This window comes from Artibeus jamaicensis, unplaced genomic scaffold (genome assembly GCF_021234435.1).
Source record: "Artibeus jamaicensis isolate MK-2021 breed Jamaican fruit bat unplaced genomic scaffold, CSHL_Jam_final contig_65, whole genome shotgun sequence".
Classification (NCBI taxonomy): domain Eukaryota; kingdom Metazoa; phylum Chordata; class Mammalia; order Chiroptera; family Phyllostomidae; genus Artibeus; species Artibeus jamaicensis.
The window spans coordinates 4,696,628-4,768,716 of NW_026521913.1; the positions used below are offsets into that span (position 1 = coordinate 4,696,628).

Sequence of the window (72,089 nt, forward strand, 5' to 3'; positions counted from 1 at the left end):
ACCACAGGAACTTTTGGCTTTGCTTTCTAATTCCAGTGCAAAATTAATTGTTCCAACTGCAAAGAACTACTTACTCCTTTACTATGTTTAACTTAAAAATGCAAAAGTTATTAGTGGACTGATGACTGATAAGGGTGCTTTTGTGCCTGGCTTTAACCTCTATTAGTGAGGATTATGAGGATGTAGCCACACTGGCATTTTCTAAGTGTCACCGTGACAGCACTTGCTGCACAAATGCCTAGCTGTCACCGTGAGTTTTATCACTCAGTTTTTTCCTTCGGATGTAGACTAATAAGCCCAGAAATTACAATTGCCTCCCTGCTGAATCTGTGATAGGCGGAAATAATGATATCAGTGCCCTGCTAATCTTCTTGCCTCTGGGCTTGGCACTGTCCTATTGAGTCACCTGTCACACTCTGCTTTGATGAGGCAAATTCAATCTCCCTGCTGTAATGACAATGGGGCCATTTTAATGTTTGGAAATGATTATGTGGAAGCCTCACCGTGCTCTGTCTTGGCAAGCAAACCAGGGAGCTGTGCACACCAGGAAAGCAGGCTGCGGCTGTCAGGCAGGTAGTGAAGTTGCTGAGTTATTGGGAAATGGGTGTCAAAATTCAGCTTCATTGTTAGTCTTTCAGGGGGAAGGATGGGAGGGTAAGAGGTGGGATCACTCTTGCAGAAGCATAACCATTGGCTATTCTTGCCATTATCTGCACAAATTCAGTTCTAGAAAGATTTCCCAGGACCAGCTGTGCCATTTTAGGAGGCAGGGGTGGCTGGAGCCTATAAATAATTACTGTTGCACTATCAACATCATATGCTGGGCTAGGGGCAGGACAGAATTATATGGATTGTGGAATACTTCTCCAGGACATTAACCAAATCAAATTACTCTTACCCTAGGCCTAATAGTCTCTTGTTTTTTTAGAGTAATATTGCTATAGAGACAGAAAATATAAGCCAGAAAATACCAGAAGGTGAGATCTGGAGCAACCAGAACCTTTATTCCACTTCTATCGTTGATTTATAAAACCACTTTGGAAAACCTGCAGTCTCTGCTAAAGCCAGATATATACAAATCCAGCAAATTTACTCCTAGGTAGATATCCAACAGAGATGCATTTCATAGCAGCTTCCTTCCTCATAGGGCCAAACTTAAATTCATTAAGATGCCTATCAACCGACTTCCGCCAAGATGGAGGCATAGGTGGATATGCCGTGCCTTCTCACACAACCAAGTTTAGAGATAACCAAATATTGGCAACAGAAAACATAGCCAGAACACAGAAAATTGAACTTTTCGGAAGTCTGTTAACAACAAATTCTTCAGCCTGACCAGTATGGGGTGAAACCAGCAGCTGGTGGAGCAGGGTTGCACATGAAAACTCGGTCAGACGGACTCAGGCGCGCGGAATCCAGTCACAGGGTTGGACCTAGTGAGCGAGCAAGCAACCAAGTGAGCAACCGCGGGGAAACAGTGAGGGAGCAGGGCTGCACGTTGACTGTGGTCGCACATTGGTGCGCAGATAGATAAGTGAGGGAGTGAGCGATTGGACCTGGACCCAGCCAGTCCCCCTGGCAAGCGGCAGGGAGGGCGCCGCCATTTCCCTGCTCTGACCCCAACTCCACATACAGCGTCGCAACCCAGCCACCTGGGAGTCCAAAGCTCCGCTCCTCACACTTAATAGACGCGAACAGACCAAAAATGGCTCAAGGAGATCTCAAAGCCCCAAAGCCTATAAATCTAAGCGATGAAGAAATAGCAAAACTCTCAGATGCACAGTTTAAAACACTGGTGATCAGGATCCTCACAGAACTGGTTGATTATAGCCACAAATTAGACAAATACATGAAGGCGAAACTAACTGAAATGAATGGAATTGCACAGGACACCAATAGCAATGAAAAGGAAACTGGGACTCAAATCAATGGAGTGGACCAGAAGAAAGCAAATAATGGCCAAACAGAAAAGAGTCAAGAAGCAAGAATTCAAAGAAATGAGGAGAGGCTTAGGAACCTCCAGGACATCTTTAAAAGTTCCAACATCTGAATTATAGGGATACCAGAAGGGGGAAAGGCACAGCCACCAGTGGAAAACTTATTTGAAAGAATAATAAAAGAGAATTGCCCTAATCTGGCAAAGGAAATAGACTTCCAGGAAATCCAGGAAGCTCAGAGAGTCCCAAAGAACTTGGACCCAAGAAGGAACACACCAAGGCACATCGTCATTACATTAGCCAAAACTAAAATGAAGGAGAGAATCCTAGAAGCAGCAAGAGCTAAGGGGACAGTCACCTACAAAGGAGTCCCCATCAGACTGTCAGCAGATTTCTCAAAAGAGACCTTACAGGCAAGAAGGGGATGGAAAGAGGTATTCCAAGTCATGAAATCCAAAGACCTACAAACAAGATTGCTCTATCCAGCAAAACTTTCATTCTGAATGGAAGGACACATAAAGTGCTTCTCAGATAAGATCAAATTCAAGGAGTTCATCATCACCAAGCCCTTATTATATGAAATGTTAAAGGGACTTATCTAAGAAAAAGAAGTTAAAGAAACATGAACAGTGAAAGGACAGCAAACTCACAGTTATTAACAACCACACCTAAAACAAAAGCAAACTAAAAGGACAGCTAGATCAGGAGTGGAAACATAGAAATGAAGATCTCAAGGAGGGTTAGCAACAGAGGAGTGGGAGGAGGAGAAGGGGGGAGAAGGTACAGAAAATAAGTAGCATAAACAGTAGATAGAAAATAGATGGGGGGGCAAGAATAGCATGGGAAATATAGAATCTAAAGAACTTGAGACACATGGACATAAACTAAAGGGGGGAGATGGTGGGGATGGGGGGGCAGGGTGGAGGGGAATGAGGGGGGGAATAGAACAACTGTAACAGCATAATCAATTAAAAACATAAATAAAAAGCAAAAAAAAAGATGCCTATCAACCATACAATGAATAAACCAACGAGGAATTGGTTTATAGGGGAATACTATACAGTCATCATAGTGATTGAAATACAACTACATGAGCAAATCTCACAATCGTGATGCTAAATGATAAAAGCAAAACTGAAAAGAATACAAGTATAATGTATTACATTCATAAACATTCAGAGACAGGTAAAACTGAGCTATGGTATGAGAAGTTGGGATTGTGGTTATCATGGGTGGGGGTAATGACAGAGAGAAGACAGAGGGGGAGCTTCTTTGGGCAGGCAATGTTTTGATCTTTGATCCAGGTTCTGGTTAGATGAGTATATTTGGTCTCCAAAGATTGATTGTTTACTTTTCTACATGTACATTATACTTTAATAAGGGGTTTTAAGTTACATTTTAATATGATATATGAAGCATCTGTGTGATCTCTCTGTGTTACAGCATGAGGGGAATTAAGGACAGACTTGCCACTTTGAAGATGGAATTCAAGCTCTCTCACCAATGACCCACTCAACTTATATGGGATCTTGGAAGGGAGATTATTATTGAGAAGCAAGCATATTCCTTTCACAAAGATGGGTCACCAAAAACTGGAGGGGGATAGTGCTGAATCATGTGAATCTCTAGCACTTGCAGCATCTTGTCAATGTGGATTTCTCAACTTTGGAGAGAGTACAGAGAAGGTGCTAGAAGCCATAGCAAGTGTGTTTGCTATACTCTTCAGGAGGCAGAGCATATGCTGTAGTCCATAAGGGTGAAGAATCAGGAGCCCCAAGACTGCTTCCCAACTAGTCTCCTAGAAACACTTCCTGCCCTGCTTCAAATCATAGCATTTCTGAAGCATTTGCCAAATACAAGCTATGTGAATGAAAAGTGCTCTCTTTTAGAACTAGTACTTATATAGCTTCATTATTGAACAATAAAGCTTGAGGAAAGCATTTTTATCTTTGCTAATCACATCCCAGAGGGATAGCAGTATAAGGAACACACATAACCCATAGCTTCTGATCCTTCTAGAAGGGCAGCTCCTGTTAACATAAAAAAAAAAGGTGTGCAGAAACAAGCCATAATTCAATGGACAAAATCATGTGCAATTGGACATGGCTCTATAATGTAAATTGCTTGGCCTGCTTCCAAAACAAAATGGAGCTTCCCCTGGACAATTAAATAGTCTTCAAATCTGTTCAAACATAAGATTCATTTAAGTTAGTGGTCACTGGTTTATAGTTCAATAAAAGTCAACTGCAAATACATTTTATTATTACACAAGACTTCGAGCAGGATCTTGGTCTTTCTCAAACATGAAAGTATAAAATTTTCTAATAATAACATTAACCATAATAGCAATATACCTATCCAATTATAAATTATTTTTTAAGAAAATTGGGCTTTCTCTATCACCTGCTAGCATGTGATCTTGAAAAGTCTCTCTGAACTTGTTTCCTCATTTCTACAGTGTGGATGACAAAAATATCTGCCCTACAAGGTTTTATGAAGATCAAATGAAATAATGCATATAGAACTTGCAGAATGGTGCCCACTGTATTAGAGGCACTCGATAAATGGTGGCCTCTAGAACAATGGTGATTAAGATACTATTTCTTTGAGCAAAGCTCATCAACAAGCTTCCTGGAAAACAAAACCCACACTTGACTATGGCAGCTAAAGCTCTTCACAGCTTGACTTCAACCTGCTGCAAAGTGCTAATATCTGCAATAGATTGGACCCCTCCTCATTTTCTAAACCTGGTCCATCCTTTTTACCTTATTTCCACCTCTTTTCCCACAAGCATCTATGATAGAATTTCCTTTTCTCTGTGTATTTATTTCTTCTAGTTTAGAGCTTATTATTTCTTCAAGCACAGACAAGAAGTTGTTTTCTTCATAAACTCTTTGCTTTCTTAGGTGGGTACCCAGAGGCGTACATACAGCAAGACCTCCTAAGTTGTATTTTTGTGGCAAAGTAGTTATTACTTTACTATTACCCATGTAATCCTTTTCGCTTTTTAGCCTCCCTTGCAGCATAACTTGTTCTAACCAATAACATGTGTATGTAATTGATATATGACAGTTTGCTCAGCAGTTTTTCCCTTCACCCACCACAGCAACCTCAGAAGGCACAGGATCCAAATGAGACAGCTACAGAATGTCAGCATATCCATCAGCTTGGGTCCCTGAGTGAGGAGAGCTCCAGCCAAACTGGATGGGATATCCAGGTTTTCATCGTCTGAACCATTCAACTGCTGAGCCTGATCAGTAATCTTCCTTTTCTGTGCTCTTTATTTTAACAGGAGTTTTATCATATTGTTTGGGAATGTGTGTGCATGCACACATGTACACATACAAACTTCCCTTCTGGCAAGACTGTACTCTTTTAGGATTCAGAGGCCAAGTTGGCTTGTGTTTGACTCTCCCATTGATTGCCCTTGCCAGGTGCTAGAACACAGTATGAGCTCAGAAATGTTTATTGACTTAATTGTGCTTTCCTTTGTTTTTCAAATAGGACAAAGTCCAAATGGGTAAAAGCACAACCTTAAGGGTATTTTTCTGTACACATAGTAATAAATGATTATTCTCCACCTTGGGGAATGTCTTCCCTTTTAATAAAAAGGCCCACCTAAAGTAGCTCCAAGTCACTTGGATATGAAACATCATTACAGTTCCATGAGGGTCCAAGACTCCTTCTCTTAAGAAACTGTTCCCAGCCTCACTAGCTGTGATGTTAAGTAACCAAGGACAATGATTCATGGCAAATGTGTGAATTTGAACAGGCAAATGACAGTGTATTTCTCTCACAGAAGCCTTCCCTGGAATAGCTGTGTGTGTGTGTGTAAAATTTATTTCATTAGTGAATAATATGTGCCATAGTTTAAACGTGTACAGATAGTGGAATTTATATCAGAACGAAGCCCATAACATCATGCACCCTTATGCCAGAGCACATGCAGCTCTTTGTTGCATACAAGGGCATAGAGAAGAAGGAAATTTCTGCCATGCAGGAGATATTCATTTACCTCTGGTTTATTTAAATCTGTTCTGTAAAGCTGGCAACTACTGATCTCTTTATACATAACCATTTGTAATGATAGCCAGCTTTTCATTTAAATTTCAAAAAATCCAGGGAGAATGTTTCAGAGTCTTGAGGCAACCTTAACCAATCTGATTATTTTGTCTGGCTTCCCAGAAAAATTAAAATTAGAGGGAAGAAAGTCAGTTTGACTGTAAACTTTTATTTTGTAGATAAACTGTCTATGGATCCAGGCAAAATCTTAGCCTAAGGAACCCCTGAAGAAAACAAAACACCAATTCAAAAAGAATCAGTTTGAATGAATGAATGAATGAATAATTTTTTAAAGATTTTATTTACTTATTTTTAGAGAAAGGAGAAGGGAAAGGGAAAATGAGAGAGAGAAACAACCATGCATGGTTGCCTCCTGCACGTCCCCAACTGGGGACCTGGTCTGCAACCCAAGCATGTGCCCTGACTGGGAATCAAACCAGAGACTCCTTTGTTGGCAGGCCGGCACTCAGTCCACTGAAACACACAAGCCAGGGCTAATTAATTATTTTTTAAATAAATTCAACAAAAGTAAAAAAATGAAACAAAATGTAAAAACCAAAGAGATTTGGTTTGAAGAAGATATTAAGAAAAAGCATATATCTTGGGAGAAAAAAACAGGTGACACAAGCAAACAAAAAGGCTGCTTTGCAAGGAAGCTTAAATTTCCAAATGTCATTGAAACCATTAAAACAGAAAAAATAAGCATTAGTGAAGATGGAGTGTATGTTGGTACTTTTTTATGAATGTGGAAAGTAGTGTTTCAAAGGGTAGGAGAATAGCACTGACTCAATTCTGAGGAATGAAAAAGGAATTCCTCAATAGGTTTGTTTCAGACCTTCTAAACACAGAGACCTTTGTAGAGAATAGGTGTGGTGGGAAAACGGTCAACAGTGTTCTTGAAAATGTCTCTACTTCCGAAAAAAACAATGCTGGGAAGTTGCTCCTGCATGTATCCCCAGTGAACAGATCTCATTATTGGGGGATATTTCCCAGTTTGAGGCTGTAAATGGGTTCCAAAGGAAGTTCTAGAAAATATGGCTGCTAGGACACACCACAAGTTTAAGAGACATGCTTACCATCAACAGCAGTTACTAAAGAGGTAGGATTCAATGTCTTTCCAGACTGTAGAGTTCTGTAAACCAAGAAGTATGACCAAGTCAGCAAGTCTGGCTAGTGACCTATGAAGAGGGTGTCTACACTGTTTCTACTTCTTTAAATCCACCATATTTCTCTCCTTCCCTCTCCTAAAAAAAAAAAGTAAAAAAAAAAAAAAAAGGTTCAAAAATGACTCATGAACATTATAGAAACACTAGGAGCTACATGTATCCAAAAGAGAAAAGAGAGCTCACTTCTACTTTGTGTATGAGCTAACAAAGATGCTTTTTGAGTTTTACCCATGTTTCTGATAAGAAGCTGAAATTTATTTATTTATTTATTTATTTATTTATTTATTTCATCTATTTTTCAATTTATTTTACTTTTATTTTAATTGTTGTTCAAGTACAGTTTTCTATCTTTTACTCCCATTCCACCCCACACCCAGCCCTCCCCACCTCCCTCCAGTTTCCATCCCCACCTAGTTTTTGTCCATGTGCCCTTTATACTTATTTCTGTACGCCCTTACCCTTTTCCCCTGAAATTCCCTTCCATCTCCCCTGTGGTCACTGACAGCCTGTTCTCTATTTCCGTGTCTTTGGTTATATTTTCCTTGTTTATTTGTTTTGTTGTTTAGCTTCCTGTTAAAGGTGTGATCATACAGTATTTGTCTTTCACCACCTGGATTATTACAATTAGCATAAGGCTTTCCAGTTTCATCCATGGTGTCCTATAGGGTAGGAGCTCCTTCTTTCTTTGTACTGCATAGAATTCCATTGTGTAAATGTACCATAGTTTTTGGATCCATTCATTTACTGGTGGGCATTTAGGTTTCTTCCAGCACTTGACTACTGTAAATTGTACTGCTATGAACATTGGAGTGCATAGGTTCTTTTGGATTGGTGTTTCAGGGTTCTTAGGATATAATCCTACCAGTGAAATTGCTGGGTCAAAAGGAAGATCCATTTTTAGTTTTCTGAGAAAATTCCATACTGTTTTCCATAGTGGTTGTACCAGTCTGCGATCCCATCAACAGTAAACTAGGGTTCCCCTTTCTCCACAACATCTCCAACACTTGTTGTTTGTTGCTTTATTTATGATGGCCATTCTGACTGGTGTGAAGTAGTATCTCATTGTGGTTTTAATTCGCATCTCTCTGATGGCTAGGGATATTGAACATCTAATCTCATGTGTCTCTGAATCCTCTGTATGTCATTCCTGGAGCAGTGCCTATTAAAGTAATTTGCCCATTTATTAATTGGGTTGATTGTCTTCTTGGAGTGGAGTTGTGTAAGTACTTTATATATTTTGGAGATTAAACCCTTCTCTGAGGTACCATTGGCAAATATGTTTTCCCACATGATTGGTTCTCTTTTTATTTTAATACTGTTTTCTTTAGCCATGCAGAAGCTTTTTATTTTTATGAGACTCCATTTGTTTATTCTTTCCTTTATGTCCCTTGCTCTAGGGTACATATCAGTAAAAAAGTTGCTGTGTGAAATATCTGAGATTTTCCTGCCGATATTCTCCTCTAGGACTTTAATGGTGTCACGGCTTATATTTAAATCTTTTATCCACCTTGAATTTATTTTGATGTATGCTGTAAGTTGGTGCTCGAGTTTCATTTTTTTGCATGCAGCTGTCTACTTCTCCCAACACCATTTGTTGAAGAGGCTATTTTTACTCCATTTCATGTTGCTGCCCCCTTTGTTGAATATGAATTGACCATAGAGACTTGGGTTTATTTCTGGGTTCTTTGTCCTGTTCCACTGATACATGTGCCTGTTTTTATGCCACTACCAGGCTGTGTTGATTACAGTGGCCTTGTAACACAGTTTGGTATCAGGTATTGTGATCCCTCCTACTTTGCTCTTCTTTCTCAAGATTGCAGCAGCTATTTGGGGTCATTTATGATTCCATATAAATTTTTGAAGTGTTCTATTTCTGTGAAATATGCCATTGGTACTTCAATAGGTATTGCACTGATCTGTAAATTGCTTTGGGTAGTATGGACATTTTGATTATGTTAATTCTTCCAATCCATGAACACGGTATGTTTCTGTTTGTGTCTTCCTTGATTTCTTTCTTCACTGTTGTGTAGTTTTCTGCATACAGGTCTTTCACCTCCTTGGTTAGGTTTATTCCTAGGAATTTAATTTTTCTTTTTCCTATATTGAATGGTTTTTTTCTTGATTTCTGCTTCTACTGTTTAATTGTTGGTATACAAAAATGCCTTTGATTTCTGGATATTGACTTTGTATCTCCTGTTTTGCCAAATTTATTTATTTAGGTCGAGCAGTATTTTTGTGGAACCTATAGGATTTTCTATGTACACTATCATGTCATCTGCAAACAATGATGGTTTTGTTTCCTCCTTTCCTATTTAGATGCCTTTTATTTCCTTTTTTCATCTGATCACTGTGGCTAAAACTTCCAATACTATATTGAATAGAAATGGTGAAAGTGGACAACCTTGTCTTATTCCTAATCTTAGTGGAAAAGCTTTTAGTTTTTGCCCATTGAGTATGATGTTGGCAGTAGGTCTTTCATATATGGCCTTTATTATGTTGAGGAATGCTCCCTCTATTCCCATTTTTCTGAATATTTTTATCATAAATGGGTGTTGTACCTTATCAAATGCTTTTCCCACATCTATTGGTATCATCATGTGTTTTTTTGTCTTTGCTTCTGTTTATGTGGTGTATTACATTTACTGATTTGTGAATGTTGAACCATCCTTGCATCCCTGGAATGAATCCCACTTGCTCATGGTGTATGATCTTTTTAATGCATTGTTGGATGTGGTTTGCCAATATTTTGTTGAATATTTTAGCATCTATGTTCATCAGTGATACTGGACTGAAGTTTTCTTTCTTTGTTGTGTCTTTAAGTGGTTTTTGGATCAGGCTGATGTTAGCTTCATAAAAAAAAGTTTGGGAGTCTTCCATGTGTTTAATTTTTTACAATAGTCTGTGAAGGATATAGGGTTAGCTCATCCTTAAATGCTTTGTAGAATTCTTCTGTGAAACCATCAATCCAGGGCTTTTGTGTGTTGGGAATTTTTTTTATTACTGCTTCAATTTCATCTACTGTTATTGCTCTGTTCAAGCTTTCTGCTTCTTCTTCATTCAATTTTGGAAGATTGTATTTTTCTACAAGTTTGTCCAGTTCAGCTAGGTTTTCAAATTTCTTGGCATACAGTTCTTCATAGTAATCTCTTACAATCCTTTGTATTTCTATAGTGTCACATGTAATCTCTCCTCTTTCCTTTCTGATTGTGTTTGTTTGCGTTTTCTCTCCTTTTTCTTGATGAGCCTGCTTAAAGGCTTGTCAATTTTCTTTGTCTTTTCAAAGAATCAGCTCCTGAATTCATTAATCCTTAGAATTGTGGTTTTAGTCTCTATGTCATTTAATTCTGCTCCGATCTTGCTTATATCCTTCCTTCTACTTGCTCTGGGATCTCTTTGTTGTTGTTTCTCAAGTTCTTGTAGGCATAGGGTTAGGTTGTTTGTTTGAAATGTTTCTATTTTCTTTAGGTAAACCTGTTTTGCTATGAACTTCCCTCTCAGGACTGCCTTCACTGTGTCCCATAAGTTTTGGGTTGTTGTGAGTTCATTTTCATTTGTTTCCAGAAACCTTTTGATTTCTTCCCTGATTTCATTCTTGACTCATTCATTGTTTAATAGCATGCTATTCTATCTTCATGATTTTGAGTGTTTTGGGGTTTCTCCCTTGGGGTCAGTTTCTAGTTTCAGTTCCTTGTGATCAGAGAAAAGTCTTGGTATGATTTCAATTTTTTTTGAATTTTTTGAGGCTTGTTTTGTGTCCTATCATGTGGTCTATCTTTGAAAATGTTCTATGTGCATTTGGAAAGAGTGTATATTTAGCTTCTTTGGGATGAAGGGCTCTATATATATATCAGTGAAGTCCATTTCATGTAGGGCATTGTTCAATGCCACATGATCTTTGCTCATATTTTTTTGAAGAACTGTCTATTTTTTAGAGTAAGGTGTTAAAATTCACTAGTATGATTGTGTTGCTGTCAATATCTTTCTTGAAGTCCTCCAAGATCTTCTTTATGAATTTGGGTACTTCTATGTTGAGTGCATATATATTTACAATGTTTATGTCTTCTTGGTGGATTCTCCCCTTGATTATTATGTAGTCACCTTCTGGGTCTCTCTTTATGGCCCTTTTTTTGAAGTTTATATTTTCCTGATATGAGTATTGGTACCCTGGATTTTTATTGAAATATTTATTTATTTATTTATTTATTTATTTATCTTTAGAGGGGAAGGGAAGGAGAGAAGGAGGTAAATATCAATGTATGTTTGCCTCTCATGGGTCCCCTGCTGGGAACTGGCCTGCAACCCAGGCATGTGCCCTACCTGGGAATCAAACTGTCATGTTTTGGTTCACAGACCAGCCCTCAATCCACTGAGCTACACCAGCCAGGGCCCCAGCTTCTTTTTCTTCTCTGTTTGCTTGGAAAATTTGTTTCCAGCCCTTTACTTTCAGTCTGTGTATGTCTTTGGTCCTGAGGTGGGTCTTTTGTAGGCAGCATATGTATGGGTCATGCTTTCTTATCCATTCAGCTATTCTATGTCTTTTCATTGGAACATTTAATTCATTTACATTTAAGGTTATTATTCATAGGTACTTATTCATTGCCATTTTTTCATACTGTGTTCCTCTCTCTCACTCCTTTTTCCTTGCATTCCGTTAAGCAGTACCTTTAGCATGTTTTGCAGAGCTGGTTTGGTGGACGTGTATTCTCTTAGACTTCTTTTGTCTGGGAAACTCCTTATTTGGCCTTCTATCTTGATTGAGAGCCTTGCTGGGTAAAGTAGCCTTGGTTGTAGGCCTCTGGTTCTCTTTACTTGGAATATTTCTTGCTTGAAGCATTTCCATTGAAAAGTCAGCAGCTAACCTTATCTGGGCTCCCTTGACTGTTACTTCCTGTTTCTCCCTTGCTGCCTTTAAGATTTTCTCTTTGTTTTGGAATTTTGCCATTTTAATTATGATGTGTTTTGAAATGGGCCTCTGGGTTCCTCTTGATTGGGACTCTGTGTTTCCTGGATTTGTGTGACTTTTTCTCTAATCAAATTAGGAAGTTTTCCATCATTAGTTTTTCAAATAGATTTACCTCTTGCTCTTCTTCTCCTTCTGGTATCCCTATTATATGGGTATGATTATGTTTCATATTATCCTGCATTACTCTTAATCCCTCTTCATTCTTTCTGAGCCTCTTTTCCTTGTTTTGCTCTTTCTGGGTTGCTTTTTTCTACCTTGTCCTCCAGCTCGCTGATCCAATCTTCTGCTTCATCGATCCTGCTTTTGATTCTTTCTACTGTCTTCTATTTAGAAATTGTATTCTTCATTCCCTCTTGGCCCTTGCTGATAGTTTCTATTTTGTTTTTCATGTTGATATACTTTGCAGTGAGTTCATTGTAGTTTCCCTGTAGTTTCTGATAGCTCATTGTGAGCTCATTGAGCTTCCTGATAACCATTGCTTTGAACTCAATATCTGATAGTTGAGTTACCTCTATTTCATTTAGCATGCTTTCTGAGGCTTCTTCCTTTCCTTTCATTGGGGGATTGTTTCTTTGTCTTCCTATTTTTTGTGAAACTTTTCTTGTTAGCCTCAGCTTCTTAAATTGATCTGTTCTGACTCCCTAGGTTTATGGTGTGAACTTCTGTGGTAGAATACCTGTGAGATTCAGTGGTGCAATCTCCTTTGGGTATCCTGGTGTTCACAGCTTCCATCTACTCTTTTTAGTCATCAGTTGGAGGGGTAAGACAAAATGTTTTAAGACAGCAAGAGAGTATTCTATGATATTTACACCAGCAGCTAGTAGAAAAGAGAGAAGAGATCCTTTGGCTCTGTAAAGTGTTAACAGTGACCTTCCACCCATGTAGCCACTTTTTAGAAAGGATGGAAAGAAGATAAGACTCTTTTCGGGAAGGGAAGGAATGTGAGTTGGATCTAGAAAGCAGTGAGGTTGTGAGAGTTTACATTCTCAGGTAAGGTGAGAGTAAAGGACAATAAATAGGTGTAGTGTGTGAGAGAATAGAGTTAATTATTACAGTAATAGAGTTCAGGAAACTGTGAAGTTGGCTAAGATCTGGGCGGGGCATTGTGTAGTATTTACAATTATATAGAACCTCACTTGTTGGTATTAAAAAAATAAAAATAAAAAAAGCAGAAGGAAAGAAGAAGAGATAAAACTGGGAAAAAAGAAAGAATAAAACAAGAAAGAAGGAAAGAGAGGAAAAAGGAATTGAAAAGTAAAAAATTAAAAAATTAAAATTTACTTTTAAAAAAGCCTCTGATTGGTTTCAAACTGGCCAGACCGGTTTTTCTTGTCTTGCTGTCTGCAGCAGGCTGAAGGGAGATTGTTATAGCCTTTCTCCCTTCCTAATCTGCACTCAGTCAGCCTCTCTGGCACTCTCCGCAGAGCTAACCTGGCGCCTTTCCCCAGAGGCTTAGGTGTGGAATCTGGGCCTTCCTCAGAGCACTCTTTCCCAGGGGTTACTGCTGTGGGCTGCGGTTCGGGCGTGCACGTGCTTAGCCAGGCCTCCTTGGTCCCACGGGTTCTGGCGCACACCCTTCCCAGTGCTATCGGGGGCATGGGGCCTTCTGCTAAATCTTCTGCACAACCTCGGGATCGCTGACTGGCTGGGTGGGAAGGAGGCCGCAGCAGCTGTTGCAGGAGAATTCCCGAAACAGTGTCTCTCTTTTCACTTTTTCTTTTTGAGAAATTCTTTTTACTCAAAACTGCCTCTGTCTCCCTATAGTGGTCATGGCCTTTCACAGCCTAATTCTCGAGCCAGACCTGTGACTATTAGGGTCAGGGCCCTTCAGTGCTCCACTCCCAACTCTCCCCAACTGGTATCCACAGACTCTGTAGGTGCTCACAGCCCCGGTGTGTTTACCACTTAGTCCTTATTCCTCTCTCTGAGATTTCAAGCAACTAGGTCTCTCCTCATGCTGCTCAAACCTTGTTTGGCCGGGGAGGGAACACCAACCCAGCTTTCTCCCAAAAACCCTGTGGCAGACCCTGCAGGTGCCGGGCCTGGGGCTGCAGCCGCCCTGGTCCCCGCACTGGTCCCTGCAACCTTATTGTCCTGAGCACTCTCCTTACCGTCTGGTTTTTCAATGTCCACTACAATTTTTGTCCACCACTAATATATTTTCATATATGCTGGGGTACTGTTGGCTGTTTGCTCTGTTCCTCCATGGATCCGCTAGTTTTTTTCTCCCATGTGTAGGCGGAAGTGGAATCTGCTTCCCCCTACCTCACTGCCAACTTCCTCCTCTTGAGAAGTTGTAATCTTAATAACCAATGTGTGTCAGATGATCGAGGATCCACAGTCATCATCCAAACACATGCTTATTTTTGGAGGCAGTACTTGTGATCTCTCTTTTCATATTTCCAGACACTTGGGAACAGCCAGGCGAGCTCCTAGAGAAAGGTTTGAAGTGAGCTTAATAGCTCCCTCCTGCAAAGTAGGTTTAGCATATGCCCTTCAAAAGTTAATGATCCTACTAATGTGTTGTTACCATGGGGATGTTGCTCTCTGGCCCTCTTTAGGTTCTCAGGATCCTAGGAGCTCAAGCACAGCAGATAGTAAAGAGTGATTTAACAGAAAAAATAAACACACAGCAAATTTTTCGTTTATTTGGGCACACTTTTCAGTATTTTATCATATCAAATGTAGGTGTGTCTACTTTGAGTTTTGTTATTAATTTTAAAATATTGAGAAATCTTTTTTAATTTAAATTATTTTATTGTTGTTTAATTACAGTTGTCTGTATTTTTTCCGCACCCTTCCCCCCAACTCCCTCCAAACCTACCTCCCTCTCTTGCTTCCATCCTTCCCCTTGTTTTTTTCCTTGTGTTCTTTATAGTAGCTCCTGAAAACCCTTCTCCCCACTGCCCCCTTCCCTCACCCATCTGGCTATTATTAGATTGTTCTTAAATAAAATTCTCTCTTGTACCTTCTCAGAGGGAGTTAGCAAACACATGCATAGCTTATTAAACAACAACAACAAAAAAACGATAGCACTCAGGGTGGGTTCCCCAGAAGCAGACCCTGAGATGACAATTCTTAAGCAAGTGTTTCCTCAAGGATGTTCTCCTAGGGAAAATCTTGAAAGGCTCAGAGAATTGGGAAAAAAAAAAAAAAGAAAGCCAGGGAAAGGTGTGATCTCAGACAGTCCTGAACAGTACAGCAGGAGCCTGACCTGCAGAGGACTTGGAAGCATAGGTTATGTCTCAGAGTTACGTCAACCTGCAGCAAGTATTCAAAGCACTCCAAAACCAAGGGATCCCACAACATTAAATGTGAAAAGGTGTCTCAGGGAGTATAGGCAAAGTGCTAGAAGCATCTTCTATTATAAATACCTTTAAAAAACATGCAACACAGAGAGAGTGAAAGCAAAGTTAACAAGAAGTAAGAGAAAGTGTGAGAGGGAGAAAAACAATTAAGTGTTCCTTTCAAAAATCAGAACAAAAACCTCAGACTCAAAACAGCACAGAGAACTCAGAATGTTAGACTTTTATGAAATGTGACTGTCAGCTTCCAAATTGGCCCCCAAAACTCCTGGTTTTTATGCCCTGTGTGGCTTCCTCCCACACTAAATCATGGTTGGTCTGTGTGACCAAAAGAATATGGCAGAAGTTATGGATGTCACCTGCTTGGCTTGGTTATAAAAGACACATTGGTTTCTGCTTCTCTCTCTTGAGCCACTTGCCCTGGAGGAAGCCAACTACTATCTTGAGGAACTTAGCCTTGTGGAAAGGCAAGCCCTCTTGGAAGCAGATCCCCCAGCCCCCATCAAGCCTTCAGAAGCTTGCAGCCAACATTTTGACATCAATGTCATAGAGAGACCCTGGACCAGAACCACCCAGAGCCTCTCCCAAATTCCTTGCCTTCAGAAACTGTGGAAAATAAGAAATATTTGCTGTTTAAATCACTATGTTTGGGAGTAATTTGTTACATGGCAATAGACAACTAATGCATGAAACATGTATTCAAAGCATGTTTTGTGAGAGAAGCTGGGAAGATGGTGATGGAGTAGGAGGAGAGGATTCTAGCTCCTGTACTCTTGGGTGAAAATCCTGGCAGATCTATAGAGAAGCAGTGCACTAATCCATCGGTTATCCAGCATTTGTGAAATTAAAAGAACGGAGATTGTGACAGATGCTTAAACACCAGAAAGCAGAAGGTCAGTGGGGTCTTGGGGACTGGAGTAAAGACAAAGCGGCGAAGGGGGCCGGCACCCCCGGCCAGGTGGCCCTGGTGCTGCCTTTACCACCAGGGACCAGAGCCATCGGTCTGAGACCAACACCAGAGGTGTCTACCATGGGAGCCTGGGCACCCAGCGGCCCCAGTGGCCACCAGCATGGGCAAGCAGCTCCCCCGTTCCCCATATAAGCAAAACTGGACAACACAGGGCAGAGACCTGTCTACTTGCCTGCCTGCATTATCAGGGAGAGTCACAAAGACACAGGGCCCTGTTCAACTGCAGACTCTGTGGTCACAAGCCTGGGAGAACTGAGAGACGCATTGGCCTCACGGGTCTAGCTGGGATCTGGGCTGGACTGAGAGGCAGGCTGTCTGGAGAGTTTGGAGCTTTTTTTAAAAAAGTGGACTGAGGTGTTCTCCTGCCAGGACAGCTTGGCTTGCTTCCCACCCGGCCTTCCAGCGAGCCAGGGGGGAAGTGGAGGCATTTGGGGTCTCGCCAAAGGACCGGGAAGCGCCCTGTCCGCGGTGAGCAGGAGCACGCACGCACGGAGACTTAGGGGTCGCAGCCACAAGACCGGGAACCGCCCTGCCAGTTTCGCAGGCCCCGGAGTGCCCTTCGGGTGCACGCGGGCGCAGAGACTCAAGGTCGCACCCACAGGACCAGGAAGCGCCTTACCGGTTTCGCAGTCCCGGACTGCCTGACTGACACCGGCGGGCACGGAGACTTCGGGGTCACCACCACAGGGCTAGGAGGCACCTTGCTGGTTTCTTGGATCCCAGACAGCTTGGCGGGTGCACACAGGCACAGAAGCCTCTGAGTCCCCCACACAGGACTGGGAAGTGTCCTGCCAGTTTCAACAGGTCGGTGTACACAGGCGCAGAAGTGGTTGAGTCCTGCCACAAGACTGGGAAGGACACTACCAGAACCTGGGGGTCCCAAGCAGCTTGGCGAGTGTGTGGGCGCCCACACCCCAATCTGGTAGCCTGGCTGGTGCACACACTTGCGCAGACATCCCAGTGTTAGGCCTAGAATTAGATAAAAGTAGCCAAGAGGAACCCGAGGCAGGCTCCACACTGACTCAGCAAGGAAGATAGAAAGTACAGAGTGCTGAACAAGATAACCATTACCTTGTCTTTGCAGAAAAGTATCCATTGTTGCAAGCAGAGAACATAGCCACGTGTGTTCTCTCAAGATAGCCAATTGCTAACAGCTACATCTGCTTCTGTATTTGCTTGCTTGCTCACCCCAATAAAAACCCTAGGCTGTAAGCACCAGGCTCGACTCTCGTTTGCAGCCATTTTGGCACCGTGTCTCCAGACACCCCGAGAGTTTGCCCCTGCACAGGTAAAGCTTTGGCCAATAAAGTTCCATCTTAAAATCCTGAAAGCTTCCGACCATTTGTTGCTCGCGTTGGTGGATGCTACATTTTGGAGGCCCCAGCGAGATCTCCCTCAGAGGAGTTCCGGGTCGGAAGCCGGAGGGAAGGCTCAGGCTGAGTGAGTACCGCGGTCATGAGGATGGATCCACTTTGGTATTGGGCTCTAGAGCAGCAGTTCCCTGAGATGGTAGATGGGACGCCGTTGGTATCCCACCCAGGAGCCCAGCAGAAGGGACACCATGCTGGGTGTAGTTTTGGTTTCTGAATGTGACTGGTCACGATTAGGTATTACTTTTGGTTTGCGCAGCGTGGCGCAGTGCTTTCGCTCACAGCTCCCTCCCACGCAGCGCTCCTGGTGCAGACTGGGTATGTTTATATTGTTATGGCTGTGTTCATTCCTATTGGTCTTTGCTTTTGTGTCTGGTTTGTGATTCTAGTTTCTGAGCTCCCAAAGGTCTTACAGGCGGAGGGACCCCACCACTCAACCGCAACAAAATAGCACCCGACCAGCCCTCCGCACCCCCACCCAATAGGCAAAAGTTTTACAGGAAGGCATCAAAGATGGGCCGGGCCACCGGCAGCGACTCTGGACCCTGGACCCGAACCGGACCCTTCCCATGGATGCCCCGGCTGCGGTGGCGGGCCTCGAGGCTGCGCCAGGGGCTCGGGTAGCAGAGCGTGCCACGGGCCTCTGCACCACAGGCTGTGGCCTGCGGGGTCGGGGAGGGCGGGTTCGCCCCGTCACCTTGGCCCACGCCTCCGCCTCCCTCCCCACCGCCACCACGCGCACCCGTCCTGACCCGCTGGGTCTGCCCCCTCCGGGCCACCGAAGCGCCTGCTTGGGCCGGTACCTAGCAGCCGACTTAGAACTGGTGCGGACCCGGGGAATCCGACTGTTTAATTAAAACAAAGCATCGAGAAGGCCCGCGGTGGGTGTTGACGGGATTTGTTGACGTGATGTGATTCTGCCCAGTGATCTCCCAGGCATCAGCGCTCGTGGCATCCCCTGGCCAGGGAGGCCGAGGCCGTCGCTGCACCCTCTCCCCCTTCCCACGGTCGGTGGGCTGGGAGAGGGGGTGGTGGCCTGAGTGGCTGGGGGCGGAGCGGCGGCTGCGGCCACTGAGGAGGCCCGAGCCCCGGCCGGGACCCCTGCACCAGGTGAGGTACTCAGCCCACAGGCCCCTGGTCCCACGTCCAGCACGGCCTCCCGTGGCCTCGGAATGTTCCTGTGGACGAATGTGGAACCTCCCCTCCAGCTGCCCCTGGGCCGGAGCGGCGGCAGGCGGAGCGGACGGAGGCTCCGGGCCCACGGAGGCTCCGGGCGGGCGCACTTCCCTGTTTGATTTATGTCCCCTTTTCCACCAGTAGCCTATATAATTGGAAACATCAGAATCCCCCATTCTCTGAGTAACCACAAGGCAGTCTTGGGGGAGGATGGGAGCAGGCTCTGGGTTGCCAGAGGATTTACAGGCTCTGGTGCCTGGGGTCTGGGTGGAAACTATCCCCCCAGGGCTAGCCACTTACCAACCCGGGACCTAGTGCAGCTCCTCAGTACGGCAACCCCTGTTAGTATCAGACAATACCCAGTGCCAGCGGGGGCATGACAGGGGATTGCGCGACACCTGCAACATCTACTTAAGGCAGGCATTTTGCGGAACTGCCCACTTTTGCCTGTTCAGAAGCCAGGAACCCAGGACTATTGGCCAGTTCAGGACTTGCGAGAGGTAAACTTCAGGGTAGAGACTGTACACCCAATGGTGCCAAACCCGTACACCCTGCTCAGCTCCTTACCTCCCACTCACACCTACTACACGGTGTCAGACCTAAAGGATGCCTTTTTCTGCATACCCTTACCCCACAAAGTCAAGAAATATTTGCCTTTGAATGGAATGATCCAGAAAATGGACTAGTAGGGCAATATACGTGGGCAAGGCTACCACAAGGGTTCAAGAATTCTCCCACCATTTTTAATGAAGCATTAAGCAAAGATTTGCAGGCCTTCTGAGTCTCCCATCAGGTGGTGACCCTGCTCCAGTATGTAGATGACCTCCTGATCGCGGCAGAAGGGGTGGAGGACTGCAAGTCTGCCACCATAGATCTGCTCCAAGACCTAGAGCAGAAGGGATACAGAGTGTCTGCAAAGAAGGCCCAGATTGTGACGCAAACTGTAAGTTACCTGGGGTACAATTTGCCAGGGGGGCCAGAGAACATTGACCAGCCAATGCATTCAGGCGGTCCTACAAATACCAGAGTCAACAACCAAAAGGCAAGTACGTGAGTTCCTTGGGGCAGTGGGGTACTGCAGACTATGGATCCTAGGTTTTGCAGAGCTTGCCAGACCACTCCATGAGGTCACAAAGGGGAAGGAAGACCAGTTCATATGGACAGAAAAGGAGAGGCAGGCTTTCCAGGCCCTTAAGGAAGCCCTTGTAGCTGCCCCCGCTCTTGCATTACTAGATTTGAGCAAGCCCTTCCAGTTATTTGTGGCAGAGAAGAAGGGGGTAGCACTTGGGTACTCAGCCAAGAGTTAGGGCCGTGGAAAAGACCTGTCGCCTACCTCTCCAAGAAACTCGACCCAGTGGCCTCAGGCTGGCTGACATGCTTGCGAGCCCTCGCAGCCACCTCAGTATTAGTCAAAGAAGCCAGCAAACTGACCCTAGGACAAGACATCCAGGTAATAGGGGAGCACTATATAGAGCAAGTGCTCCAAGCACCACCTGACAGGTGGTTAACCAACGCTCGCCTGACTCAATATCAGGCCCAGTTGTTGAACCCTCCCGCTGTGCAGTTCCTCAAAACCACAACCTTGTTGCCCATACCAGATCTCAAGGACCAGGCAAATGAGAAGGTCAACCTAACCCTATTTACAGATGGGAGCAGTTTTATCAAGGACGGGCAGCGGTATGCTGGAGCAGCAGTGACCACTGAAGATAAAGTATTATGGCAAGAGACATTGCCCCCAGGGACCACTGCACAGAAAGCAGAACTCATAGGGTTAACGAAGGCCCTACAAATAGCTGATGGGAAAAGCAGCCAACATTTACACAAACAGCCGCTATGCCTTTGCAACAGCCCACATCCATGGTGCAATCTATAAAGAAAGAGGCCTCCTGACCGCAGAGGGCAAAGATATCAAAAACAGAAGTGAAATCTTGGCCCTCCTCGATGCCATCTGGCTCCCCTCCAAGATTGCAATTATCCACTGCAAGGAGCGACCACCCCGATGGGTGAAGGGTAGCTTTGTGGTGCCTCTGCACCCACAAGTAGAAAGGGGCTTTGGGGCTTCCGGGGTTCCTGAAACTGGAGTCCTAGGACCTTTGCAGGTAGGCAGAACCAGAGTCAGAGTACTGCTATTTTAGGTAAAATAGATGAGCTGTGTGAGTGCCCCACCTGGAGGAAAGAGCATTCATAGGCATCACCATCTTTGAACTGGCTAAGGCTTCTTTTCAGATTATAAGCTATATGCTGCTGCTGTGTGGACACCGCAGCAGTCAGGTTCTCTGTGTAACTGGTTCTGATAGAAATAGCTCTAGTTTTGAAAATCATGAACTGAGGTCCAAGAGTGACCACCTGATTTATAGGGTATTTACAACGTCTAAGCTTCAGAAAGGTGCAAAATGTCCCTGCAAATCTAGGGACTTTCAGTAGAAGATACCTAAAGTGGTAGGGACTTTTGGCTGCCACAATCTGAGTTTAAGCACTGAGTTTAAGTATAGTCCTTCCCAGTGTGGGAAAGGGACCAAGATTAAAAGAGAGAGTGATAGTTAAATCTAGATGAGTAGAAGTATATGAAAGGATATAAAAGTGTTTTTTTGGAAGTTGCTGAAGGTTTGTAGAAAGCTGTGCAGACAGAAAAGGGTATGTAAAAAGGCTATAGAAGGTTTGTGAATATTGCAGAAAGTCTGTGGGAAGTTATAAAAATAAATAGAGATGTGAAAGTTTTAGAAAGGAATTATGTGGAGTTAGTACTAGAAGGTATAAAGCATGGAGATGCAATCTTAGTAGGTATCGAAGGAAAAGGATTTTCCATCACGCTTTGTATTTTTCTCCCTACCTGACCCCTCCAGAATTTGGCATTCTGAAGGATAATGACACTGTAAGGTTTCTTTGCATAAAACCAATAAGACCAGTCATTAATAGTAGTTTTGTTAACCAGGACTTTGACTGGAATGTCACGCCTGAAGGAGGCGTATATAGGTTCTGGTCATTACCAGAAAGCCCTGAGGAACTGGGATTGACCTGTGAAGCTAGTGAAAGCCCACGAGAAAAGCCTGGTACTTTGGTTGGTTGTGTGGTTCATGCCAGTCTTTCCAGGGAAGGAATGAAGGTTGCTTTCCTGAAAGATGGCTGAAAAGGAACCTGTAAGCACAATGGAGGCTCAAGGATTTGAGTGAAACGACTGGTACAGGCGAGGTCAGATGTGTGGCTCTGCTTCTGTGCCCTAAGGGGCGGACTGAGAAGTCAGTCTAAGAGTTCCCTGTGTGAGTTCCAGCAAAGCAGACTTAAGGATCACAAGTGATCCAGGCTGCTCTTGGTGTGTTTATGCAAACGAACAGCCAAAATCAAAAGCGGGACCCAAAGTAGTCCCTGTAATAACAGTGAGGGTGATCTTAAGGAGAAAAATTATAGTTCAAAGAAAATCACAATGCTCAGTATTGGTCATCAGAATGGTGCAGATAACTGTCTTGAAAGTTATTTTCATTAAAAAGTTGAAACCAGGTTTGTGATATCACTAAAGATGTACAATTTAGAGGTGCAAAGGACCTTGCAATGGAATGTCTTCCCAAAAGATTGTTGTGTTAATTAACCTGTATGTTCTTCTGTTTTCATAGGGCGCATGCTTGCGACCTGCCTATGCCTATGAGTAATTAGTAGCAATATAAGCCTCACCTAAGGAGCCCATCTTTGTCATCGCCCTCCTGAGAATCAACGGTTTGGTTGAACTAAGTAGTTAAGTTAATAAAAGGTTGGGGCAGTCTGTGGGCTTCACTTTAGAACTCATTTTCCCTTTTCTGTCTTGATAGCTTGGAGAGAAAGGGCTCAGAAATCTGAAAGGAGGGAAATCTTAATGTATTCCCCTCAGCCCAAGTGAAGTATAGTAAGCCACAACAGTCTTGGATAGGTATAGCATGCCTTGTGCACCTTCCACTAGATAAGCCATTCTTTACTGAAGTATCGGCCTTTGTCAATTAATAGTTATGATTTAATTGTACTTCCAATTTCTTGCTTAATCTGTCACCTCCAGAATACAACCTGACCAGTATGCCAACAGTCCAGTAATGCCAGCCTTTGGACGCCAAGCCTGCGACTTTCTGGTGACAGCCAACTGACCAGAACCCTGTAGGGTCTTTTCCCTTACAGGAAGGACTCCCTCCGTGCTGCACTCCCCGCTCCCCTTCAGGGCACCCCTGACCCAGGGGTAGGTAGGACACCGTCCATTTCCAGCCAGAAGCAGTTAAAAGAAGGTGAGACCTTCGTCCATTTTCCTTTATATGATCATAAAGTGGGTGTATATCTGAAAGGAGGAATATTGATACAGGGTGCATCCAAGGGGAGCCCCAGAAAGGATTTGGGATGGGATCCAAAGTTCGGGGTGTCCAAGAAATATTGAGATGTACTCACCCCCCCAGGGAGAGGGGACAAATAGAGCAGGGCCACTGAGAGCTGTTTTGCATAACAATGGGTTTGCAGCTGACCTCTAGAGTGATTATTTGACATGGCCTTTGGCTAGTTTAGTGGATGTGTTAAATAGTATAGCCAGGCTTAGAGCAGGGGGAATAAAGTCACTTACCCAGGATGTAACTAGGAGCAGAGCCCCTGAGGGGGAAGGCCTTCCTGTATAAGAGCTTAGAAAAGATCAGCTCCAGGACATGAGGGGATAACTACCCAGGTGAAAGGGGGAGCCACATGGTTTAGGGCAGAGTGATGACCCCTGCAGCTTCAGTAGAAGAAGCCCACATGGCTTTGGGGTGCCCCCTTTGGCTGCGTGGCCTGGAAAACAGGAGAGACTTTGACTGGAACTTGATGCAGAAGAACTCTTGCCAGTAGACCGTAAAAGAATGCCACATAACTTTGGATTAACTAGAGATCCTCTCCCAGCCATATACCATGCTACCAGGGGACAAGACCGAATCAACGGTTTGATTCATAAGCAAGAGAAAGGGGGAATGTTAGGCCTGGAATTAGATAAAAGTAGCCAAGAGGAACCCGAGGCAGGCTCCACACTGACTCAGCAAGGAAGATAGAAAGTACAGAAAGTACAAAGAGTGCTGAACAAGATAACCATTACCTTGTCTTTGCAGAAAAGTATCCATTGTTGTACGCAGAGAACATAGCCATGTGTGTTCTCTCAAGATAGCCAATTGCTAACAGCTATGTCTGCTTCTGTATTTGCTTGCTTGCTCACCCCAATAAAAACCCTAGGCTGTAAGCACCAGGTGCGACTCTCATTTGCAGCCTCTTGGCACTGTGTCTCCAGACACCCCGAGCATTTGCCCCTGCACAGGTAAAGCTTTGGCCAATAAAGTTACATCTTAAAATCCTGAAACCTTCCGACCATTTGTTGCTCGTGTTGGATGCCACACCAGCACACAGAGAGATCCTGCTGCAACCAGAAAAACCAGTCTGGACAGTTTGAAACCAACAAGGGAAGGGTTTCTCTGTTGTTGATGTTATTGTTTTTGTTGTTTATTTGTTTGTTTTTTGGGTTTTTCCCCCCTTTTTTAGTAACTTTTTTGTGCATGTGTTTAGTAATCCTATATGTTTTTAATTTTATCACTGCTTTATCTTTATATACTTTGTTCCTCTCCTTTCTTTTTCCCTGTTTTAGTCCTTCTCCCTTTCCTCTTAAACTCATCGCTTTTATCTCCCTTCTCCTGCCTTTTTGTTTGTTTGTTTGTTGCTTCGTTTCCTTTTACCCACAAGAAACACAAACAACTAGGAACTGTGAAAGGACCAGAATGGGACCCAAAGTGGGGGCATCTCAACAGTAGAAGCAGAGAGACAAATTCCACCCTCCTATAGCAGAGAAGTCACAAGGTGTTGCATTTTTTCATTATTCTCACTTCTTTTATATTTTAATAATATCTCTGTATTCCTTCTCTTTCTGCATAGGCTTCTCAGTCTTGAGTAGTATATTGTATTATTAGACAGGCTCCCCCTGTTCTTTCCTCCACAGTGCTTTGCTAATCCTCTAAACTCCACGCCACTTGTTTTCAGTTAGCACACTACCTAGAGCTTTATACCCCTTACTCAGACAGATCACATAGAGTTTGTTATATGAGGGCTGCTCTAATATTAGTGTAAATAATAGCTGATCTATACAACAGTAAATAGTCCACAACACATCTCACGGATCTTAGCCCATTGTACAGGTCCCTGAATTCTATCACTGTAGTGATTAACACTATTTTCTCACACACTACACCTATTTACTGTTCTTTACACTCACCTTACCTCAAAATCTAACCACCCGAAACCTCACTGCTTTCTAGTTCCAACTAACAAGACTTCCCTCCCCAACAAGAGGCTTATCTTTTGTCCATCCTCTCCTAAAAGTGGCAAGTGGAGCTGAATAATACGGGCAATGCTATATATAGCCTAAAGATCGCCTGTCTCGTCTCTACTGGCTGTGACTGTAAATATCAAAAAAACCTCTTCTGCCGTCATAAACCATTTTGCCTCCCCCTCCAATTGATTACACATACATGATAAAAGGAGTAGGTGGAAACGGAGAACATCAAGATACCTGAAGGAGTCTGCATCACTGAAACTCACAGGTATTATACCACAGAGGTTCACAACATAAACCCAGGGAGTCAGAATAGATCAATTTTAGAAGCTAAGGCTAACAAGAAGAGTCTCACAAACAATGGGAACACAAAGAAACAATCCCCAAATGAAAGGAAAGGAGGAACCCTCAGAAAGAATGTTAGATGAAATAGAGGCAAGTCAACTATCAAATACTGAATTCAAAGCACTGGTTATCACGAAGTTCAAAGAGCTGACAACTACCAGAAACTACAGGGGGGCTACAATGATCTCACTACAAACTATATCAACATAAAAAAAAATGGAAACTATCAGCAAGGGACAAGAGGAAATGAAGAATACAATTTCTGAATTGAAGAACACAGTAGATAGTTTCAAAAGTAGGATAGATGAAGCAGAGGATAGGATTAGTGAGCTGGAGGACAAAGTAGAAAGCATCTCACAGAAAGAGCAGGAAAATGAAAAGAAACTTAGAAAGAATGAAGAGGGATAAAGAGAAATACAAGACAATATGAAACATAATAATATCCGAATAATAGGGATACCAGAAGGAGAAGAAGAAGAACAAGGGATAGAATATGTATTTGAAAGACTAATGAGAGAAAATTTTCCTAATTTGATGACAGAAAAAGTCACACAAATCCAGGAAACACAGAGTCCCAATCAAGAGGAACCCAAGGAGGCCCACTTCAAGACACATCATCATCAAAATGGCAAAATTCCAAGACAAAGAGAGAATCTTAAAGGCAGCAAGGGAGAAAAAAGAAATAACATACAAGGGGGCCCCAATAAGATTAGCTACTGACTTCTCAATGGAAACCTCCAAGCAAGAAGAGAATGGCAAGAAATATTCCAAGTAATGAGAACCAGAGGCCTACAACCAAGGCTACATTACCCAGCAAGGCTTTCAATCAAGATAGAAGGCCAAATAAAGAGCTTCCAAGACAAAAGAAGTCTAAAAGAATATGCCTCCACCAAACCAGTCCTACAAGAAATACTAAAAGGACCACTTTAAGGAAAGGAAGGAAAAGAGAGAGGCAGAAAGGAACACAGGTACAAAAATGGCAATGAATAAGTGCCTATCAATAATAACCTTAAATGTAAATGGATTAAATGCTCCAATCAAAAGACACAGAATAGCTCAATAGATAAGAAAGCATGACCCACACATATGCTGCCTACAAGAGACCCACCTCAGGACAAAACACCATCACAGACTAAAAGTGAAAGGCTGGAAACAAATTTACAAAGCAAACAGACAAGAAAAAAAAGCTGGGGTAGCAATTGTCATATCGGACAAAATAGACTTCAAAAAGAGGGCCATAAAGAGAGACCCAGAAGGTCACGTCATAATACTCAAGGGAAGAATCCACCAAGAAGACATTAACATCATAAATATATATGCACCAAACATAAGAGCGCCACAATATATCAAGAAAATCTTAGAGGACTACAAGAAAGATATTGACAACACAATTATAGTAGGGGATTTTAATACCAACTATCAAAAATGGCCAGATAGTCCAAACAAAATATCAACAAAAATATTGCAGCATTAAACAACACCCTAGATGAAATGGACTTAACTGATATATATAGAGCCCTTCATCCCAAAGAAGCTAAATACACATTCTTTTCAAATGCACATGCAACATTTTCAAAGATAGACCACATCATAAGACACAAAACGAGCCTCAACAAATTCAAGAAAACTGAAATCAGACCAAGCATTTTCTCTGACCACAAGGGACTGAAATTGGAAACCAACCCCAAAGGAAAAAACCCAAAGCACCCAAAATCATGGAGACTGAATGGTATGCCATTAAACAATGAATGGGTCGAGAATGAAATTAGGGAAGAAATCAAAAAGTTTCTGGAAACAAATAAAAACGATCTCACAACAACCCAAAACTTATGGGACACAGCAAAGGCAGTCCTGAGAGGGAAGTTTGTAGCCATACAGGCCTACCTAAAGAAGATAGAAACATTTCAAACAACCTTATCCTATACCTGCAAGAACTCAAGGAACAACAAAAACAGCCCAGAGCAAGTAGAATGAAGGAAATAACCAAGATTAGAGCAGAACTAAATGACGTAGAGACTAAAAGCACAATTCTAAGGATCAATGAATCCAGGAGTTGGTTCTTTGAAAAGATAAACAAAATAGTCAAGCCTTTAAGTAGGCTTATCAAGAAAAGAAGAGAGAGGACTCAAATAAATACAATCAGAAATGAAACAAGAGATTACAACTGATACCACAGAAATAGAAGGGATTGTAAGAAAATACTATGAAGAACTGTATGCAAAGAAATTTGAAAACCTAGGGGAAATGGACACATTTCTAGAAAAATATAATCTTCCAAAACTTAATGAAAAAGAAGCAGAAAATCTAAACACACCAATAACAGCAAAAGAAATTGAAGCAGTAATCAAAAAACTCCCATCACACAAAAGCCCTGGACCAGATGGTTTCATAGGAGAATTCTACAAAGCATTTAAGGAAGAGCTAACCTCTATTCTTCACAGACTATTCCAAAAAATCCAGAAGGATGGAAAACTCCCAAATTCTTTTTATGAAGCCAGCATCATCCTAATTCCAAAACCAGACAGAGACACAACAAAGAAAGAGAACTTCAGGCCAATATCACTGATGAACATAGATGCTAAAATCCTCAACAAAATACTGGCAAACCGCATCCAACAATATATCAAAAAGATCATACACCATGACCAAGTGGGATTCATCCCAGGGATGCAAGGATGGTTGAACATTCACAAATCAGTAAATGTAATACATCACATAAACAAAAGCAAAAACAAAAACCACATGATCATATCAATAGATGTGGAAAAAGCTTTTGATAAGGTACAGCACCCATTTATGATAAAAACACTCAGCAAAGTGGGAATACAGGGAGCACTCCTCAATATAATAAAGGCCATTTATGAGAGACCTACAGCCAATATCATACTCAATGGGCAAAAACTAAAAGCTTTTCCACTAAGATCAGGAACAAGACAAGAATGTCCACTTTCACCACTTCTATTCAATATAGTATTGGAAGTTTTGGCCACAGTGATTAGGCAAGAAAAGGAAATAAAAGGCATCCAAATAGGAAAGGAGGAAACAAAACTGTCACTGTTTGCAGATGGCATGATAGTGTACACGGAAAATCCTATAGACTCTACCAAAAAAGTGCTTGAACTAATTAATGAATTTGGCAAAACAGCAGGATACAAAGTCAATATCCAGAAATCAAAGGCATTTTTGTATACCAACAATGAATCAGCAGAAGCAGAAATCAAGGAAAAATCCCATTTGATATAGCAAAAAGAAAAATAAAATATCTGGGAATAAACCTAACTTAGGAGGTAAAAGACCTGTATGCAGAAAACTACACAGCACTGAAGAAAGAAATCAGGGAAGACACAAACAATGGAAACATATTCCTTGTTCATGGAATGGAAGAATTAACATCATCAAAATGTCCATACTACCCAAAGCAATACATAGATTCAATGCAATACCTATTAAAGTACCAATGACTTATTTCACAGACATAGAACAAACACTTCAAAAATTTATTTGGAACCATAAACGACCCTGAATAGCAGCTGCACTTTTGAGAAAGAAGAACAAAGTAGGAAGGATCACAATACCTGATATCAAACTGTATTACAAGGCCACTGTAATCAACATAGCCTGGTACTGGCATAAAAGCAGGCACATAAACCAAGGGAACAGAACGGAGAGCCCAGAAATCAACTCAACTCTCTACAGTCAATTAATATTCCACAAAGGGGGCAGTAATATAAAGTGGAGTAAAGATAGCCTCTTCAACAAATGGGAGAAATGGACAGCTATGTGCAAAAAAATGAAACTTGAGCACCAACTTATACCATACACCAAAATAAATTCAAGGTGGATAAAAGACTTAAAATAAGCCGTGACACCATTAAAGTCCTAGAGGAGAACATCGGCAAGAAAATCTCAGATATTTCACGCAGGGGACATTTTACCGATATGTCCCCTAGAGCAAGGAATATAAAGAAAAGAATAAACAAATGGGATCTCATGAAAATAAAAAGCTTCTGCGTGGCTAAAGAAAATAGTATTAAATTAGCAAGACAACCAACTGTATGGGAAAACATATTTGCCAATGATACCTCAGACAAAGGTTTAATCTCCAAAATATAAAAAGAACTTATATGACTCCACTCTAAGAAGACAACCAACACAATTAAAAAGTGGGCAAAGAACTTGAACAGACACCTCTCCAAGGAGGACATACAGAATATCTAGAGACACATGAAGAGATGTTCAATATTGTTAGCTATCAGAGAGATGCAAGTTAAAACCACAATGAGATACCACTTTACACAGGTCAGGATGGCTATTATAAACAAAGCAACAAACAACAAATGTTGGAGAGGTTGTGGGGAAAAGGCGTCCTTAGTTCACTGTTGGTGGGAGTGCAGACTGGTACAACCATTATGGAAAACAGTATGGAATTTTCTCAGAAAAATAAAAATTGACCTGCCTTTTGACCCAGCAATCCCACTGCTAGGATTATATCCCAAGAATCCTAAAACATCAATTTCAAAGAACCTATGCACCACAATGTTCATAGCAACACGATTTACAATAGCCAAGAGTTGGAAGCAACCTTGGTGCCCGTCAGTAAATGAATGGATCAAAAAACTGTGGTACATATACACAATGGAATTCTATGCAGCAGAGAGAAAGAAGGAGCTACTACCCTTTGCAAGAACATGGATGGAACTAGAAAGCATTATGCTGAGTGAAATAGGCCAGGAGTTGAAAGGCAAATACCATATGATCTCACCTTTAACAGGGAGCTAAACAACAAAACAAACAAGCAAGCAGAAAAAAAAAAAGACTGAAATAGAAGACAAGGGGATAGTTCCCAGAGGGGAGAGGGAAGAGAATTTAAGGGGGGAAAAGGTGGAGGGCTTTGGAGGAACAAATATGAAGGACACAGGGACGGGAACTAATGGGAGTGGAAATGGGAGGGAGGTGGAAGCACAGGGTAGGGGGGGCGGCTTGGATGGGAGAAATAGACAAAAAACTGTACTTGAAAAATAACTAAATAAAATTATTTAAAAAAACAACAAAGCATGTTTTGTGTTGTTATGGTGGTAACAAACCCTGGGATCCAAACAGATCCAGACACCAAACTGAGAAGAGAGGTAAAAACCAGGTCAGGGTGAAAATGCAGGAGTGTCCTGGGTGACATGTCAATAAAGCAGCCTGGGGTTGGGTTGCGGAGGGGGATATTTCCCTTGCTGTTGAATGAACAACTGCTTCCAATTTAGAAATAGTGCCTCAAATGAAAACAGAGCAGATTCCAGGTGGTTAAAGGACCCAGAAGTAAATGTAAAACTAGAATATTTTTAAAGATTTCTATTATGACTAAAATAAAGGCTTTCCACCTGTCAAGTGAACTTCAGTTGTCTAGAAACACATTTTTAGAGAACACTTTTGGTTGTCAAAGGATCTGAGGTCTGACCATACTACTCTGAGACAATTAGATATAGCTAGATGGTAAACTTGGTGCAAGAGCCCCAGCTCTTGTAACCCCCAACTGTTGAGCCTTTTCAGCCCAGGTGGCAGACATAGAGGTAAAAACACTCAAAACGACCCTAGCCTCAGCCATCATCTGACTACAACACATGAAAGACTCACCTAACTCACCTCCCCCCTCTAAAACACCCAGCTAAGCCACATCAGCTGCAAGATTTGTGAGCCAAATCAACGCTTGTTTTTCTTTCCAGTCACAATTTTAGGATGGTTTGCTATATAGTAGCAATTTTCAACCAATGTGCCACAAAAATTTTTTAAATATGTAATCCCTGACTATTTAGTCAGGGGCCCTGACCTATTTTCCCTTAGATTGTCAAATGAAAAAAATGACAATGAGTACCACAACAGCCATCAAAATTATACCTAATTTGTCATATCAGCAAAAAGTATATTTTTTGCTGTGCCTCAGAATTTTAGTAATTAGTTTATGTGTGCCATGAGATGAAAAAGATTGAAAATCACTACTATACATAAATAGATTTGTTTGGCAGCATGTAACAAAATATCCAACTGAAATGTGGAGCTTTGTGCTCTCACTGACATAAAGTCTGGAGGTAGATTATTTCAGGGTTTGTTAATTCAGCTCCTCATTGGAGTCAGGGACCTGAATCAGCTTCTCCGTGAACATGGTGACTGCTACAAATCCAAACAATGTATTCACACAAGATCTGAAGGTGGGAAACAAGGGCATATTGTTCTGAGTTACTTTTTATGAAAAACCTTTCCAAAATCCCTTCTGCAGACTATGGGAGGATGAGAGAGTGAATATCTTATGATTTTAGTCTCTAAATTCAGGAGTGGGCTCTACCACCATAGAAAAGAGGGTTGAGAATGGTCATTGAATACACCAGTAATCCCCAACTTTTTGGCACCAGAGATCCATTTCATGGGAGACAATTTTTCCACAGGTGTAGGGGGTGGGAGGAGGCTGGAGAAGGCAAAGTCAGGCGATAATTCCAGCGGTACTTCCAGCTTTCCACTTGCATTAGTTACTTACTAAAGCCTATCAATTAAGGCTAAAATCTTTAACTCTTGAGTTCTCCTACCACTTCCCCTGTTAATTTTTATTTTTTATATATTAATTTTCTATTTTTTCCATCACCATTTAGTACCTTTATATTCCTCTCCTGCCAGCAATCAGCACACTGCTGTCCATGTCCATGAGTCCTTTTTCCTTTCTGTTCAATCCCTCCTCCCTCTTACGGTTCCCCCCACTGGCTGTCATCTGCTATCCATCTATGAGTCTGTTTTGCTTGTTAGTTCAGTTTGTTCACTAGATTCCACAGATGAGTGAAATCATATGGTATTGTCTTTCTCTGACTGGTTTATTTAACCTACCATAATATTTTCCAGGTCCATTCATACTGTTGCAAATCGTAAAATTGTCTTCTTTTTAACTACTGTGTAGAATTTCATTGTGTAAATCTCTCATAGTTGTTTTACCCATTTATTTATTGATGGGCACTTGGGCTGCTTCCATATCATGGTGATTGAAAATAATGCTGCAATGAACATTGGAATGCATATACTCTTTTGAATTAGTGTTTTCAATTCCTTCAAACATATTCCAAGAAGTTGGATTGCTGGGTCAAAAGGCAGATCCATTTTTAATTTTTTGAGGAATCTTCATGCTACTTTCCACAGTGGCATTCCCACACAAGTCTGCATTCCCACCAACAGTGAAAAAGGATTCCCCTTTGTCCACAACCTTGCCAGCACTTGTTGTTCATTGATTTATTGATGATAGCTATTCTGACAGGTATGAGATGGTATTTCATTGTGGTTTTAATTTGCATTTCTCTGATGATTAGTGACTTTGAGCATCTTTTCATATGTCTATTGGCCATTTGTTTTTTTTAATATATTTTATTAATTATGCCATTACAGTTGTTCTATTTCCCCCCTTCATTCCCCTCCACCCTGCACACCCCCTCCACCACCATTCCCCCTTTAGTTTATGACCATGTGTCTCAAGTTCTTTAGATTCTATATTTCCCATACTATTCTTGCCCTCCCCTCTATCTATTTTCTACCTACCATCTATGCTATTTATTTTCTGTACCTTCTCCCCCTTTCTCCTCCAACTCCCCTGTTGCTAACTCTCCATGAGATCTTCATTTCTATGGTTCTGCTCCTGATCTAGCTGTCCTCTTAGTGTTTGCTTTTGTTTTAGGTGTGGTTGTTAATAACTGTGAGTTTGCTGTCCTTTCACTGTTCATCTTTTTTATCTTCTTTTTCTTAGGTAAGTCCCTTTAACATTTTATATAATAAGGGCTTGGTGATGATGAACTCCTTGAATTTGATCTTATCTGAGAAGCACTTTATCTGTCCTTCCATTCGAAATGAAAGTTTTGCTGGATAGAGTAATCTTGGTTGTAGCTCTTCGGATTTCATGACTTAGAATACTTCTTTCCAGCCCCTTCTTGCCTATAACATCTCTTTTGAGAAATCAGCTGACAGTCTGATGGGAACTCCCTGGAAGGTGACTGTCCCCTTATCTCTTGCTGCTTCTGGGATTCTCTCCTTCATTTTAATCTTGGCTAATGTAATGATGATGTGCCTTGGTGTGTTCCTTCTTGGGTCCAAGTTCTTTAGGACTCTCTGAGCTTCCTGGATTTCCTGGAAGTCTATATCCTTTGCCAGATTGGGGAAGTTCTCCTTTATTATTTGTTCAAATAAGTTTTCCACTTGTGCTGTTCCTCTTCCCCTTCTGGTACCCCTATAATTCGGATGTTGGAACGTTTAAAGATGTCCTGAAGTTCCTAAGCCTCTCCTCATTTTTTCGAATTCTTGTTTCTTTATTCTTTTCTATTTGGTCATTTTTTTCCTCCTTCTCGTCCACTCCTTTGATTCGAGTCCCAGTTTCCTTTCCATTACTATTGGTTTCCTGTGTATTTCCCTTCATTTCAAATAGTTTAGCCTTCATATGTTCCTCAAATTTGTGACTAAAATCAACCAGTTCTGTGAGCATCCTGATCACCAGTGTTTTGAACTGTACATCTGAAAGTTTAGCTATTTCTTCATTGCTTAGATTTATTGGCTCTGGGGCTCTGAGTTGTTCTTGAGCCATGTTTTGATCTGTTTGTGCCTGTTATGTATGAGGAGCGGAGCCTTAGTTGTTCACCAGGGCGGGGCCACCCAGGTCACTGGTTTGTGATGGTGTATGTGGGGGCGGGGTCAGAGAGGGACAATGGCGGTACCCTCTGCCACTTCCTGCTGCTGGGGCCTGTGCGATCTGTCTCACTACTAGCTTCTTCACCGGTTTATCTGCACACAAATGTGTGACCGTGATCAGCCCTCAGTGGGTCCGCCGCCTTGCACCCTCTGTGGCTCTGCCCACTATTCCACACCTGGGATCCACCCACAGCTGCTGGCACACCTGGGTCACATGCCTGTGTGGGTCCACTGGATCTTTTCTGCCCAACCCTACTCTGCTGCTGGCTCTGCCCCTCTTACTGGTTTGGCTGAAGTTTTCGTTGTTGTCAGACTTCTGTGTAGTTCAATTTTCTGTGGTTTGGATGTGCTTTTATTGCTAAAACTTTGTTGTTTTTAAACTTAGTTGTGCGAGCAGCGCTTCCACCTAAGCCTCCATCTTGGCAGAAGTCCTCCATTGGCCATTTGTATGTCCTCTTTAGACAAGTGTCTCTTCAGATATTTTGCCCATTTTTATTGGGTTTTCTATTTGTTTATTTGTTTGTTTTGGCATTAAAAGTTTTGTAAGTTACAATTTTTGGACATTAACACATTATTAGATGTATCATAGAATGTGTTCTCCCATTCTGCAGGTTGTCTTTTTATTTTGTTGATGAATTCCTTTGTTGTGCAAAAAGTTTTAGTTTGTTTACTTTTTATTTTGTTGCCCTTGCCTGGGGAGCTATATCCATTAAAAAATTTCAATGAGCAAAGTCTGAGATTTGGCTATGTTATCTTTTACAATTTTTATGGTTAAAGGCCTAACATGTAAGTCTTCAAATCATTTTGAATTTATCTGTGTGTGTGTTGTAAGGTCATCTAGTTTCATTTTCCTGCAAGTATCCATCCAATTTCCCGAACACCATTTAGCCCATTGTATGTTGTAAAGCTGTGGGTTGATTTCTGGGCTCTCTATTCTGTTCCACTCATCTATGTGTCTGTTTTTCTGTCAGCACCTGGCTGTTTGATTACTTTGACCTTGTAGTATAGTTTGACATTAGGTAGTGTAATTTCTCCAACTTTGTTCTTCCCTTGGTAGGATCGCTATTGCTATACGGGATGTTTTGTGGTCCATATAAATTTTTGGTATATTTGTTCTTGTTTTGTGAAATATGTCATTGGAATGTTGAGAGGAATTACACTGAGTATGTAGATTGCTGTAGATAGTATGAACATTTTTATGGTGTTAATTCTTCATATCTATGAATGTGGTATGTGCTTCCATTTATTTGTATCTTCTTCAATTTCTTTCTTCAGTGTCTTATAATTTTCCAAGTACAAGTCTTTTACATCTTTGGTTAGGTTTATTCCTAAGTATTTTTTAAAGCAATTGTGAATGGGATTGTCTTTTAATTTATTTTTCTGTTAGTTCATTATTAGCATATAAAATGCAACTGATTTCTGGATATTAATTTTGTATCCTAATACTTTGCTGAATTCATTTATCAGATCTAGTAGTTTCTTGATAAAATTTTTAGGGTACTTTATGTACAGAATCATGTCCTCTGCAAATAAGGGCAGTTTTACTTTTTTCTTTACAATTAGGATGACTTTTTTTTCCTCTTCTTGTCTGATTGCTGTGGCTAGGACTTGTGTTGAACACAAGAGGTAAAAGGGAAATACCTGTCTTGTTTCCAGTCTTAAGGGGGAACACTTATAGTTTTTTCCTAGTGAGTATGATGCTGGTAGTATGTTTGTCATATCTTTATTATGTTTAATTTCCTTTATCCTCTCTTGGCTGAGAGATTAGTTTACACACTAAAATATGATACAAAAGCCACAAAGTTTTGGAAGAAGGGCAGACTTCTGCCTCAGAGCCTATCTCCTCTAAAACACCCAAAGAAAATAAATCTCTTCCTGGCCAGACCAGTTATATGCTGCACCCAGAGTTCCTTCTCCCATTTAAAATACCATCCTTTGATAAATGCAGGCAGCTGTAACATGATCATCCAGGTATTCCTGAGGAAAAGAAAGAGAGTGAGTATTGGCAATCCTTCTGTTTAAATCTTCCAGCTTATAATTCCATGCACTCTAGAAGCGTTCAGCTTCTCAACCAATCCCATCCTAGACTGGCAGATCTGCACCTCTCCCTGCCCAGTCTCTTCCTGTGGTAGGGAGATCTCCCACATGCCCAGCTAGTTTGTTTACCACTGCCTCATGCAACTTCCTCCTATGGTCCCTCCCTCACTCCTCCCCAGTGATCTGATCAGTTTTCTCTGTATCATTCTTTTAGGATGCATTTTAACTCTTTCATCCTTGATAACCCTTACTAAACTCTTCCAGAGCCCTATATGGTCCCTGACCCTGGGGGGTGACTCATCCCAATTAGAAGGATAGGATTTGATAGACAGTGACCTGGAGGAGGAATGAGCAGTTTTTATAATGCCATGTTGATTGATTGAAAGGGGAGGATATTTTAATAACTAATGGTTCAAACTTGGCTCTGTTGAAGGGTAGGATTTATGCTTTCCTTAGCCTTACTTGCTAAGAAGCTGAGAGTCTATTGTATACCAGTTGTGGTAACTCTGTTGTATTTGGGTTTCCTCCTTCCAAAAGCAAAACATTGAAATGAATTGGAAAGAAGTGGCTTATTTGTGATCCCAGGAAGCACTGTGAGGGGGCAGGGAAGTGAAACAAGGAAGGAAGAACTGACGGAATGTGTGGTAATGAACAGGTAGGCATCACTAAGAGCAACTGAGAACCTCCAAGTGATGGTGCCAAACTATGTCTAGCTGTTCCATTAAGGATCAAGAAACTTGAACCTATGTCTACCACATCCTGTCTCTCATATATTATAAGTCACTCTTGGGGGAATTTATGCCTTAGCACTTCTAGGCTGCCCACCTAGAAAGACAAAGAAGCCATCGGCAAATTCAGATACTCCCCAGAGGAGACCTCCATGGTAGGCCAAGAAAATATGGCAGGTGCTAGAAGCATATAACTACCAGCTTCTGATACAAATATCCATTTCCTATCTCCGCCATAGTAGACCTTCTGCCACATAAAATTCATTTTTAGGAGTAGGTAGAGCACATATTATTTTTCAAAAACAAGATTTATTCATCAGAGTTGGTCACATATTACTATGGACTATACAGAAGAAGTAAGCATTATATGTGCATAACTGAGGAGCCACAGAATGTCTTTGCTGATTATAATTCAGGCTGATCAAAAGACTGAAGGAGAGAAAAGTGTTCACCTATGGTAGACCCCTGGCATTAGTTGACTCATTAACCAGAAACTGATTATCCAGATTTCTTGTTTCTCCCCTACCCCCACAGCTGCTGCCTTTTTCTTTTCACTGCTCATTAGCATGTATGGTAAAAGAGGAGCAATGGATAAAATCAGACCTACAGGAGTCTTCTTTTATTTTTTATTTTTAGTTGATTGAGACCATAATGAAGAATGAAGTTGAAACTAACAACAGATAATAATTGTTTTTGTTTTCTTTATTGTGGTCAAATATACATATTATATCAAATATACATAAATCTTACCACTTAAATAATTTTTAAGTATACAGTTCAGTGGCATTACATATATTCATATTGTTTTGTAGCTATCACCACCACCCATCTCCAGAAATTTTTCAACAGATTTTAGAATTTGGGGTTTTCAGTGCATTTTGGTTTTCCAACATGTCTCTATCCTCCATTTATTCAGATGTTCAAGAATTGACTGGATTAAGTAAAATGTCACTTGCAGGAGATAGAAAAACATCTGTTATTTTTTATATGTTTATATCAGATATTAAAAAGCAAGGGTGGTGTAACAGATATATATGAGGGGTCCTCCAAAAACCAAAAGTGTCTTCTGAAGGGCAGGCCCCTTGTAGTACAGTCTTTCTCTGCTAAGTCAGTGTTCTAGAAACCCATTTGTATCAGTGTACCAGCTGGCATTGCTGTGAGAGGCTGTGTTTAGCTTCATTTAATTCTTTTTGAAAATTCTGTCAGTGTATTTGCCCATTTCATGATGGGTGATTTACAACCTCACCTGCTCTCAGTGTGCTGAGTGTTGACCAAAACCAGCATGAGTCCTATGCCACACCCTTCCTATTCACCTGATCTTGCCTCAAGCAATGTTTTTGTTTGTTTGTCTCCCCAAGATTAAAGAAGTCCTCAAAGGGAAACATTTTGCCTATGTGGAAGAAGTGAAACAAAAAATGACAGAAGCACTAAATGGTTCAAAAACTGTTTTGAACAGTAAAAAAATGTTTCAATAGGTGTATTGCATCAAATGGAGAGTACTTTGAAAATGACTGAAGTTTAAACATGTAAGAATAAATACACATTTTTAAATAAATAAATTCAGGGGTTTTGAGGGATCTCTCTTCATATTACTACATAATAAACTAGTCAAAAATATAATGGCTTAAAACAACCATCATTTGTTTAGTCACTATTCTAAGGAATGGTAGTTCGTGGTGGGCTAACCTGGGTGATTTTGGTCTATTTGAACTAGATGCAGTTGATAGTGGCTGGGCACACTCGTGTGTCTACTGTCAGTTGCTAGGTCTGCTGGGGTCTGGATCGTATAAGATGGTTCAGCTGAGATAACTTAGCTCTGCGTGGTCTGTCACCCTTCACCAGGCCTATTCAACATGGCAGCTCAGCAGGATCTCAAGAGCAGTGAGAGGAGGGTGGGTGCAGAAGTGTTTATCATGTCTTTGCTTATATCACATTTGCTACTGTTTCATTGCCCAAAGCAAGTTACATGACCAAGCCTATAATCACTGATAAAATCCCCAATGGTATAATAAGGAGACATGAATAAATTAGGGCCATTCCTGTAATTAACTCACCATAAATATTCTTTCTAAGGCTAGAATTCTCTATGAAGATAAATAGTCTTCTGAGATCACTTTAGTTTATGTTAAAGTATCACGGTCCCTTTTTGATTCATGAATATTTTCAAAAGCTGAATTTGTATAACTGATATAATTGAGCCATAATTGACTATGTTTACAGTCCAACTAAATCACTGAAACTAAAACAAATTTTTTTCTCTGACCAAACAATGTGCAGATCTGTTTGATTACTATGGTTAGTATCACCACTTCTCCTGGCCATCTTACATCATATCTTCTCTTTAAAAAACCAGACGTTTCCATGGCTGGGTAGCTAAGTTGGATAGAATGTCACCCTGTTATGCCAAAGTTGTGGGTTCATCCCCACATAGGTGCATATATAAGAATCAACCAATGGATGCATAAATAAGTAGAATAAATTGATGGCTCTCTCTTTCTTTCAAATCAATTTAAAGACGAAAGAAAATCAGAGGGTTTTTTTTCCACCTGCTCATTCCCCAATCCCCAAGCACTACTCTGACTGCACTGTAGCATTTGCCCCAAGGTTTAGTTTTCTGCTACCAGTGCTGCTGCCACCTCCTTCCAGCCTCATCATGATCATCTGCAGGACCTCATCAACCATGATGAGACATTGGATATCTATGAGATCTGAGAGATCACACATGGGCTGTGCCTGGCGGTAGAGGGGAAGATGATCAGTAGGCCAGAGAGTAACACTAATGACTCACTTATTGGTGGAAATGGCTCCATTGAAGGCCTAGAGTGCAAAGGTACTGACAGCACTGTAATCACTGGTGTTGATTTGTCATGAACCATCATTTGCAGGCAACCAACTTCACAAAAGAAGCCTATAAGAAGCACCAAAGATTACATGAAATCAATCAAAGGGAAGTGTGAATAACAGAGACCAATAAGAGTAAAACCTTTATGAAAGGGGCTGTAGAACAAATTGAGCACATTCTTGCTAAATTCAAAAACTACCAAGTCTTCACTGGTGAAAACATGCATCCAGAAGGCATGGTTTCTCTGTTGGAGTATCATGAGCATGGTGCTAACCCATGTATGATTCTCTTTAAGGATGGTTTAGAAATAGAGAAATGTTAACAAGTTTGACAATCTGGATCTATATCACCCATTATCATAACTGGCTGCTGCTTGTCATCCACGTACCAGGGCTAAAACAAATGGGACTGATGTTATCTCGAGCTCTTAATTTATTTTCACCTTGATTTATTTGGACCAGAGGCATTGTTTTTAAGAAAAACAATGCATGTGGGTTTTCTAAAAATAAAATGCACTTAAACTAAAAACAAAAAATCAGGGGTTTGTACCATATGAAAGAATAATGAAAAGAGAGAGAAAAATGCAAAGTTGGCTTTCCCCTTCCATTTTTAAATATCTCTCCCATCTTCAATCCATGCTATGTTCTCACCAGTACAGTTGGGCTAGTTTCAGTTAAATGATCCTTTTTGCTTAAAGTCTTCTCAAAATACAAAAGTAAATATACTCCTTTTCTCACATCAGACTTTAATGAAATTAAAAATCTGACTCAAGTTTTTAAATATTTGAATCAAGAATCTGTCATAAATTGGGAAGCTACCACCTGATTGAAGGTGTCAAGTATATTTATTTTTCCTTTTTACTACTTTTATTTTACAAAAATAATATTTGCTCCCAGCAGTTAATTCCTTGTCCTACTTACTTCAGACTTCTAATCCTCAGTCACCCACCTTGAATGCATCCCCTTCTAGTAGTTATTTATGTATTATATGCATATACAAGCAAACATGTGTGTTACATATATATAACAGATTGAACCATATGAAGTTACCCATGTTGAAACATTTTTGATCTACAAAATCAGGGCTATCCAATATAATATATTTTTTAAGCATAAATAAAAGCAAACAAATATACTAGTCTGTATTTTCTTTTTTATTTTTACTTAAAATTTTTTTACTTACCTATATGTCCTTAAGATCATTCTATATCAGGAATAGGCCTTGATATTATTCTTTTCCATGACTACTTAAGCATGGCTGTAATTTATTTAACCATTACCTCTCTGATGCACACTAAGGCTTATTTTCTATTTTTATTATTGTAAATACTGCCTAAGTATTCCACTCAGCATTTGAATCTGGACATCTGCAGAAAGACAGATGGGGATATGCAAGGCCCATTTTACTGTCTCATGGTAAACTGGTTGAAGCAATGATGGAATCCCTTAGTTATTATTGGTATCTGTGTTGCAAGAGTTGTTGACTAATATTTATAGAAAATACCAACCAAAGTCTTTGCTCTTCTCAGTTCTGTAGCTCTTAAATTAGTTTGACTCATAAAACCAGAAGGAGTTGAGTTTCCTGAAAACTCTTATTTTTGTGGGAAGAGTCTTTTTTTTGTCTGGAAGGCTTCATTAGGAAGAGATACTAGTTTCTCAGACAGATCTGGTTTTGGTTCTTGGCTCTGCCATTAAATAGCTGTGTAACCCTAGATGACTTACCCTCTCCAAACCTCAGTTTCCAAATCTATAAAGTGGTTTATGCATGTTGTAGGGTTCTGTTGAGATTAAATAAAATGATGTGCCTGTCACACAATAGGCACTCAACAAATGGGCCATTTGCTCATTAAACCAAGTTTCCAAAGATAAAACATTTAGTGTTTCCTAGCAGAGCTAAGCCAGTGATTTTTCTAAGGAAATATGAAAATGTCTTCTGCAAGGCCTCCTTGCTAGCTGGCATGAAGTACTCAGTATTTTTTTTTCTGATCTCAGAGTTATCAATGGATTGTGGTTCCAAATCTCTGAATTCTGGACCCATCCTTGACACAAGGAGCTTGGCTTGAAAGGTCTTATTGCAGGCAAGAAAACATAATATTCCCAGGATCATTAAAACACCATCAGTTGATTGGACTCATTTCCTAGCCTCTAGTTTAGTCCAGATGATCTGCAGACATGTAAATTACCCACCATCTACACTGAGTCATGTGTGAAGCACTTCATGAGGAGCAGAGGAGCAAAAGCAGATCATAGATGAAAGGAGTCATGGATCAACTGGCACCAAAACTATGCTTTTGATTATTAATTCTAGAATAATGTTTTTATTTAGACCTTTAATGCCCAGGTTAATTTTCAAATGATTTATAAAAGTACAAACAAGCAAATTCTTTCTGCCTAGAAATCACAACTTTTGATATTTGTTGAACCCCATCCTAGGCACTTTATACATTTATGCAGCTCAAATATTCAAAACATAGATAGATGGATAGGTTATATAATTAAAGATTATATTAAATATCTTATTTGTTTACTTATTTTGTATTTTTCAATCTTCACACCCCCAAATCCTACACTGGAAAATTCAATGAAGGGAGAAACTTTGATTATTTTGTTCACTACAGAATCCTCAAAGCCTAATACAGTGCCTAGCACACAGAAGATGATCAAAACATTCAAATGTTGAATGCTCAAATATTTCTATTTGGATATCTTGTGATTCTTTCTTTGACCTTTAGTTCAATAGCTTGCCTAGGACATAACTTAATATCGATCATTACATGTCTTTTTTTCTGGAATACTTTGTTCTATCAATATTTTCTCATTTTAGTAAAGTTTTTCTATATTTGTCCTTGAGTATCTAATTCCATCTTCCTGCTTTCTTCTTCACAAACTGTAGTTATGAATATAGGCATCTCCTTTTGCTCCCATATTTATCAACTTCTTTGCAGTCATTATTTATAGTTTACTTTTCTATTTCATTTCGTGCAATGATCTCAAGCTTACTATCTCTGTATTTTTGTCTTTATTTTCAAGGTCTTTTCCCCTGTGCCTTCAATATTCTTACCTTAAGGGCACATATTTTCTCAGGCCTTGTGTTCCTCAACCAGTGCTATTCACAGCAAGCTCTTTATGGCACATGCCTTCTGGATTGTAATCAGGTTCTGACTGTTATCCCTCATCATTCCCCTAGCTTCCTCTCTGGGAGTTTTCTTTGAGTAGAAGGCCAGGTCACAGACAGCAGAAATAGATTACCAGCATACCAATTTCTTTTTTATGTATCCTTCCATCCCCGACCTCACTATAAGCAGTGGATACTTGTTCTGCTCATAGAGATAAAGATATATCTTTCCTACCTCTCTCCTGTGCTGTCCACAAAACTGGATTTCACCTCTCTAAGAATTCTTGGATATGTTCTTCTTGGTATTAACAAAGAGTTTTAAGTATACACAACTTCTTATCAGACTTGGGCAGCACATGGCAGCTGGGGGCTTACTCCCTTATCTCAGTCTAGCTTTTTTGGCATTTGCTAGAAATCTTTTGTAGTTTGTGGTGTTATGCTGTTGCAGGTTCTTACTTCATTGATGACGAATTGTGTTCCCTCTATCTTCTCTCCCTTTTGTTAATTTAGATAAATTTCAAATGAGGGGTAGAGCAAAGATGCCACCATTTTTACACCATTATGATATTAATCAGAATGGTCAGACTTAGACTGAGCAAAAGAGATTTTTGCAATTGAGAATTGTGAGTATGAAGCCGGTTGAATGCCTTTCACTTCTCAAGTTTACATTCCCCAGTCATTTATCTCTCTGTTGAAGACACTGCTTAATGCATACACCATGTGCTTCACTAATGATGTTTTCTATGGCCATGCTGCCATCTCCTCTCTGCTATAATGTGCAATGTGGCCCTCAGTGCCTGGGCCACACACCCATTAATATTTATGCTTCCTTAGAGTGATGGGGTGTCCCAGCGATTTGTAATCATGAGCAGGTATCCCTAATGGAAGAATAAGTAGGAGGCATCTCTTGGGGAATAGCTGCTTTCAGTCTTCTTGTCATAGAAAAGAAGAATTTGGGGTGGTGATGGAAATATGCACAGCATTTATGGAGTAACCTCCAACTATCCAATTGTCTAACTTGGATTATTTGTAAGGAAAGGTTAGAGAAAAGATGGAGAAGTAGCTGATGTCCCCCTGGTGGAGAAAAAGAGAGCTCCTTTTTCTTTCCCCAGCCAGAAGCTCCCCTGTTGCTGTGAGAAGTTATTCCAGTGGCTGGTTGCATACAGCCCAAGTCTTCCAAGTTTATCTCCTTGCACAACAAGATTCTAGTTCTGTGCCCCTGATGTGTTGTCTCCTACTCACAAACTTTTGTTCAATGCATAAAGTCTCAGCAAACTATTATTAATCATTACCCATATGGGCTGGGAAATGCAACATCTGCTTTGATGTTTGGTTTAATTACCAAGTAATGACAGCAGAAATAAATAATCAATCTTATCCAGTGGGGTCAGGGCACTGCTAACTTTTGACTAGCTAAATGTCCTGTGACCATTTGGTCCAAACATCACATGGGGTTGCATTTTACAACAGAGCATGTTGGGGTGATCACTATTTAATTGAAAGTGCTGATCTTTATGTTTAACGTAGATTGTATAAGCTTTAAATATGCGGCCAAGTCCAGTTCAGTGGATTCTTCTGACCATACATAATGACCCCTCTGATGCACATATTTCAAGTGTGTCATTCCTGCAAACTGTATTCATATTAATAAAGTAGGAAGAATTATGATAGGAGTCCAAGCTGGTGTCACTCCTGGTCTACTGAGGCCCTTGCTTAAATAAGATTCACATAGTTTGGTAATTCTAAAATATGGATGCAATTTTTTATACTAATCCTATCAAAAGATATGGAATCTAATTTACCATTCTATGGACTATAAACCAACCTTTATGATACACTCCTAATGGATAATATTTGGCAGAAATGTCCCTGAGTGATTCCTGAGCTATATCATAAAAGGTACAGCTTCTACCTTGCTGGTTCCAATCTCAGAACTTATATATCACATTGAGAGAACATGTAGAGAGGCCATGTGGAGGTGTCCGAGCTGGCAGCTTGCTGAGGTTCAGCCAAGAGCCAACATTAACTATCAGATATATGAGTGAGGAGGCTTCGGATGAATCTAGTCCCCAGCCTTCAAGCTGCCCATTTAACACCACATAGAGTATGGATTAGCAGCCCCTATTGTATTAGGAACCCCTATTGAGTTTGGTAGGTGGTCATAACAAAGTACCATAGACTGGGGGGCTTAAACAACAGAAGTTTAATTCTCACAGTTCTGGAAGCTGAAGGTCTAAGATTAAGGTGTCAACTGAGTACTGGTTCTTTCTGAAAACTAGAAGAAAAGCCCTGTATCAGGTCTTTCACCTTTTCTTGAGATGATTGTCTTCTCTCTGCTGTGCCTTCACATCATATCACCTCTGTCCATTTCTGCATCTAAATGTCCTCTTCTTGTAAGGATACCAGGCATATTGGACTAGGGCTTACCCTAATGAGCTTGTTTTAACTTAATTATGTCTGTAAAGACCCTATCCAAAGACAGTCACTTTCTGAGGTACTTGGCTTACAACTTCAATACAAATTTATTTGGGGAACACTATTCAGCCTATATCACCGGCTAAGCCTGCCCAAACTGTAGACACATGAGCAAAATAAATGTGCTCATTGTCTTGAGCCACTCAGTCTTGGAGTAGTTTGTAATGCAGCAGATAACCACCTCACATAAGGTAGATGAGTGACTTAGTTTCTGGTGACTGTCTCAGAATTTATTCAGCAAATTCCTTCTGATAGCAGGACCAACTATTTGGGAATTGTGTTCAAAGGGGCCAAGGCCAGACCACAGACAAACACTAGGAAGATAGTTTCAGGAACTACATGTCCAATGCTCTATTTGTTTTTCTGTTTTAATTTTGCTCTTGCAATAAGTGGTACCTACCAAAGCTATCTCCTATTAGATGGCAAGTTTTCATAAGAATAAGCATAGAACTGTGGAGGGATGCAGTCAAACAGAAATCTAAGACCAGAGATGGAAATAGTATTGGGCTTTATAGCAATTGAGTTTGAGACTTGTTCTGGAAGCAAGGAGGCCTGGGTCCCTCAAAAGATGTAAAACATAGCACTGAAAACAGACTTTCCTGAGCACAGAGCCCGGCTGAAACCCTGGCTCCACCTGGTACTAGCTATGTCATCTTGGGAAAGGCACTTAATCTCTCCATTCTTCTGCTTCTTTATCTGTTAAAATGAATAACACTAGTACTTATTAACATTAGGTTATAATATAAGGTCATTTATATGATGAATTAACTATTTTTATTTTCATTATAGAGCTGTCCATAAGTGAGTTTCACTTCTGACTATTCTTTCTCCAACAGGTTTCCTTGGTGACTCCCCATTGCTACTTTCCCATTACTTAAGCTTGCACAGTTGATTCATTCATTTATTCAACAAATATTTACTGAGTACCTACTACATGCTAGGCACTGTTATTGGCCCTGGGGGTACTGTATCAATCAAATAAATATCTCTGCCTCATTGACCTTAATTCTCTTGCTCTTTACAGTGAAAGTTCTGCCTTATGACCTTCAGTTGCTGTTTCCGCCATTCATGGGCACATTTTCCCTACTTCTTCACTCATATCCTTGAAATAGGCACTCTGATTGGCTCAGTTTGCCTTTTCAAGTCAAGACACATGATGTTTCTAATTGACTTTCTGATTGGTTGCCTAAGATCTGGTGGCCACCCTGATTCAACCAACTATATTTTAGAGCAAGGGATGAGCATGAGGCTGAGGACGTGGCCCAGCAGTGATTGTGGGGCAATCATTCTGAAGGGTATCTCTGGGTAGAAGTCCTTGGAGTAGTACATTAAAGATGAGGGAGACCACCATAGACCCCCACTGGAGCTTGCAGCACCCCAACGCATCCTTTGGTCATTTTCATATAACATAGGCTGAATGAGACTGCAAGAATTCCAGATTATGCATATAAGCCAAGTTAACTACAAAATCAGGCTTGGAACAAAGCCTATATTCATTCATTCATTCATTCATTCATTCATTCATTCATTAGTGTGAAAATTGTTTTATTACCATATAAGCTACAGAGATGATATCACACTAGATATCTTTTTCTTTCTTTTACATGTCCTAATTTCTTTAAAAATTTTTTACTGTCGTTCTGTTACAGTTGTCCCCATTTTTTCTCCCATTGCTTTTCCCTGCCCTGTCCAATCCCCACTCCCAAAGACAATCCCCTCCCCATTGCCCTTTTCTATGAGACCTTTGTACATATCCTCCTTCTTTCCCCATAATCCCCCTCTCCCATCCCCTGTGATTACTGTTAGTTTGTTCTTTATTTCAATGTTTCTGGTTTTTATTTTGCTCACTGATTTGTTATATAATTAGATTGCACTTATAGGTGAGATCATATGGTACTTGTCTTTCACCACCTGGCTTATTTCATTAGCATAATTCTTTCCAGTTCCACCCAGGCTGTTGCAAAGGGTAGGAGTTCCTTCTTTCTTTCTGCTGTGTAGTAATACATTGTGTATGTCTACCACAGTTTTTTGATGCACTCATTTACTGATGGGAACTTAGGTTGCTTCTAGCACTTGGCTATTGTAAATCATGCTGCTATGAACAGAGGATGCATAGGTTCTTTTGAGTTGGTGTCTCAGGATTCTTAGGTAATAATCCCAGCAGTGGAATTGCTGGGTCAAAGGGCAGTTCCATTTTTCAGTTTTTTTGAGGGAATTTCATGCTGTTTTCCACAGTGGCTGCACCAGTCTGCATTCCCACCAACAGTGTGCTAGGGTTCCCTTTTCTCCACAACCTCACCAGCACTTGTTGTTTGTTGATTTGTTAATGATGGCCATTCTTACTAGTGTGAGGTAGTATCTCATTGTGGTTTTCATTTGCATTTCTCTGTTGGTTAGTGATGTTCAACATCTTTTCATATGCCTATGTGCCCTCTGTATGTCCTCCTTGGAGAAGTATCTGTTCAGGTCCTTTGTCCAATTAAAAAATTTAATTGGATTGTTTGTCTTCCTGTAGTGGAGTCATGTGAGTTCTTTATAAATTTGGGGATCAAACTGTTGTCTGAGGTATCTTTGGCAAATATATTTTCCATATCATTTGTTTCCTTTTTACTTTGCTGGTGTTTTCTTTAACCATGCAGAATCTTTTTAATTTGATGTAGTCCCATTGGTTTATTCTTTTTTATATATCCTTTGCCCTAGGAGATACGTCAGTGAAAATATTGCTGCATGTGATATCTGAAATTTTCTTCCCTAGATTCTCCTGTAAGAATTTTATGGTGTTGTGACTAATATTTAAGTCTTTAATTCGCTTTGAAGTTATTTTTGTGTATGGTATAAGTTGGTAGTCTAGTTTCATTTTTTTTAACGTGTACCAGTCCAGCTCTCACAACACCACTTGTTAAAGAGGCTATTTCTACTCCATTGCATGCTCCTGCCCTCTTGCCAAATATTAATTGACCATACAAACATGGGTTTATTCTGGGCTCTCTGTTCTGTTGATCTATTTGTCTGTTCTTATGCCAGTACCAGACTGTTTTGATTACAGTGACCTTATAATATAGTTTGATGTCAGGTACTGTGATCTTTCCTACTTTGTTCTTCTTTTTCAAAATTGCTGTGGCAATTCAGGGTTGTTTAGAGTTCCATATAAATTTTTGAAATATTTGCTTTCTGTATCTGTGAAACATGTAATTGGTATTTTTAAAGGGATTGTGTTATATATATAAATTTCTCTGCGTAGTATGGACATTTTGATGATGTTAATTCCTCCAATCCATGAGCATGGTACATACTTCTATTTATTTGTGTCTTCTTTAATTTTTTTCTTTGATGTTGTGTAGTTTGCGGGATACAGGTCTTTTACCTCCTTGGTTAGGTTTATTACTAGGTACTTTATTTTTCTTCTTAATATAATAAATGAATTTTTTTCTAATTTTCGTTTCCATTATTTAATTACTAGTGTACAAAAATGCCCTAGATTTCTGAATACTGACTTTGTATCACACCATTTTGTCAAGATTTAAAATTTTTTTATTATATTTTTTCCATTTCCATTTAGTCCCTTTATATCTGCCTTGCCCCACAGGCACCACATTGTTGTTGCCAAGATATGGAAGCAGACCAAGTATCCATCAGCAGATGAGTGGCTGAAACAACTATGGGATATTTACAGAATGGAATACTACTCAGCCATTAAAAAGAAGATTTTACCCTTTGCGACAGTATGAATGAACTCAGAGAACATTATGGTAAGTGAAATAAGCCAGTTAGAGAAAGACAAATACCATATGATTTCACTCATCTATGGAATCTAGTGAACAAACTGGACTAACAAGGAAATTAGACACAAACTCATATATACGGAGCAGATGACAGCTAAGGCAAAGGGGTAGGTTAGGGGGTGGAGGAATTAAGCAAAAAGGAAAAAAGATTCATGGATGTGGAGCCAAGGCTTTAAGATGAACATGTTGGCACTGTCTGGGTGATTTCAGGTGCCTCATCTGACAGAAACAGTAAGCATTCCTTCCTTTCCTTTTGGCACTTACCATTGCCATGCAAATCATCAACTTCAGAGGGAGCTTTCTTTGGCTGAAAGGATGTACCTGGCCCCTCAACAAATGACAAACAATAGTTGGTAGATACAATTTCTAGCTTCCTTGCCTCTCGGGTAGGACAACTCTGTGATGTGTTCCACATCCACTCCTACAGATCTTCAGCAGGATTGAGCCCCAGTTGCCCACACATCTAACCTGCTCATTAATGCAAACATGTTGGTCTCATTTCTGTTCTTTTCTGATGTACTTTCTTGAGTCATCCCTCAAATAAAGTGTTTGTACTCAAAACCTTGTTAGAGGTTCGGCTTCTGGAGACCAAAAACTAAGACACCTTTCAACAAAGGCAAGTGGTGGGCCCATGTTAGTAAGACAGAAGAAAGAAGTCAAGGTGTAGGCAGAGGCCTTGACAGAGAGATACAGAGTTACAGACCACTCATGTGGTATCACTTAAATGATCAAGTACCAGGGTAGTTGCTCTGGTCTGCAGCTACAGAGAAAATCAGGCTGCTGATGGAGAAGGGCAGCCATTGTGAGAGGGACTACTTGTAAACCAGGTGCTCTGCTGCCACTCTTAAAATGTTTCATTCTTCCATTTTTAATCTCACTCATTATTGAATTATTAATAATGATTTATATGACACTGACTTTTTTCAGATATCTTGACTAACTCTTTGACAAGAGATTTATAGAGTGGGACTTCAGATGTCAAGTTTTTATGAGCAGAATGTCCAAGGCCGTCTCTGGATGGGTATTCTTGGCTACATTCACCGCACTCTTGAGAGACTGAAAAGCAATTGTTCAGCTGGGCAGAGAGAGCCAAGCTGAATTAAATTGACCTGTACGATACAGAAAGTAGCACTGAGCACATTTACGTAAGGTGTCTTTGAAAGAAATCTATTTTATTGTAGGTGACTAACAAAATTATTTTGAGGAAGTGATTACCTGTCTATTTAAAATGTATTAATAATGTCAGCATCTAAAATTAAGACAGAGAGAATAACATGCTTGGTCTTAATTAAAATGCTAAGTGAATCTTTATTTCTTTCTGTTTTTCTTTTTCTTTTCACAATGTGAGTTTGACTGCTTTCAAAAGCCAGTTTTTGTGCCTATGTTCTGAAAAGAGGAGATATTTCCATTTGTAGTAGAAAACCAAGGGCCTCACTTAATCCAGATAAACATACCTAAAAGCACATTATTCCAAATATAATTACTGCTCTGCAGGAAAATCTAGTGTGATTCTCTTGATTTGATGGAGGGTTAAGCTTATCTTTAATTTCACTCCTCATGAAGACAGTGGCCACAGTCGGGAAAAGTAGTTTTCACAATAAGAAAAACTAGGACACAGTTCTTTCCATGCAGGCTTCTGGCTGGAGTTCTTAACTCCAATGAAGAGTCTGAGCCTGTTCACCACTTAGGTAGTGAATGAACAAGTGTGGGTTTAAAAACTCTGCATCCTGCATGACCTGCCCTCAGGCACTTATGGATCTTAAAACACCATGATCATGGTTGGAGCAAAGCTGAAACCCTCCCCAGGAAAGGTCTCCTCTCACAGTCTTCTCCAAAAGTCAATGTTTGCTATAAAGGCAGCAATTTTTTTCCTCTTCAAAGGGACTTTATGTACTAACTCATTCTTACCTACTGTGTAAGTAAGTTATTCACCAGTGACATGGCCTCGGTTTATGACTTTGATCTTTTGCTTCCCCTGGATGCCACAGGAGCTTAAGGTCAGTGAGTTATTGGAGGGCCTTTGATCTTTGACTCACAGATGACATTTTCTGGTGGAATATTTGGGCCTCCTCTGTACCTACATGGTGGATTGAAATGGAACAGAGTTTGGGGGTTCATAGGTGTCCATTCCCAACCATCAAACCATCATCAAGACAAAATGAGATGGGGATGGAGATAGGCACACTTTTTCCTGAACCAGCAATTGTTCACACAAAATAATTAAAAGGGACTTTAAAAAGGAAGGGCAGCATTCTGATGATTCAAAGAACTTGTTTCAGAGCAATCACACAGTCAAGGTCTCATGCTAGGGAGTTTTAGAATAAATAAATGCCATTTGAAAAGAAAACAAGGGACAGATGATAAGGGACAGACCGCCCCCAATAAATTGTTTTATCCTTCTCAGAAGGTTTGACTTGTAAATGGAAGAAATGAGCTATTCCTTATAAAATCTAGGGCACAGAGAAGGCTGGAAGGAAAGGGAAAATGTCTGTGTTTTTTACAGTTCTGACATGATCCCTCCCTGCAGGTTGTTACCAAACTATCAGTGACTGCTGACTGCCAATTATGTCTGGCATTGAATCTTCAGTGTTCACAGTTTAAAGACCAAGGACAGTGGATTCCTTTTTATTGTGGCAGTCTAAACCACTTTGCATTAAATAGGAATAATAACCTTTTTTAAAAGAATATGTCAAAATAATTACATTTCTTGTTGCTTTTTTTCTTCCTCATCACCTGAGCAAGCACATCAGCTTCACTTGACTGGTTGAAAGGAGGACTTTTTTTCAGTAAGGGCTATTCTAAGAGGACACACACCTAACAGTAAAGAAGGAGTCCTTCATTCTGTTTTGGCTGACTGGATTCTCAGCAAGCATGAGTTAATTCTACCAATATTTGAGTTTTGTTTGTGCCTCCTCTTTGTCAGTTGATTGAGGAGCAGTAATATTTACCACACAAATGTCCTGTTATATGTGAGCTGTTGTTGATATTTCCACCATCTTCTTGGATTTCCTCCACTAATTATTTCTTCATTTTAACAGAAGGTGATATCCTCTGAAATGTTAATTCCTTACTGGAAAGCCAAACTTTAAAAAGAAATTTAGTTGTAGCTCTGATGAAGATTTCATCATTGTGAAGAACTCTTTTCAAATACATTTGAAATCCACTTTTACAATTTCAAAATAAAGCTTGTTAATGTTTTTCAATGGTACATTAAAAATTCAACAGTGTTGTCCTCAGCATGGCATGCTTTGATGCAGGTTACCTGGCTGGCTTAGTTTAAAATTGATATTATTAGTGGCTTGAAGTACATTTCATCAAATGTTTATGTGTAATGAGATATTTAGAGAACAAATTATTTTTTATATCGTAAATGACAATGTATAAATCACCTCATCCCTATAAAGCAGAGCAAACATTTTAATATGGTAAAGTGGGAACACATTATTGGAAATTTTTGTGTTTTCTGTTATGTCAAAAATAAATAGTCTTGATGTCCCAAAAAGCAAAAATCTCTGAGCTGAGAAAATAACTGATAATACACACACTCACATACACTTTCGGCTTCTTCCATACTGCTTCCTAATGTGGAAGGAAAGAGAGATGTCGCTAGAATATGAGCAGAGTAAATGAACATGGTGAGTTAGTGATGCATTGGTGACTTATTTCTCCTTTCTCCTTCTGCCCACTGTGGTTCCTGATTTTGGACAAATTTCATCTAATTGTGGGTAGATCTCTCCCAGATGTGTGCTCTGTGTCTACCGCTCCCACCCCACATCATTCCTCTGCCATCCTGAGCAGCCTAATTATATTGGTCAGGGTGGGTGCTTCTAAATTTGCTTGAACACTCTGATTGATAAGGATTAACCAATTAAGACTTTGGTTCCCAAAGAGCTAAGTATTTGCTTAGGACCTTGAATTATATGCTGGGGAGGGGCCCTGATATGAGAAAAATACCGTGGTCCATGATCCCCCCTCTCCTCCCAATTTCAAAAAATACCTCCAAGAGCCATCCAGCACGTCTGAGTTATCCTCCAGTTTGCCTTGTTTATTTCGGGGGAGGGTAAATGTGGCAGCCAGATGAGCATGACTGCTGTTATTCTGGCAAGGTTTCTGCAAGGGGCAGGCCTCTGAATTCCAACCATGGGCTCAGAACCCAAGAGGCTGCTTTACAGCCGCTGCAGCGGTGCGCTCAGCGGGCAAAGCTTTGTGCTGTGGCCTCCTGGGAGGAGGCTGCAAACCTTCAGATCCCAGTGCACACTCGCCAGCTTCCTTCTGCCCACAAACTTCTCCTAATTAAGCCAGTTCCTCTAATTACAGGGTATACCATCAAATATGTCTCCAGATGCTTCCGATGCAGCCTGTGAGCCTGGTCAAAGCTGGAGAGGCTTCTGATCAGGGATGCTGGCCCTGTGGCACCCAGCATGGGAGAGTGGTCCCCTCTCGCCTGGATGCTCAGACTCCAAGTACTGCTCAATCCACCCACATTCATTTGTTCTGTCGCCTGGTAAAGGCACAGAGAGTAATTACTAAAGTTAAGAAAACATCCCTGTAATTAGCTAGGCAACTCTAAGCACAAGAAATGGAAATTAGTTACAGAATCATAAATTAGTTTGTGCATACATTACGTTCCTGGATAGCCCTTGGGGCCTGATGTTTGCAGTCTTTGGCCAGCAAACCCCTGTATCTCAATAAAGCATTCCTCCCCAAAGAGCATGGCACAGGAAAGAGAGTTTTGCTTGGATTACAAATTTTTTAATTCTTTTGTTAACAGTGACCAGAATTAAAATAACTTTGGGGCCAGGGAGAGGGAACCAAATGCACAGTGACTTTTCTGTTGCTTTATTTTCTTTGGTGGGCATATATTAACCTAGGGCCATCAAGGTGTCTCCAGACAATGGGGCTCATCAATTGTATTGTTTCACTCATTAGGAACAGTAATTATAAGCTCTTCAAAATCACTCTGATTTTGAACTATTTTTGCAGTCACTCTTTCTTAGCAAAAGCCAGGAAATTGGACTCAGGCACAACCACACAGCATTTGCATCAAAATAATATAGCTGGCAGCAGCAAGCCACAATCATATCATTCAGAATGAAGGAACAGAATACAAATTAAAGGAAGAATGTAAATTTTTGCCATTAAGCTTCAATGACCATTTGCAATGGTGCAAGGCACAAAGGTTCTTGATGAGCGTCATCTACTTTGATTATTCATACTTGTATTTCTGCTTGAATTAAAACAGGAGTGCTAGAGCCTGTTACGGGAAAATATTTGAATTGATAGTGAACTCTCACCTTGCTGTGCATCCATTTACTTTTCAAATGAATAGCAGATAAGTTAGTGCATTTTCTAATCAGCCTGTTTTCCAGTGAGTGCTGTCATTACATACCAATTTCTTTTAGAAGTGCTTGCTAAGAAACATTAACTACTTAGAAATAAGGAGCTGTCTGTCATGGGCTGCAGTCTACACACCTCACCAGCATTTCTGCTATGACCGTGGAAGGCTCTGCAGTTCACATTCACCCAGACAGTTATAGATTCAGCCTTTTCCCTACTTCACAAGTGAGTCCTTAAATATAGGCAGGGCTTTCACCAAGTGCCATCTGTCCAGAACAAGGCATAGCCTAAACTGGCTCACTATGGAGTAGCTATGTCATTCAGCACCAGTGTCCTGGGTCCTCTTGCACTGTGATCCTAACTGCTGAGGCTGAGCAGCCTGAATGGTTTCTGACCCAGACTTTGAACTCAAAGCTGGATTAGAATACCATCAGGGTATCATTCGTTTCTGCACAGACTCCACTGCTGGCAGGTGGAAATGTAGATTCTTAAGAGTTGTGTGTAGGGATGGGGACAGCTCATTTAAAAACTATATGCTCCAGTTTTGGATAAATGCAAATAGGCAGAAACAATTTCTCCCAGTGTGAGAAGGCACCAGAACATTGCTGTGCCTCAAGAAGAGACTTAAAATAAAAATATTTATATTTAATTGGGAAGAAAGGGAAAAAGTTTTTTTTATTCAGAGTCTCTATATGGCATCATAAAGAGCTTTTTTTGGTTACTTTTCTGTTGAATGTTACTGGCCACACGTTTGTTGAAGCCTGCCTATGACTTTATTTTTTTATTGTTGTTCGATTACAGTTGTCCCCATTTCCCTCCCATTACTCTCACCTGCCCTACCCATCCCCCATATGCCACATTCAATTCTCCACCCACCATCACTGTCTTTGTCCATGGTTCCTTTGTACATGTTCCTTGACTACCCTTTCCCTTCTTTTTACCATTATTTCCCTTTCCCCACCCCTTTGGTTACTGTCAGTTTGTTCTTTATTTCAATGTTTCTGGTTATATTTTGCTCATTTGTTTGTTTTATTATTTAGGTTCCACTTACAGGTGAGATTGTTATGGTACTTGTTTTTTACCACCTGGCTTATTTCATTAGCATAAATGCTCTCCAGTTCCATCCATGCTGTTGCAAAATGTAGGAGTTCCTTCTTTTTTTCTGCTGTGTAGTATTACATTGTGTATATGTAACACAGTTTTTTAATCCACTCATTAACCATGGTCACTTAGGTTGCTTCCAGCACTTGGCTATTGTAAATTGTGCTGCTATGAACATTGGGGTGCATAGGTCCTCTGAATTGGTATCTCAGGGTTCTCAGGGTTAATCCCAGCAGTGGAATTGCTGGGTCAAAGGGCAGTTCCATTTTCAGTTTTTTTGAGGAAATTTCATGCTGTTTTCCACAGTGGCTGCACCAGTCTGCATTCCCACCAATAGTATACTAGGGTTCCTTTTTCTCTACAACCTCATCAGCACTTGTTGTTTGTTGATTTATTTATGTTGGCCATTCTTACTAGTGTGAGGTAGTATCTCATTGTGGTTTTCATTTGCATTTCTCTAATGGCTAGTGATGTTGAGCATCCTTTATTATGTCTCAGGCCCTCTGTATGTCCTCCTTGGAGAAGTGTCTGATCAAGTCCTTTGCTCATTTTTAAATTTTTTTAAGATTGTTTGTCTTCCTGGAGTGGAATCCTGTGAGTTTCTTATATACTTTGGAGATCAAACCCTTATCTGAGGTGTCATTGGCAAATATATTTACCTGTACAGTTGGTTACCTTTTCATTTTGCTGATGTTTTCTTTAGCCATGCAGAATCTTTTTAATTTGATGTAGTCCCATTTATTTATTCTTTCCTTTATGTTCCTTGCTGTAGGGGGTGTATTGGTGAAAATATTGCTGCATGGGATATCTGAAATTTTTCTGCCTATATTCTCCTCTAGGAATTTTATGGTGTCATGACTTATATTTCAGTCTTTTATCCCTTATGTTTTTATCAAATCATTTTTAGGAGCAATCAGAGGCAAAACATGCCCAAGCAGGGGAAGCAATGTTCACAAACGCTGAATGACCTTGCTTCCAAATGAGTTTTTCAGGCTCTAGTTTGTTCATTAACAGAACAAGAAGCCCATTGATTTGTCACAAGTGATGAGCAAAGCATGTGAAGTGTGAACACTTCACAAAACCCCAGCCAAGGTAAACAGAAAAAGGAAATGCCTGGCAAACTACTCTCCTCAGTGGAGAATGGTGGGACCTGACTTCAGGTGAGGAAAGGGTCCTTATCAGGTTGGAATCCAAACGTTACTCTTATTTTTGAAACAAAAAAAGAATATGTATTTTAATACCCAAATTGGTTACTTCAGTAACTGAATTAAAAGTCAAATGAAAATCTGGGGAAAAGCTGAACATGAAAGGAGTAGTTGAATATGTGTCATGACCACCTATGTTCAGGAAGGTTAGAAATCCCTTATGTAGTCACATAAGGGATTATTTTGACCAAATGTGCACATGAGTATGCACACACATCTAGATGAATAATGAAAAATGTATTTTAGTCTAATTAGCACACCTTTTTAGAAATGTATAAACAGTGATATATTTATAGAGGTTATAATATACAAAACCATTTATTAAAATATTCTTTTTAACATATATATTCACCTTCACTTAGGCCTCAAAAATCCTAACAACCTATATATGAATTTATAATTTCAAGGCTTCAAGTAAATACTTTTATACAAAGAAATGTTGTCACTTCCCTTTATTCTATTGCTTTGAAAAGTTAGTCAGTTGAGAAACAATATATAACTACAAGCACACTGAGGCAGAGACCAAATGGACACAAACTCGTCCCTCATGACACCCACATTGGGAGTGAATGCCTTTGGGAACAGACTCTGAGATATTGAAATGTGGATGTTGCTTTGATTCACTTGCTTTGGCTAATTAACATCAATAAACTTTACCATGCAGAGACTAGAAATACACTGAGCACTCTCCCTCTTGCTACACATGGAATTCTCTTGGACTGACAGTCCTAGTCACCCCCTCTCAGGCACAGTTAGTTGATTGGTCCATCAACAAGCAAGTGGCCTAATAAGACTAACTGCAATCTTGTTCTGGAATTTTTCAGACTGGAGCTGAGGACAGATAGGTGGTTGGACCAGGAACTCTCAGCAGCTGTGTTTCCTTCCAGTTTGACATTGAAAGAGACTGAGAGAAGAGAGACCAATAAATAGAGAATGTGTCATAGTGTGTCCCCAGGCCCTCCCCACTATATGACACATCAATGTGTCCTTTATGTCAGTTTAAGTTATGTTCCTATCACTTGCAACCAACAGATCTCTGGCTGACTAACACTTCTGGATTCCCTGCTTCCTATAACCCATGGTCCTGTGTGAGATCCAGTGGATTCTTTATCTGCTCATGGAGTGTTGGCAAAGATGTCTTTTCTCACTATTTCTCTGCTTTGTTAGAATTCAGTGTGGTGGTGTCACTATCTGCCTTCAAATATTTTTCCCTTTTGTCATTTCAAGAAAAAGCCCCTGAAATTATCTTCACAAACTTGTGCAGATGTGGAGAACACCAAGTGAGAGAGCTGCACATACTTCAAGGCATATTACTCTCTAGGATCATTCCTGCAGGAATAATTCCTGGAGGAGCCCAAGAGAAAAGTGCTGAGGTAAAAACTATTCTGTAATAGTTGAAAACTTTATAACATCATACCTACTTGCAATTTATTCTAATGTGCCTGGTGGACAATCATTACTCACCAAAGCAGACAATGGAGCTTGTTTCTCAAAAGTGGTTGAAGTCCCCCACCCCAGAGCCATATTGAGATTATCAGGGAGTTCTGGATGGCCTGGTTGTGAGCCATCACTAACAGCTTGACTGCTCTGCAAAAATCAAGTCTCTATTTGATGAGAGATAAGCTCTCTTTCTCACAATGGACTGGTGAGAAATTTCTATAATTAAGTAGAAATTATAGGTTTTAAAGAGAGATACATGTCCAGTAAGTAACTCAAAGCTTGGTTTCTTATTATTTCAGGAAATATAAAGATAACAGTATGTGTTTACTCTCAGATGTTTATATGGATGATGAAGAACATTCTCACAAAGCTGGTGCTTGTGGGGAAAAATAATAACTGATTTTTCGCCAGTTTACCTATGTCTATTAAATCAAGTAGTTGGGAAAATGCTTTTTCTGGAATGTAGAACTTTCATCCAGTTGACAATATTTTGCAAAATGGATGAGTGGACATCGAGAGAGTGATTATATAATTAATATGACCAGATCTGAAAACCCTGACTCAGTTATTTGTCCTCTTCAAATACTAATTAATCTTTTAATTTGCAAAGACAGCTGCCCAGTGTTGTTACAAATATTGGGAAGGGTGCTTAGTTATGTAAAAGTTAGGTTTAAATCTCACCTTTAAAACAAGAAAAAATACAACTGGGGAATTGGGTATGTGTATTACTTGGATTCAAATAAGGTTAATGAAAAGCTGAAAAATCCCAAATTATAGTCAGAAGTTCCATTAATAAGTCTGTCCTCTCTCACCCCACCCCACTATTTCTAGCTGAATATTTGAATGGTGGTAGGAAATGGAATGATGTCAAAATTAACTCATTATGCTCTCAAAAACTCCATAAACAAATTAAATGCGTTTGTTTTCCAAAATCTGTTTGTTTTCTGCCTCCCCAGCTGCACACCATCTCTTATAATTAAATGCCCTCTGCCATCAACTCATAAAATTATCATTTGGGAGAGGAGTTAAGCTGTGTCATTAGCCAGAATGTGTATACTTCTTCACCCAGTGACCCAAATGTTGGAATAACAAGTATATATGACCTGATCTTGCTGACCTTTGGGTAAGCCCTAGTGGCCAAACTGAAACTTCTCCCTGGTGGTCCTCATTGTTCAGTCTCAGGGTCTAGGGAGATTACCAAACCCTGACTCCAGGTGATTATATATCACACCTTATATGGCAGTCAGTGGGCTGATGAGAGAGAAGTCAAAACCCTCACAGAGAAAAAGGCTTGCCAGTTGCGCAGAGCCCCAAAGCCAACCAGCCTGGGTTCTGAGTGGCCAGATGCCCTGCGTCACAGAAGCAGGCCAGGAAGCCCTTGAGAAACCTCACCAGATGACCTGCAGGACTCAGACTTGCCTATTTATTTTATGGATCAAGAAGCTCCAGCACACACCCCCACTCTCAAGAAGACAGGCTTCATTTTACCTTTTAAGGGACAAATGGACCAACTAGGACTTGGGCGGGGGGGGGAAGGATGAGTCTTTCTCTTATTTTTTTCCCTTTGGTTGCTTTTTTCAGCAATTTGGGATTTCTCTAAATAGATCCTGGGGCCCTGGGCAAATCACACTCTATACGTCACTTCCTCACTAACAGGTTTCATATTTAACAAGATGAAGACACATCCATGAACTCACTGCTCCTGTGTGGCAATGGGACCATTTCCCCTATTTTACAGGTTAGAGACAGAAGTTCATAGAGTCCTAATTGTTGGTACATTGCCACAGATTTTAAGGGATGGAACTAGATCTAGTTCTCAGATCTCCTGGTCCAGACCTCCTTCTACTCTTCCTAGCTTCATTGTATTTCCTTAGAAAACAAAACAAAATGAACCAAAAAAAAAAAAAGATAGACTGCATCTTATTAAGTGAAAGTACAAAATAATTTGAGCAGCCAACCCCAATAAATGCTTGCCTCCAGCTGGCAGGGCACCACTTCCTCTCATGCTCCCATTATCAGCACAGAATGGCTTCTCCTCTAAGAACCCTCACTGGAATACCCTCCAGCCTGCTCGAGTCAACACACAAGTAGGTGTGAAGAGGTTGCAAGAGGCAATTGACTATCTGAATCTAAAAGCATCAGAAAAACAAACAGGAAGACAACCTCTACTTTTAGTCAGAATGGGGCACCAAATTCCAGACAACCTCCACCCTAGGAAACCACTATAAAACCCCCAAATAAAAACACCTCATTTTCAGAGACTGGGATGCAGTACAAGACTGTGGTCCCAGAGGGAAAGGAAACACTCAAGATGATTGCCCTGGTTATCTACCTGGAGGCAATTTCCAGAGTACCTTATGGAAAACTGGACACCAAAAAGATCATAGTGGCCTCACTGAAGTATGGAACTGAAAATCAGAGATGGGTCTGCTGGGGTGGCTGGAGTATGGGCAGCAGGATACTAAAGGATAATGGGGTTATGGACATCTGCATTTACCTAGCCAGGGTTTGCTATAATTCTGGCTTTTGAGAAACTGAAACCTGAGTACTTGGAAGGACTTCCTGAATAAATGAAGCTATTTTCACAATTTCTGAAGAAGAGGACTTATTTTGCAAGGGTAAAACTCACCTTTATGGATTTCCTGGCTTATGACATACTTGAGCAGCCTCATATATTTAAGCCTAGATACCTGGATGCACTCCCAAACATTAATGACTTCATGGCCCACTTTGATGGACCAAAGATCTCTGCCTACATGATATCCAGCATATCTTCCCAGGCCTTTTGGAGAAACAAGTAGAACCTGTATGGCTAGGAGATGGTAGGGACCCAATACAGCTGCACTTGATCTTCCAGGGCCCTGGAGAACAGTCAGACCTCCCTGTACACTCACAACCAGCTATTTTCTTTCTTCTTCTGTTTATTCCCTTCTACCCTCCCGAGATGCCTATTGGCCTCCTCTTTTCTCCCTCCCAACCCTCTTTTCATCAAGCCTTCAGCTTTTCACTTTTCTTCAGAAAAATTCCTAACCCTAACTCACGCCATCCCTCATGCACTAAAGCCAACCAAACCATCCTTATTGTCAGTGGGTGCTTCTGCTTTGAGGAGCCAGACTGCTCCCATCATCTACAGAGTTCATCCCTGAGCTCCCCAGCATTAGTATTGCCTTGGTGTACAGGGCCCCCTCTCTCAGCATAGTCGATGCCCCAGCCCTACCTGATCACCACTGAAGCCTTAATCACAAAAAGAGAAACAAAGAGAGAGATGGAGAGAGATAGAGATAGAAACAGAAATAGGGATAGAGATAGAGATAGAGAACTTATTAAAAAGGAACCACCCCAATCCCATGGTTTACCAGATGTCTGGCTGACCTGTAACATGTCCCAGCATGCACCTACCTTTCACCTTTCTTGTCCACATGATTCAGCTCATTTCCCTTTCTGCACCCTATTTTCCTTCCCAAATTCCCAATGTCACCTCTTCCTATTCCTGAATCTATTTGTGTCCGCAGCTGACCATTCTTCCAAAGGCCAAAAGGAAGGGATAAGGTAGCTCTTTTAAGAGTACCAACAATGTGGGTAAAAAGACAATTTAAGAAAGGTCATGTTCTTCTTTGTATTTTCACAATTTGTGGATAGTGTGGTACAGCAGTCAATTCACAGACTCTGCCTGGGTGGATCCTGGCTCCACTGCTTGCAGTCTACACAAATGAGGCAGGGCGTATAACACCAGCTACTACTACAAACGAAGACCCACATCTCACACAATATTTTGCTCACATAAAATCCAAACCAGATGGTTCTGGTCATGAGGTACTTTTTACATGATGATTCAGAAATTCAGTTTTTTCCTATGTGGTTACTCTACTATCACCCAGGGCCTCCGAGTCTTCTGTTGGGTCCTCTGTGCTCAGCTGCCAGATTGAGGGGAAAAAAGTAGAAGATCAGGTAGGAGGTTTGGGGGGTCACTTCTGAACACAGTTTATTGGTCCGAACTCATGGTCAGTCAAATCGTCACAGCTACATGCAAGGGCAACTAAAAAGTACGCTCTGGCAAGATGCTCCTGAGGAAGAAAAAATGGAGTTTTGTGACCACAAATCAGTCTCTATCTCACTGTGTTTCCTTGAGGAAGTCACTTGTCTCTGAAGCTCAGTATCCTTGTCTATAAACAGGCACAGGAATAATAGCTTATTCATGCGGTTATCATTAAGGTTAAATGAGATAATCCTAACTAGATAGTCCTATCAAAAACACGGTGTTTGAGATATTGCCTATTATGATTAATACACCTGCATTTAATTAATCTTTGTATCCCCCACAGGGTGGTTTCTTTTCTTTCTTTCATAATAGGAATTTTATTGGTTGTTTTGAAAACAAGTACACAGACATCTTAATTTGTATGCAATTGATGTGTGTATAAAAAACTAAACAAATTATATATAGTTATGATTCTTTCTAAAGTTATTCCAGTGACTTTCACGCTTAAAATTTGGAGGCAACTTTTAGAATATTAAATTCTGATGCCAAATGTTGATATGCTATTACATCAAAGGTCTACTAATTCACATTTCAATACTACATAATCAAATGTTTAATCTTTCACAGCACTATTAACAAGGTTACTAGGAAAACTGTACTACCACACCAAAGATATTATAGAGTGCACAAAATTCTGACAGGGAGAGTCAAGATCAAGGAGTGGTTTTTTTTTTAGGAAACAATTCTACCAAAAACATGGTAATAGAATTAATTAAATGTTCAAGACATATTAAATTCATGACTGCCTCCAAATTGTAATGTACCCATCTATGGAATAAGGCTGACACCCAAGACAATTAAAGCCTCCCCTATTTAATATCCCACATTTTATGGTTGTACCAAAAAAAAAAACAGCCAACGATTTCAGCTTTTTAAAAAAAGCATTTACACCTAAAAAATAGGGTGAGCTATAATTTCTTCCTTCTTAAAAATGTTTCTAAATACTACTAAAAATACTTGCATTTACAAAATAGTTGATGAAAATATTCCTCTGGTTTGTACAAGAAGAGTGACAGAGACCATTGATAAGACATGATATATGATATTCATCAGTTTGGTTTCTTTCTCTCCTGCTTCATCCAAGGCTGGACTGTCCTTATTTTTAGTTTCTTCATTTTCTACAAGTAAATCTTTTTTAGTTTCTTCTCAATTAAAAAATGTCTGTGGGTGAGGCTTAAAAAAAAAAGCCTCACCCATAGACATTTTTTAATTGTTTTTAGAGACAGAGGAAGGAAGAGAAACATCTATGGGAGAAAGAAGCATTGATTGGTTGCCTCCTGCCCACACCTGCATGTGCCTATGTATGTCCTTAGAATTGTAGGGGATCATCCTGGCTGAATTGGCATCATCCACACCGGACACAAGATCTAACGCACAACCTAGGTATGTGCCTGACTAAGAACCCACAACTTTTCAGTTATGGTATGACACTTCAACCAATTGAGCCACACTGGCCAGGGCTCTTCTTTAGTTTCTTGTTTAGCCACTTAGGTCTGTTTCCCCTTTGCTCCCCTTTTCTCTTTTGTTTGCACTCTTTGGTCTGCAGATTTATCCTTTCCTGCTGCTTTTTTTGGTGGGGGGGCTTTGTTTCAACTTTTATAGGAGCAAGTTTAGCTGACAACCTTACTATCTCTTCTTGGGTGCCTCCTTTGCTGCCTTTTCCTCAGAGCTGACCTTCCTCTTGGGTATGGTGGCAATGGGCCATGTGTGTGCTGGGTGCCTGAGTGCCTGAATAGTCTTCATGAAGCTGGGCTTCCTGGCTGCTGCTGCTGCTTACCACCCCAAACACTGTACCCCCATTGAGTAGTTTCTAACATTGTGGGCCAAGGCTAGGGGTGCTTTAACTTTTTCTCATTATGTCGTTTTTCATTCAACAAATAGTTTTTTAAAAGAACATTATTAAGGAGATGGTCCACAAACTTTGAGGACCACTATCATATGGAACTTAACAAGTAATTAATATATTGAATAAATGGGCTTCCCTCTCACCTCTTTTTTTCTTCCCTTATTTCTACTTCCTGGTCTTCTTAGCCTTACTCACTACCTTCAAGCCATATACCCAGTAATTTCTCCAGCACCCACAGCCTGATGGGAGGTGCATACATGGCAGGACAGGAACAACAAATAAGCTGAATCCTGGAGGAGTGAAGCAGTGAAACTCAACCCAGGCTGCACAAGTGGGGTGTCTAGAGAACTTTATTGAGCAACAATGCATAAATTTCTCCCTGAAAGGTTGACTTAATTTATAGGTGGAACTCCAAGCACTTGGAATTTTAAAAGCTCCCCAGGTGATTCAAATGTGCAACCAGGACTTAGAATCACTAGCTTAAGGTCATGGAAACCACTGGGTCCCCCAACACCATGGGCCTGCTCCCTCACCTTTAAGCTAGAAAGACTCTACCATGAGCATGAAAATGTAAAGAAACACATATACTAACCCTATAAACACTTTGGTGAATGCCAAATAATCCCATAATGACAATAATATAAATATTGGTTATTAGTTTTTGACATTTGTCCTTACCAGAGATAAACCATATGGGAAAACATATTTGCCAATGATACCTTAAACAAGGGTTTAATCTCCAAAATATATAAAGAATTCACATGACTCCACTCTAAAAAAACAAGTAACCCAATTAGAAAATGGGCAAAGGACTTGAACAGACATTTCTCCAAGGAGGACATACAGAGTATCCAGAGAAACATGAAAAGATGCTCAATATTGCTAGCTATAAGAGAGATGCAAATTAACACCACAATGAGATACTACTTCACACAAGTCAGAATGGCCATCATAAACAAAGCAATAAACAACAAATGTTGCAGAGGTTGTGGGTAAAAGGGGACCCTAGTTCACTGTTGGTGGGATTGCAGACTGGTACAACCAATATGGAAAACAGTATGGAATTTCCTCAAAAACTAAAAATGGAAGTGCCTTTTGACCCAGCAATTGCACTGCTAGGATTATATCCTAAGGACCCTCAAACACAAATCCAAAAGAATGTATGCACCCCAGTGTTCATACCAGCACAATTACAATAGCCAAGTGCTAGAAGCAACCTAAGTACCCATGAGTAAATTAATGGATCAAAAATCTATGGTACATCTACACAATGGAATTCTGTGCAGCAGGAAAAAAAGGAGCTCCTACCCTTTGGGACACCATGGATGGAACTGGAGAACATTTGTTAAGTGAAATAAGCCAGACAGTGAAAGACAAATATGTCATAATCTCACCTTTAACAGGAACCTAATCAACAAAACCAACAAGCAAGTGAAATATAACCAAAGACATTGAAATTGAGAAAGGCTGACAGTGACCAGAGGGAAGAGTGTGGTGGGGATAATAGGGGGAAAGGTGTAGGATTTAGAGGAACAATTATAAAGCACACATGGACAATAATAGGGTGCAGGGTGAAAGCAGAGGAAGGAGGTGGGGAGGCCTGGGGTGATGGGGAGGGGTGGGGGGAAGGTCGAGAACTGTACTTGAACAACAATAAAAAAGTGTTCTAGACTTCCGCCAAGATGGAGACGTAGATGGAGGATCCACCTCACCTCTGTGCACAACCAAATCTAAGAACAACTATTTTTAACAGCAGTCACAACCAAGCCACACGGAAAATCGACAATACGGAGTCCAAAGGACAACTAGATACTCGTCTGGACTGGTACGAGGAGCGAGGCCAGCAGCGGAGCAGGTTAGCAAGAAAAAATTCCCGGGGCAGTGCGCGGTGCGCGCAGGCAACCGAGGGCGCTGATCGCCAGACAGCTGGCTGCCGGAGCTCACAGGGAAGAGGCGCGGTGGGTCGGTCGCGCGCATTTACGTGCGGAGAAACCAGTGAGAAGGGAAACCCGCGCGGTGCAGCAGGCTCACACAATTAGGATTGGATAAACAAGCCCAAGGTGTGTGAGTGACTGGATGCGCTGGGCTAGCGGAGAGGAACGCCATTGCTCCCTCTCTGACCCTGCCCCCACACACAGTGTCACAAACCAGCGACCTGGGTCGCCCCATCCTGGTAAACAACTAAGGCTTCGCTCCGCTCACTTAACAGCACGAATAGACCAAAAATGGCTCTAGGACAACTCAGAGCCCCAGAACCGATAGACCTAAGTGATGAAGAAATAGCCAGTCTTTCAGATGCACAGTTCAAAACACTGGTTATAAGGATCCTTACAGAACTGGTTGATTTTAGTCACAAATTAGAGAAACATATGGAAGCTAAATCAATTGAAATGAATGGGGATACAAAAGATACCAATAGTAATGGAAAGAAAATTGGGACTCAAATCAAGGGAGAGGACCAGACGGAAGAAAAAATGATCAAACAGAAAGGAATGAAGAAATAAGAATTCAGAAAAATGAGGAGAAGCTTAGGAACCTCCAGGACATCTTTAAACGTTCCAACATCCGAATTATAGGGGTACCAGAAGGGGGAAAGGCACAACCACCAGTTGAAAAATTATTTGAACAAATAATAAAGGAGAATTTCCCCAAGATGGCAAAGGAAATAGACTTCCAGAAAATCCAGGAAGCTCAGAGAGTCCCAAAGAAGTTGGACTCAAGAAGGAACACACCAAGGCACATCATCATTACATTAGCCAAGATTAAAATGAAGGAGAGAATCCTAGAAGCAGCAAGAGCTAAGGGGACAGTCACCTACAAAGGAGTTCCCATCAGACTGTCAGCTGATTTCTCAAAAGAGACCTTACAGGCAAGAAGGGGCTGGAAAGAGGTATTCCAAGTCATGAAAACCAAAGATCTACAACCAAGATTGCTCTACCCAGCAAAACTTTCATTTAGAATGGAAGGACAGATAAAGTGCTTCTCAGATAAGACCAAATTCAAGGAGTTCATCATCACCAAGCCCTTATTATATGAAATGTTAAAGGGACTTACCTAAGAAAAAGAAGATAAAAAAGATGAACAGTGAAAGGACAGCAAACTCACAGTTATTAAGAACCACACCTAAAACAAAAGCAAACTAAGAGGATAGCTAGATCAGGAGCAGAACCATAGAAATGAAGATCTCATGGAGGGTTAGCGACAGGGGAGTGGGAGGAGGGGAAGGGGGGAGAAGGTACAGAAAATAAGTAGTATAGACAGTAGATAGAAAATAGATAGGGGGGAGGGTAAGAATAGTAGGGGAAATACAGAATCTAAAGAATTTGAGACACATGTTCATGAACTAAAGGGGGAAATGGTGGGGGAGGGGTATGCAGGGTGGAGGGGAAGGGAGGGGGGAATAGAGCAAATGTAATGGCATAATCAATAAAATAAAATAAAATAAAAAAGTGTTCTAAAAATTTAAAAAATAAAAAGTAAAGAAAAGAGCATGAGTAAATGAATGAACTCATGACAACCAAAGGAAAACACTGAAAGAGCTAGTTGCAATACCTATTTTAAGTTTCTGGTTTTATTAGTTAAGGTTCTCCAGAGAAACAGAACCAATAGACTGTGTGTTTGAGCTCTTACAAAGAGATTTATTACAAGGACTCAGCTTGCAAGATTATGATGCTGGCAGGTCCCAAGACCTACAGGGTGAGCGAGCAAGCTGGAGACCTATGAGAGTTTATGGCATTGTTCCAGTTTGAGTCCAATGGCTTGAGAACCAGGAGAATTAATAATGTAGTTGCAATCCAAAGGTCAGCAGTTTCACAAGTCAGGATGAGCCAATGTTTCAGTTCCAGACCAAAGGTGGGGAAAGCCAATATCCCACTTCAAAGCCCAATAGGCAGAAAGAATTCTCTTACTCGAGTTTTTTTTTCTATTCAAGCCTTCATCAGATTGGATGAGAACCATCCAACTGCAGAGGGCAATCTGATTTAATCAAACTACTGATTAACATGTTAATCTAATCTAAAACCATCTACACAGAAACACAGAGAATGATTTTTCTAACCAAATACCTGGGACCCTATGGCCAACTCAAGCTGACACATAAAATTAACCATCACACTAGTTTTGTGTATATAAAGATGCTTTAAATGTACTCTCCTCATATGGCAAATTCCCAGGGCAGAGGTGGCTCACCCATCATTCATCATTTTTCAGAACAGCTATAACAATGGATGAATACAAAACTGTATGTGTCCATTGTAGTGTGTCATTTTTGCTATGCTTCTATCACTCAGGGACTGTTGTCACCCAGAAGGAAAAGGGAAAGGGAAGAGGGAGGAGGGAGAAAAAGAATGCTGCCTAACATCAGTCCTAAATTCCAGAAGCACTATGTGCAGGGTTTGTTAAAGTCTTGCTTCTCCACAATATGTTTTCACAGGTTTGAAATTAGCCTGATATGGGCCAACAATAAGGAAGAGTCAAGCATACATAGCAGAAAACCTATAGTCTCTAGATACTTGCTTACTACAAGAGAATCCAAGTTAATGACCGTCGATTCAGTGATGAGATAAGAGGAGCTAATCTGCCCACCCTCCTGGGCACTTTCAGGCTAACACAGATCTCTTCAGTCCCAGCTTTCTAAGTCACTAAATGAGCCTTTTTTTTTTACTCAATTTTGGGTTACTTCTCTAAAGCAGAGTGGAAGTCTATCAATGTGTCTAAAATCCTTCTCTCCACTTCCTCACTGGTGCCTGAAATTCTTTTAAGAGAGACTTAAAAACACAAATAACCTCAGGAGAAGAAATCAATGGACTGATAATCATTTAGATCTCTAGAGATGAGGATTTCTTACGCCACTCCCTCCAGGCTTTATACTTCCCCCTCTCCTGATGGAGAAACCCAGTAAAATTTGTTATTTCCTAAGACACTGATGAGGCATGCTCATTTGTGTGGTGCTCCTGTTCTTCCAGCCAGAAGGCCAATAGAAGATGCTGGCCCAAGACACTTTTATCCATGAAAAGGAGGCCATATTATCTTGCTAGTGACCCCTCCTCTCTTTTCTCTTTTTCCTCTCTTCTCTTGTCTCTACTTCTTTTCCCTTTTCTCCTTCTCTCTCTCTCTCTCTCTCTCTCTCTCTCTCTCTCTCTCTGTCTGTCTCTGTCTCTCCTTCCGCATAGCCAACATGGAATAGAAGGCAAAGACTTTTTCACATTTTCAAGGAGGATTGGCCTCATTGCATTCCATTCTTCTCTTCCTAATGCAGCATACCAAAGCTCTGTGCTTTGAATGTTGATGCCCCAACCATGACTGACAGCAATAAGGGACTCACTTTCCTTGGCTGCTGTCCCTGTCTCTTTCTCCAGTGGCATCACTGAGGGGAAAATTACTATAGTCCAGAGTCAAATTCAGGAATGATTGCTCTTCTGACCACTATGCCTTCCTAATGACACTCAAACCTAATAATTCCACTTAACAACATTAGGCTTTGAATTACTGTGTATTCTTCCTAAATTTTTATGGCAGAGAAGGGGCCAAAATGTAACAAATAGTAAGAAAGAGATTAGCACTTGAAAGGGTGAGATGGCAGCAAAGGACATATATAAGCAGAGACTTCAGGTGAAGACTTAGCCCCTTGTGCAACTAATTGCCACCTACTTTATGCAACAATGGAAGAGAACAAAACCACTCTAACCACTCTTGTACACTTTGGTGTGAAATGTGATCCCCAGAGTCCCCTTTCCTGTAGGAGGCAAGAAATCACTTTTTAAAGAATTCTCACTGATAGAAGCTTCTATACTGAAGCTATCTTATATATTGAAACCTATGTTAAGGGACCATGCTATTGATTTTGTGGGGCGGGAAGGGAGGAAAGGAATGAGAAAGTTGTTTCTGAGGAAGATATACAGTAAAGCTAGAAAAATAAGGCTAGGAAAGGACACAAGAAGGATTCCCAAAATAATTCTGCTTTTCCACCCAACACCGGAGCACCAAAATATATAAGGAAAATCTGGGTGGACTTCAGGACAGATGTTGGCAGCAACACAATTATAGTAGGGGATTTCAACACCCCACTGTCAAAAATGAATAGATCTCCCAAACAAAATATCAACAAAGATATTGTAGCATTGAAGAATGTCCTAGATCAAATGGACTTACCTGATATATATAGAGAGAACCTCTCATCCCAAAGAAGCAAAATGCACATTGTTTTCAAGATCACACAGCAAATTTTCAAAGATAGACCACATGAGGGAACACAAAACAAGCCTCAAAAAATTCAAGAAAATCGAAATCATATCAAGCATTTTCTTGGACCACAAGGGACTGAAACTAGAAACCAACATCAAGAAAAAAATCAAAAAACACTCAAACTCATGGAGATTGAATAGCATTCTATTAAGCAATGAATGGGCCAAAAATGAGATAAAGGAAGAAATCAAAAACTTTCTGGAAACAAATTAAAATGAACTCACAACAACCCAAAACCTATGGGACACAGCAAAGGAAGTCCTGAGAGATAAGTTCATACTGACATGGATCTACCTAAAATACATAGAAACATTCCTAGTAAACAACCTAACCTTACACCTACAAGAACTGGAAGAATGACAACAAAGACAGCCCAGAGCAAGTAGAAGGAAGGAAATAACCAAGATCAGGGCTGAATTAAACAGCATAGAAACTAAAAGCACAATTCTAAGAATCAATAAGGCCAGGGTCTGGTACTTTGAAAAGATAAACAAAATCGACAAGCCTTTAAGGAGACTCATCAAGAAAAAGAAGAGAGCCCTGGCTGGTGTAGCTCAGTGGATTGAGGGCGGGCCTGTAAACCAGAGGATCATAGTTCGATTCCCAGTCAGGGCACATGCCTGGGTTGCAGGCCAGTTCCCAGCAGGGGACCCATGAGATGCAACCATACATTGATATTCTCTCCCTCTCTACTTCCCTTCCCCTATAAAGATAAATAAATAAAATCTTTAAAAAAAGAGAGAAAGGACTCCAAGAAACAAAATCAGAAATGAAAGAGGAGAGGTTAAAACTGACATCACAAAAATACAAATGATTGTAGAAATTACTATGAAGAACTATATGCAAAAAAATTTGAAAACCTAGGTGAAATGGACAAATTTCTAGAAAAACATAATCTTCCAAAACTCAATGAAGAAACAGAAAGCCTGAACAGGACAACAACAGCTGACAAAATTAAAGCAATAATCAAAAAACTCCTGACACAAAAAACCCTGGACTGGATGGTTTCACAGGAGAATTCTACAAAGCCTTTAAGAAAGAGCTAACCTCTATTACTCACAGACTAATTCCAAAAAATCCAAAATGATGGAAGACTCCTAAACTCTTTTTATGAAGCCAGCATCATCTTAATCCCAAAAAACAGATAAAGACACAACAAGGAAAGAAAACTACAGGCCAATATTGCTGATGAACATCAACACTAAAATCCTCAACAAAATATTGGCAAACTGCATCCAGCAATACCTTAAGAAGATCATATACCATAATCAAGTGGGATTCATCCCAGAGATCCAAGGATGTTACAATATTTGCAAATCAATAAACATAATACATCACATAAATAAAAGCAAAGACAAAAATCACATGATCATATCAACAGATGTGGAAAAAGCATTTGATAAGCAATCAAAACAGCACCCATTTATGGTACAAACACTCAGCAAAGTGGGAATAGAGGGAGCATTCCTCAACGTCATGAAGACCAAATAGGAAAGCCCTATAACCAACATTATACTCAATGAACGAAAACTAAAAGCTTTCCCAGTAAGATCAGGAACAAGACAAGGATGTCTGCTCTCGCCACTCCTACTCAACATAGTATTGAAGTCCTAGTCACAGCAAGCA

At 40.6% G+C, this 72,089-nt stretch overlaps 1 pseudogene; it reads left to right on the forward strand.

The window, feature by feature from the left end:
* Positions 1–35,558: 35,558 nt before the first annotated feature.
* LOC119043970 (translationally-controlled tumor protein-like) lies at positions 35,559–40,203 on the forward strand (annotated as a pseudogene).
* The last annotated feature ends 31,886 nt before the right edge of the window (positions 40,204–72,089 follow it).